Genomic DNA, 69785 nt, shown 5'->3' with positions numbered 1-69785 from the left:
CAAACCTCCTCCTGGCACATGCCGTGGCACTGGGGATCCCTCCGAGCAACCTCCTCCAGCGCCAGGGCAGATGGGTATGAACCACCTTTTCCTTCCTTTGCTGTGCAGCGTGGCTCTCGGCCCCAGAGCACAGCCTCTGTGGGGGAAAATGCTTTATTTATGGCTGGGAACTGCCCTTGAAACTCTTTTTTATCCTGACATGCAGCTCCTGAACAGGACCCCCCAGTGCAGGAACTCCAGTGAGGTGGCTGGGGAGGGTTTTTGCCTGAGCTGAAACTCTTTCTATCCCTTGCATGCCAGAGCTGTGCCGGGCATCCCTCCTTTCCGTGCATGCCAGAGCTGTGCTGGGCATCCTTCCTTTCCATGCACACCGGAGCTGTGCCGGGCATCCCTCCATCCGATGCGCAATGGTGACATGCCAGGCGTACCTTTCCATCTCCCCATGGGATCCTGAGCCGCAGCACCCAGCTTGGTGGGAGCCGCATCCTCCAAACCTGCCAGCACCCCACGCCATGATGCCGGCCGGCAGGTCGGGGCCGTTTTGGGGTCAGGAGCTGGGAATCGGCCAGGCTTTGGGGAGACGAAGGAGGCTGCGGTGGGAGCGAGGATCAAAGCCTCCTTCCCCTTCGCCCGGCGAGCACATGGGCTGGCTGAGCTTTTGTGTCGGGAACCGACTGCCAAATGGCGGGGCCGCGGGGGTCGGGGAGGCAGGGCGGCCGCGGAAGGTCCCCATATGCCGGGGAGCCGGGGGAGCCGGGGGAGCTGGGGGAGCCGGGGCTGCCCGAGCCCCTCCGGCCAGCTTGCGGGCCATGCTCGGCAGCTGCGGGCTGTAACTCCTTATCGCCGCTGTCAATAGGATTTGCTTTGTGTCGCTGGGAAGTCGATTAGTCCACCAGCATCCAGCCTTAACAGGGAAATAACTGGAAGTGTAATTAAATGTTTAGAAGAAATGAAACAACACAGAGGGATAAGCATCTGCAGCGGTAAAGCCCAGTGATTGCCTTGCCCCGGCATTTTATTAAATGCCGCTTGGTGCTCAGCCACATTTAGCTGCAGCAGCAACATGGGCTTGTCTGTCTGCGTGACTGTGGCCGGCACTGGGCCTCACTTTTGGGGCTGTTCCTCTGAGTTTTTTGCCATGTCCAGGGCTGGCAAGGCCCTATGGCACTGGCTGCAGGTGCAGGAAGGGGTCCTGCCCCTCAGGTGCTGCAGCCCTGGGAGAGAAACGTTGCTCTGAGGGTCTGGGTCCGCAACCCTGGTGCAGTTGGAGCTGTGTCTGTTAGCCCAAAAAAGAAGGACTTTTTTTTTTTTAAACAATAGTTTTGCATCTTTGTGTCAGCTGCAATGACGCTGATGTTTGCCACTAACACAAAGTTACAAAAGTGTTGCTATAAAACAGCACTAAATGCAAAAACTTATTTTTATCTCTATTTTGCGGAAGTTAGTTATCAGTCGAGGTTATCCCCTCCTCTTGTTTGAGGGCAAACAAATAAGCACACTTCAGGGAGCACCTTGTGCCTGACCACAGGTGTCTGCTTGTGGGGTGCTGGGAGACCCAGACCTGGGGTCCTGCAGCTTGGGCATCTCTGCCCGGCTGGAGACGAGGAGGAGGAGGAGGAGGAGGAGCAGAAGTGGCAGGGGGACAGGGGGTGCAGCAGAAGTGGGGAACATCACTGGGCAGAGGAGGACCCCTATCTCCCGTGAAGAGGGTGGAAGGGGCGAAGGGGCCGCAGGGGCACGCTGCAGGATCGGGGCCACCCAGTTTGGGGTTGGGAAACCCACAATGGTTGCCCAGATAATCAATATCCTCCTTCCTTCTAATGTACAGGAAATGTGGCTTTTTTTTTTTCTCTTTGTTTTGCTTTTTCTTTTAAAGGATGCATGCGTTGCATATCCATTTTAACCCAGCCTGCCCCAGGGGATTTATAGCCTCTATCCAGTTTTATTGTTGATACAGATCTTTATCTGCCCTGGGCTTATAACTGACATTTAAATTACACTGCAAACAATGAATCAATATTTATGGATTACTGGTCCAATACATTCGCCAAACGAGTTGTTATGGGATTCTGTCTCCCGGCAAACAGGACAATGAGGTCAAGGTCAAGGCTTTGTCTAATGAGAAATAGGCACAGACAGGAGCTGCCAGCCCAATATTGACTGCCTAATAGGAATGCATTTATGTTAGTCATTTAGCCGAACGTATTGAGCTCTTTGTTAATTTTCTCATTCTTGTCATTTTCCCGCTGATAATTGTTCATAATTTAAAGCCCCTAGCCCGGAGTGTTTCCCCTTGCCCGTAGCAACCTGGAGGCGCGGGGAGAAGGGCTGGATGCCAGCGTGGGAGCAACACCCGTGCACGCTCACGTGCATGCACGCTTGCACACTCACACGCACGTGCATGCTCCTCTCGCACACACCGAGTACAGGCTTGCGTTCCTCTCATTTTTTTCCAGCCCTGCTTTTCCGTGGGAGCGGGTAGGACCGACAGCTCCTGGGGGTGGTTATCAGCGTCAGCAGCTGTCGGGAAATTCAACCTGGACTCCAAGAAACCAGAGGAGCCGGGCTCATTCCTGCGCTGCTACAAACCCTTTCTGGGTTTCAGCCTCAGATGGGAGCTTGCATGCTTTTCCTCAGCTGAAATCAGGAGTCAAGCTGGCAAAAAAGAACACGGCTCTTTTTTTTTTTTTTGGCTTTTTTTCCCGGTTTTTTTTGGCCCTGTTCTTGTATAATTCTGGTGTATATTGTGCTTAGGTATCTGTCTTAAAGCAGCAATAGCACCGGGGCTGCTTGCTGGCTCTTTGCACTTCTGTGCCACTTAGGGTTTTATAAATACTGATTTATTATGCTTCATGTGGCCCTTGGAAAACAGGGGAAAACTGTGTTTTATTGATGAGAAGGCTAAAATTGGTTAAAATTCAGCTTCTGGTTCCCAAAAGCAGTGAGACGCTGCCAGCTGGGTGCAAAACCAAGGTCAGCCGCCTGCTTGATTTTCCCACGCAGCTTCTCCAGGCACGTGCACGAGTGGGTGAGTGTCCAAGGGCAGACGGCAGGAAAAAAACCAGCAGCTCTCGTGGCTGCAAACTGCCTCCACATGCCACCGTGCCTGTCCCTTGTCCCTCTCGACACCATGATGCTCATCCCTCCAGCCACCATGGTGCATGCAGCCAGGGCCATGGCTGCATCGGAGGGACGAAGCTGCTGCGGGACAGGAGCTCCCCGGGGAATTAAAGCATCACGGAGGCATTGGGCAGCGCTCACCCTCTCTTTTTACCCACCCCCACCCCAGTCAGCGCCAGCCCCCCCCCAAGGAGCTGCACCCCAAGTAGGAGGGGATGACCGGCGGGGCAAAAGGGAAAGGGGGGTTGGGGATTTTTTTTTGCATCGTTTCTTTTGGAAGCTGTGTTTATCCCCCTTGTTAAATGCCAGATGAAAAGTTTCAGGCCTAAATTAGTTTTGTCCTCTTCCCTTCGTTTATTTACATTATAATAATCCCACGCCTGCGAATTGTGTCAATTATTCTTTCCTCTGGGCGAGCCAAGAATTCTTTGTTCCTTGCTAGTTTACAAAAGTGAAATATAGGTGAGGTTTAGGACCTTTTAATCCTCCTATGTAATTACTGTTCCCTGCAGACACCGCAGCATTTTACAATCGCTGCGTGTAGCTGCTGGGCTCAGATTAGACACACAAAGTCCCTTCACTTCATCAAAGGTTTCCTTATCTGCCCAAGACAGCGAAACAACAAACGATCCACAAATCTCACCGGACCCGGTGTTTATTTGACCACCACCGAAATAAATAAATTTGCTGCAGCCAAACACGCCGGGGCCGGCGGTTTCCCTGAGAACGGGGGCTCGGCAGGCGCCTGGGTGGGAATTTTCAAGAGCGTGAAGGGCCAGGGACTACAGTGGGGCTTTTGAAGTGCTTTTTCCACATTTTATGAGCCCAAATGAGGATGAAACTAAAATGACACGAAGAAATAATCCCCCATTCAGCCCTGAAAGGATTATTCTAATTACTTTGATTATTAAAGATCAGACAGATTTTTTTTTTTTTCCCCAGCCTACGAGCAGAAGTAAACCAACCCCGAAATACAAATCCTCGCTGGGAATTGAGGAACGTCTTAAGTAAACAGCGGGAACAAACGGGCTGTGTGACGGATACCCAGGGTCCGGCAGCCGGGCCGGGGGGGCCCCCTTTGTGCCGGCCTCAATAGGGGCTAAACGCCCCCCGAGACCCCGCTCCGGCTCCCGAGCGAGGGGCCGCGTCTCGCCCCTTTCAGATGCAAATGCGAGTGGGTTTCGCCTTTATCTCGGCGGTAAGATGGTGGTGTCAAGCTGGGCCTGGATGAATAAAATGGAGAATTTATGCTTTATTGAGATCTGGGGTGGGTTTTTTTCCCCCAGAGCCTGGCTCCCGCCCGCTGCCTGTGCCGGGGAGGGGTGCGCAGATGGTCCCTCCCGACCCCCTATTTATCACCCCGCAAAGGCTCGCTGGGCGCGATTCGTTTAAGGAGCCTGTTTGTTTCTGCTGATGAGGACTGTTAATTTGCACAGCGGTCTCATTAGGCCTAACCCACCAATTAATTTCTTTTGTTCTCATTAAACGGCTGATTCCTAAACATTTCTGCAGCCACAATGGATGGCTCAAAGCTGCAGCCCCGGCATCCTCCCCGGCAGCCCCGGCATCCTCCCCGGCCACAGCGGGTACCGCTCGGTAGCACTAGCGCCACGGATGCACTTGATGCTCTGGGGCCCGATCCCAGCCTGCAAAGCCAGGCGTTAAATGCCTCCAGCCTGCCAGCGGCTGCGTCGCCGAGCTGGAAAATGAGCGTGCATGAGTCCTGGGGCACAGGGGATGCACTTGCCGAGCAGGCAAGCCAAAGTCCAGAGCTTTTCCCATCATTTCAACATGTCGAAAATGAGGCGCTTTGGATTTTTTTGCTCTGTGTTTCATTATGGTTTTGTCTGATTAGGGGTGTGTTCAGGCCAAGAGGAGCTTGTGGCTTGTGTTTTCCAGCTTGGCCACACAATTTGCAGCCACATTGAAGAGTCCTTGACTGTCTCTTAGCAATTTAATGCCAGAAAGTGTCAGCTTTTGTCTGGTAGTGATGCTAGGGCAAGTACTTAGCCTCGCTTGACATCCCTGAAGTTCAGGCTTGCTTTGGAGAATTAAATGCCCAAGGTGAGATTACAAAATGACTCATCCTTTACCAAAAAATTAAAAAAGAAAAATCCCCCACGGTCAAGATAACCTTTTTGCGATGGCCTTACACCAAAACCTGCTGCAATCAAAGCACTTTCCGGAGTGCTGGGCTCACTCGCTCGCTCTCAGAGTATTGCTGGGATTTGTTTTCCTCCGCCATGGCTGTGCATTCAGGCACAATCGCTCCTTTAAAACTGCTGCCGGGGGGGTGGGAGCGCAGGGGGGGCTGCGTGTCCCCTCCCAGCCACGGCTGCAGTGCAGTTGGTGCTGGAGCACATGGCACGGCACGGAGCTCAGCTGTGTGCCCACATAGATCCTTCCACTTCTTTCGCCCGGTAGCGGTGACTCTGCGCTTCCCTGCATCAATATTTCCTTTCCTCTGCTGTGCACACTTTGTTCTCTCCCAGCAGTTCGAAAGAGCTGCTGCAGGGAGATAAAATAAGAAAGGAGCAAACGCAACCCTTCTCTGTCAACTCCTGAGCCTGACACATCGCCCCTTGCCTCACCTTGGGCACAAACACTGATTTTGTCCATCAGTCTTGCAGTCACGTCTGCTTTTTGAGTTGACTTTTTGTTAGTTCCTCAGCAGTAGTGGACGAGCTTTTTTTTTTTTACCCGCCAGCAGCTCGGGTAAAATCAGGCTCAGTTGGGGTATCGCCCTTTGGAGACCTCCATGGTGGGGAAAACATGCTGCCAGGGCAGCACCGGTCCCTCTCAAAGCATCCTCGGCAGCTGGCCAGAAGCTGGGTATCCCTCATGCTAACCGGGCGCTGGGCAGCCCAGGGACGGTCCAGGGGACACTCTGCACCCTGGTGTAACATCTCCAGCCTGCCGTCATCTGGGGTGCAGCCAGTGTGTGTGTCTCCAGCCAGTGTGTGTGTCTCCATTTCTAGCTCTTCCCACAGCTGTTGGGGGGGCCCACGTGGGCTCCCGGGCTGAGCCGCTTCTCTGTCTGCTCCCAAAAGGCAGAGGAGCCAGAAGCCATCCCTGTTGCCTGCAAAACATCCAGCCTGCCTGTCTGGCCGGAGCGGTCACCAGCAGCAGCATCGGGGGAGAGCTGTGGGTGACTGCTGCACCCTGGGGACACCAACGCCATCGCTCAGCAGCCAGAGGAGCACCTTTGGCGCGCACTCCATCAGGTCAATGGAAACTGGCACGTATTTATATTTTTACAAACAAATTGGGGGGGGGGGCAGGCAAGTGGGGAAGGAACCTGTAGAAACAGAAGACGAGCAGAGTCCTGGTGATTCGGGTGCCGGTAGCGGGTGGGCTTGGTGTGAGCTGGACCGGCAGCCGGGACCTGCCGAGATGCCATGCTCTCTGGGTGCTGGGGTAGCCTCAAAAGGGACTGCCATCCAAACGTGTGCCCGGCCCAAACCAATTAACCTTTTTAATATAACCGTATACTCATGTGGCTACCCATTACAGTCAATTAAGAAGAGCTGTGGCTAGGTATAATTACTGCCAGGCCATAAAGCGAGCTGTGAGCAGGCGGTCTCCCCGGAAGGAGATGGGGGGGTCCCTGGCGGGGACACGGAGGGGCTTACAGCCCCAGCTTCCCACCGCGGAAGATTGCATGAGGGTTCAAAAGCAGTCGACACTGTCAAACAACAATTGCTTATTGTGTTTGCTGGGTTTGCCTGGATTTATGGTGTCATCGTGGCCCGATGGCATAAGCAAACAGCTGCTGGGGAGTGCAGCGGCCGCCCAGCAGCATAGGGAGAGGTTTGCAGCACCCTGGGAGGGAGCAGAAACCCTGTCCTTGTCCCGCCGGGGGCTGAGCTGGGGCCAGGGGACCCTGGCAGGGTGATGCCACCTCCACGCCGGGGACGATGGTCAGCACCCATCAGAGCGAAGTACCCACTGGGTCCTGTGCACATCCTCTCCTCCTGCTGTTATTGATGTCCATAAAACTCTGTTGTGGAAACAGCCTCTTCCCAAGCAGGTCCCCACGCTGCTGCCTGTGGGTTTTCTCTGGGCCGACGGCGGGCTGCAGTGCCTGTGCCCGGGATGACTTACACACATTCAGAGCAATTTCCATTTGTCTCTATTACCTGGAAGAAAGGCACAATGATCCTTGAAAAGGGCCCCTTGTTGGGCTGCACCACCGCTCCTTCCCGCATTTCCTGCACCTAATGAAGACAAATGAACATTATCTTAACCTGTTCCAACAATTCCCGGCTCCAGCCAGCACTGGGAGAACAGGCAGTAACCCTTTGTTTGCTGCACTGCCTGCACTGGTGCATCAGAAGCAAGCTGGATGTCCCTGCGAGGGTTCCCGGGGCAGTCCTGGCTCGCTGCTGTTTGTGCCATGAATGGGGCTTTGACTTATTGCTTATGAGCTGATTTCTCTTGTTCCCATTGCTGGCTTTGCTGTAAGGCCGGAGCTTCAGCTCAGTTTGAGTTCCTGCTGCAAGTGGTACTTTGCAGCATAGGAGAGCAATTTGGTCCTTGCCAGGAGGAGAGCAGTCAAAGACCACTCCACATAACATCAGGAGAGATGGGAAAGGTACTGAACCCAAACCCGTGAATTGTTTAAAACCAGTGGATTAAAGGAAAAATTAATACCAGCAGAGAGAAAGCTGAGAAGAAGACCTTTCGGAGCAGGACATCTTAACAACGTATTCCTGATCTACAGGAGGAGGATGCAGAAAGGGCAGAGGTGTTCAATAGCTGTTGGTCGGGTGGTTGGGAGGAAGCCAAGGGTTGGGATCGGTGGTTGGTGATGAAAGACTTCCCGGCCCCACAGTCACTCACACAAACGTTAAGCAGTTGCTAAACCTGGGCGTGTGGAAATCGGCAGGTCCGGTTCAGCTGCAGCCAAGGAGCTTTAAAAACGGTTGGCCAAGGGGAACGTTTGGGCCATTAATGTTGATTTTCAATAAGTCTTTGAAGACTGGGGTGGTTCCAGAGGGCTGGGAGAAAGCTAATGTTGTGCCGGTATTTTAAAAGGGCAAACAAGATGACCCAGGTAATTACAGGCCTGTCAGGCTGACATCGATCCTGGGAAAAAATAATGGAACAGCTGATACAGGACTCAATTAATAGAGAGTCAGAGGAGGACAGTGCAATTAATGCCAATCAGCATGGATTTATGGAAAACAGCCCTTGTCAAGCTCTTGTGATATCTCCTTGATGAGATTACAACTTTGGTGAATAATCATAAATGTCGAAGCGATGGGTTTCGTACTGTCCCCAAGCGCTCGTGTGCCGGGAACCCAAATAATGTGAAGGCACAGAGCCCACGGAGGGTGGCTGGGGGTCCCAGGGGTGCTGGCGCTGGAGACCGCTCGACGTGCCCACCAGTGACCTGGAGGAAGAACAGAGGCTGTTGCCTGGGGGGTTACACAGAGGATGAAGGGGTGGGGGCTTGCTGAGTGAGGCGCGAAGGCACCGTCTATATTTTAACCCAGCCAAAAGCAAAGCCCCTCACGTAGGAACGGGGACTGGCGGGTGGAGGAGGGACCAGTGTGGGTCAAACCACCCCAGAGGAGGTTGGACTGCTTCAAAAGCACATCTAGGGACATCTAAAACTTGTTGCCTGACCTAGGAGGAAATGTGGTGCTTTCAGGTTATTAAACCTTTAAAAGCTCAGCCAATTTTAAACTTAAAAAATTGAAAAAAACACCATTTGTAAATGCAAAGGCTAAATTCCATTTTGAAAATGTCAGAAATAAAACATTCTAACATCTTCAAAAGGAAAATCCCTGTTCAGGCTTTTATTTTCAGCCAAAAGCTCTCAGCAGGTTTTGTACCAAACCCCCGGGGTTGCTGATGGCCTTCCCACCCTGGACCCATGGATACGGCCAGGCTGCTCCTGGCACGCACGGTGCAGGCAGGGATCTTGGAAATGTGGATTTTGGGGGGGGACTTCGGGGCTGTGGACGGGCAGGGGCCACCTCGCGCCTGGCTCTGTGGCAGGAAGGGCAGAGCTGCTCTGCTGGCCCCCAGCACACATGTCCCTGCGTGTCCCTCCCCCCCCCCCCAAATCAGTCTGTTTGTGGGCGCATGGTGGCAGATGGACTCCTATACAACCATAGATACTCCTTCTCCTACTGACCAGCCTGATTAGCAATCGAGATGCTGCTGTGCCCAGCTCCCAACACCCATTTCTGGGGAACCTTTTATTTAAAGTATTAGGCAGGTTATAAAAATGTCACTGATGATTTGCTCGTGTTTTCTAAACTGTCGTTAAAAATTTATAGTCAGGACAAAATGCAAAAGGGGGAGGGAAACCCCCCCCGCATGTTTTAAGCTGAGCCTCTCCATAAATTAAAGAGATTTGCTTTTGAGGGTGGTCCGCAGAGCTGCATGCCAAAATTGTGTGCGTTCAAAGAGTGAGGATCATGAGGTTAAGTGTTAGGAAAGGGGAGGGGAAAAGCAACTTATTTAAGAAAGCGGTGCATAAAGCAGGCAGAGGTCCTTGCATCTGCCAGGGTGTCTGTGCAGTTTCTGGCCAAGGAGCTGCTCAGGGGGTGGGACGCTGGCTAATCCCCGCTGCCCTCCCATTAGCATGCAAAGCTGTGGTCTTGCTTTGAGGAATTTTTGAGCTGCTTTTGGGGATTACGGGGATGTCAGCCAGCATCGAGCTGCAGAGGGACACACGGCACAGACCTGAGGAGCAGCACCAAGGCCATTCCCACCCCATCCTCTGCACCGGGATGGGGTCTTGGGGACTCAGCAGGCAGCGCGGCGGGGGGGATGAAGCAAGACCTTTACAGAGAAAATGGTCCCTATTTCTGCTGCAGGAAGCAAGTCGGCTGTAAGGGAGTGTGCTTCCCATTTATAGATGGGGGTCAGACCGCTGCTCTCTCTCCAAGGACAGGCTTTCTTGGGTTTGCACAAGCTGGGCAGGCTCAGCTCTTGTGCAGCCTTGGAGCAGCCCTTGCAGAGAGCAGCAGGGGTGGTTTGATGGCTCAGGAGAGCTCCTGAGCTGGATATTAGCTGGGATGCTTGCTTTGCCGTTCAAATGGCTCCTCTTCCTTGGTAGGTATTTATCAGAACAGAGATAAATCTCATTAAAGCTGGGCAGGGGGTGTAAGCACTGTGTCTGAGTGCCGGCTGGTTTCAAAGGAGCATTGGTGCTTTCAGGAGGAGCAGTGACCTCCAGCACGGCCGAACCAAAGCTCGCCAGGAACCCCATGGCCAGCGGCCTGCCTGCCACGTTAGAGATGTCTCCTCTTTGTTCCTCCAATGTTACTAGGAAAAAATCTAAAAAGGAGCACAAAACCACCCAAGACCCCCAAGTTTGCCCTAAGGGAGAAGTGGGGCCTCACCCACTGGGCTGAGGTTATCCTGGGGGGCTGGCTGGGCTGGGTGGGAGCTCCCCGGCTGGGACAGCAGCATGGGGGAGCTTGCGAGGGAGCACACGGCAGGGACTGCCCCAGATGTTGCTTCCACAGCTGTTTTGAGCTCTTGGATACTGCGCAGAGCAAAGCAGCCGTGGGTGGGATTGGGTCAGCCCCAACGAGGGCTTTGATGCCTACGAACCCGCAGTGCTGCCTGGCCCCGCAGCAGCATGTCCCCCCCTCCCTGGGCAGGGTGCCCGCTGTGCGTGCAGAGCCCAGGGCAGCACTGCTGGCCCCCCCCAGCCTCCCCCCCCCCCCAGCCCTCCGTGGCATCCGTGGGACGGCCACCCGCCACGGCACGAGCCACCCTGGGAGCCGGAGCCTCTGGCCGTCCAGGCTGTGATGCTGCAGTTTGACCTTGCTGGCTCTGATCTTTATCTTTCTTTGAAACTCTGTGTTTTCAGAAACATACTGACTTTTACAATTTTGCCTCCTACAGAAGAGCAAGCTGAAGGCAGCCGGTTGCTTCGCTGTTTGTCCAGCAGTGATCAGAAGGGCACAACCAACGCCAGCGTGCAGTGCCATGCTGTACCGTGCAGTGCCGTGCCTGCTGGCCTTGCAAGGGCCAGGCAGGGGCTCCCAGACCTGCTCTCGGTGCGTCTGATGAAGCAACATCACGCTCACATGGTCCCCTCTCCTGCTGACCTTGTGAAGAAGATGGACTCATCCCTGCTTTGAAATTTTGCACTTTTGCATTTATTTCTAATATCCGAACTATCAGAGAAGTGTTATGTGTATGAATTTAGCAGCATCGGTGGAAGACTGCCCCAGCCCATCTCCTCCCCCTCCGCCGCACTTGGCAGGAGGGTGGAGGGCTTAAAGCTGTTATTTCACAAAAATGAGTGGTCAAGCACAGAAGAGAGACCCATTGCACATGCGGGACCAGCTACCCCGCGGGGAGGGCAGTGCCACTGGGAGCAGCTCTGGCCGGTCCCCCTGTGCCTGTGCCCAGCCCCCTCGGCTCCCCACGGTACCCGAGGCTGAGTGACCCTCCGCCAAGGGCGGCTGGGACAGCAAGGATGTGTCCCCACCACACTAGGATCAGAGTAACAAGCGTTCATAAATACCGCATCTCTCAGCACGTTGTGGGCTCGCTGGCTCCCCCAGATAGGCTGTACTGGGGGATAATATATTTATCTGCAAGTAAGGTATAAGGCCACAAGTCCAAAGCTACAAATCCTCACAAGTGAGTATTAATGGATTATGCCTCTGCAATCCATTGCATGTTCTAGTTATACAACAAAAATTGGGATAATAAAACAGCTCTTAGTGTCAAAATGTAATTAAACTGCTTCAGTACGCCTTGAGAACAGCACAGCTGCTTTGTGCCGCCATAAAGCACTTTAAAACTGCTGGGCCATTTGCTTGGGTGCCTAAATGAGAGCTCCTGGATTCAGCCGTGGCTCCTGCACCACGGCATCTGCAGGGAGGTGAACCTCTCCTCCAATAAATCAGCCCTGATGTGCCTGCACCTGTAAACGTGGGTCCCAACGTCCAGCTGATGGATGCACTCCCCCGCGACTGCTGCAGAGAGCAGGGGCTGAGCCCCACTGCCGTGTCCTGCCAGCAGCAAAGCTTTGGTCCCTGCCGTGGGGAAGGTGTTGTGTGTGCTGGAGGGGGATCCCCCACCACCCCAAAATGTGCCCGGGAGGGGCTGCTGATGTTTATCCCTCTGCTGCCAGTGCCGGTCAGAAGGTAAATGCCAAGTGAACAAGACCTGTCGATAGACTCTTGTTTAGTACTTCTGGGGGATAAATGAACCATTAATTAACCTCCCAGCAGAAGCTATCAAACCTGCATGCATGAAATACCAATTATCAGTCAGTCACAGCGTTTATTCTCATCAACCTCGTTAGTGTCCCAGGTGTGTCCAGGGCCCACGGTGCAGCTCCCAGGGGTAGCACGAGGTGCTGCCCATGCTGCCACACACCCCAGGGGTCCTGCCGTGTCCCCATCCCCGATCCCATCATGGTCACTCATGGGACCAGCCCTGCTAAGCAGTCCCGCCTTGGAAGGTTCCTGCTCTGCAGACGAGGGCGCTCACTCCAGCAAGTGTGGAGGTTGTGCTTGTCTCGCAGGGCAATGCCAGCTGTCGCACGCGATGCATGGTTCTGCCCAGAGGGGGCTGCAGGCAAAGGGGTAGGGCGCATCCAGCTCCCAAAAATCCCACTGGTTCCCTGGAGACCTCTCCCTGGCAGGCGCACGCTGACCTTGTGGGTCCCCAAGGCTGCCCCACACCAGCCACTGATGCTGCAGGGTCCGGTCCCGCTGCCAAACCTGTTCTGGGGGTCTGTATTTGTTTTAAATCTCAAACTGTAACACACGACCTCCCTCCCCAGTGCCCAAGGCACCGTGTGCGGGATGCCCTGGCTGAGCCACCTGGTGCTCCTGCATCCTGCTGAAACTGGGGCATCCCTGCCCCACTGCCTGGGAAAAAAGGGCTTTTCTTCATGGCACGGCCCATCCAGGGTTCAGGAATGTCGGGATAATTATACCGGGCTGGGGGGGCACCTTCCTCAGACAGCCCTGGGGGGGCAGCCGCATCCCAGGGGCCGCAGAGGAGCGTGTATGTGTGTGCACACACGCACGTGCACCCATGCACGCAGTTGCCTTTATCATCTCACCCATCTTCTCCCCAGGGGTGCTGGGGGTTTTGACTTTTATGTGTAACAATAAAAACTTTCATTGTAGCAAAACATTGGCTGGTCAAAATTAGACTAGTTAATTCCAGAGAATTGTTTCATCTCAGCTCAACAGTAATAATGAATCTTTTTTACAAGATGAATTGGTGAACAGCCAACTTCCTCCAGGGCAATTCCTATGTAGTGTTGATCCCGCTGGAATTTACCTTGGAAAAAAAAAAAAAAAAGAAAAGAAAAAAGAAAAGGTTTAAAACTATCAAATGCTACTATTCATAACAACATGTTATTTAGCTCAGTCATTTACTGACAGTGTACAGATGGAGCCAAGTCTTTTACAAAAAATGCTCACACAACACTTTTCTCCTAAGCCAGCCACAGCCTAAAAGAAATATTAGGTGCACACAAGCACGTTATTATCCTCGCAGAAGCCAAGAAGCACGATGGGTGCTTGCAGAATGCAGAGCTGCCTTTAAAAATTAATATGATCTTGGCCTCTACCTCAGAAATAAAAAAGGGTTCGTTCCCACTCGAACGCTGTGTTTTCAGTGGGCTCAATGCTCCCATGTCTCCCTGCGGAGCCGTGCCCCTTGGTCACGGCTTGAGATCCCCAGATTTGCAGGATTGGTCCCTGGGGGCACAGGGCTGAGCTCATCCAAGTGGCCAAGCACTTGGAAGGTATTTATCAGAAAAGAGATAAATCTCATTAAAGAGGGGGGTCGGTGGTGCAGCAGTGCTTTAATGAGATTTTTGGGACTTTTCATGCTTTAATAAGACTTTTCATGCATTTTAGGGCCAGGAGAGCATGCAGCGGCCACCTCACTCAAGGTGTTTGCAGCAGAGGTGGTGGCACGTCACCTGGCACCGTGTCTCCTTTCGTTTCCCCCTGGGTTGCTTTGCAGGGGACAGGCACGGTACATGCAGGCACTTGCAGCAAACAGCCGTGACTGAGGCTGGCAGCTCGCCTCTGCCGGCCCTGCGCCATGCTGCTGACAGGTCGGCAGGTCCAGGGGTGGTTTGGGGAGGCTGCAGATGGGGCGGCTGGGCGATCAGAAGCACAGAGCTTCCACTTGGGAGCTGGCACCAGCGCCTCGCCGGCACCCACGCACCCTCAGCAGGGCCAGGAGAGAGCATCGCATCTCGCCCCAGCCTGCTGTCTGCATCCCACCCACGGGAAACACTGGCTGGGAAAGGCCAGAGTGCCCCACGTGAATAATATCCCTTTCCTAGAGCAGCAGAGACCCTCGAAGCTATGGTGAGTCTCCAGGCTGAAGCTGGCCCTTCAGGTGCTGCGTAAGCAGCAGCATGGAGGAGTCCGGCTAGTTGCAGCAGGGTTTAGCTGTATCAGGGGCTTTGCAAGCATCCCAGGTCAGTGTTGAGATGTCACCATCAGAACACGGGCTGGGTTTGGGCTGTCCCCAGGCTGGGGCCCTGACGCTTTCTCGTGCCGCTGTCCCCCAGCCCCGCAGCCACCGTGCCAGGAGCAGCCTCTCCCCCGGCAGCAAAGGCGAGGGCGGCTGCGAGCACCGTGCACGGGCCAAACGGTGGGCATGGGCATGGGCAGAGCAGGGCCAGGCGCCTTTCCCAGGGCTCCAGGTGCCCGTGTCACCTGCAGAAGGGACAGGCTGGCAGCCACAAGCCGCCTGGTGCAGCGAGCGGCGGCTGGCAGGGGCGAGCCCCCTCTGGGAGAGGCTCTCGGCAATCCCTCGTGCTGTGGGCGGTGTGTGTCAACCAGTGCTAATGATTTTTTCAGCAGCCAAAAGCTCTGCAGGGTTTTTTTTTTGCTGTTGTGGTGTTTTGTTTTTTTGTGTTGGGTTTGTTTTTTTTTTTAAGAGGGATTAAGCCAAATTAGTTTTTATCTGTTTCTGCAGTTTTCCGCTGGGATTCAGTGAAGCACCAATGCCTGAGAACAGAAAAACGATAAACATCTAAACGCAGACACTCTGAGTACTGTTTTATCTCTGCCATTTGAAGTGATGACACCCTTCAACCAGATAAACAAAGCAACGAGGAGGGGCATGTTGTTAGATGGAGTGTGTAACGAACAGAATACTCCCTGCCACATTACAGACAATGGTAATGCACAATCATTCATTATAACTCAATTACAGTAATTAAAACTGGTGGGATGCAGAGGCAGAACAGACGAAGGGAGTAGTGCCAACAGAATTTACACTCCGTGTCATCAGCTAGCGATAACAACAGCTGATGGTGTCCCAGAGCCTCCTCCTGCCATCTGTTCGGAGAGCCGGCGACGAGGGATGGCATTAGGTGCTGCAGCAACCGAGCGGGTGGTGGATGGAAAGGGGGTAGCAAAGGGCTCTCGGCCCTCCCCGGCACGACACCCGGCCCAGTGGGTGCCATGGGTGCCGTGCTGCAGGGAGGTGCTGCCCCATGCACCCTGAAGGGTGAGCCACCCCTCTGAACTGCACGCAGAGCCTGGGAAAACAAAGGGGGAAGGGTCACCCCGTTATCCCAGCTCCCTGCAGTGCAAATGGCACGGCCGCCTGCCTGGGAAGCCCAGCCTGCAGCAGTCTGCTTCACTCCTGGGGTGGGCATGGCATGGCACAGCATGGAACGGCACGGCTCTGCTATGACTGTCGTTTAGGGATGAGACACAGAGCATGGGAAAAGCTGCTTGGCCAGATCGGCTCCTCGGGGCAGGCATTCCCGGGGGGTCACCATCCCAATTCTCTGCCTGCTTGGGGCAGGGGACATTCGTGCACCCCACTGACTGCGCAGGAGCCCCAAGGCGGCTCTGCCAAAGCCCTCGGTGCAGGGGGCGAGTCGGGGCAACCGGCACGGCGGCAGCCAGAGCAGCCACCCTGCACCTTGATCAGTTCAGTTAGTTATTTCACGGCAAGCTCACCACCTCTGCCTCAGCGCCAGGACCTACGCACTGTAATTTGATAATTGTTGGTTACTCAAAGTGCAATTTGGACTGACTGCCGCCCCAGAGAGCTGGGCTGGGAAGGGGGAGTGGTGCCCAGCCCAGGCGGCTGCTGGAGCGGTGACCTGCGTGCCAAACCACCCACCCTCGCGGTGCAACCTTCGCCCTCACCTGCAAGGGCTCCGGGAATGGCACCACTGCTGAAAACCAGCCAGGAGCAACGTCAGGGTGCACCCAAAAGGATAAGGGCTATAGGGTACGCCCAAAAGGGTAACAGCTCAGTTTTGATGCCCAGCAGCTACCAGGATCAAACATCTCGCACGCTTCCATGGGAGCCCTTCCTTGCAGGAGTGCGATGCTCATGGAAGGAAATCACTAATGAAAAGTGGGTAATACAAGCCAAAAGGCACTATTTGCTGGGTGTGCTGAGCCATGGCCCACCAGCCGCATGGCGCAGCCTCGGGATGGGCAAGCACCGTTGCGGGTGAATCCTGGTGCCCCCCTGCAACACCCACACCATTTGCCAGCTGAAGCGTGAGGTCTCTGCCTTCACGCCCTGCTGTGTCACAGCAGCATTGGCCAAGGCTGAACTAAAAGCATGTTAAAAAAAAAGCCTTTATGAATATATAATAAAAAAAAATTAGCGTATGGGGCTTGGAATACTTTAATTATAAAGTCCGGGCATTCGGCGCCTGGCTGATAGCATAAATGGGAATCAGAGAGACTGTGCACGGCTCTAACACCTCCTCCATCAGCACTTTCGGAAAGGTTGTAGTCAAACCAAATTAATTGCAAAGGGCAACAGTTTGCTGGGAACTGTTGAAAGCAGAAGCCACAGCGGATCAGGTGCCCAAAGGGGCAGCGCTGGGGGCTGCTGGGGGGGATGCCAAGCCCCGCCGAACCCTTCCGCTCCCCTGCACTGGGCTCTCCAAAATCTTACAACAAAGGATTTCTTGCAATTTTTATCTTTTAATGGTCCCCCGTGTAAGCCCCTCATTCCATCCAGCTTAAAATCAGATTTAAATGCACTCATAACCATTTACCGCTGTACATTATCGGGAAACCAAGCAGTTAGAGTGCTGCTCCTGCTTTTTATTTCTCCCTCGCAGCAGGCTCTGTCATGTTCAATACATCACAGGGAAGCCCCCGTAGGACGGTACATATGTCCTCGTTCAACGAAAGTGCTTTGTCTCTGTCAGGGGCGCTCGGGCTGAGAGCGCAGGAATGCAGGTGCTCACGTCCCGTGGTTTTGGAGCCACCCGACCCCATCCCTGAGCCATGGTGAGCATTCCGCCTGCAGGCACGGGCACCCCAAGGGCTGGCACCCCGCTTCGGCATCCCCCCGGGGTGCAGGGTCCCCTGCTCCCAGCCCTTTCTCTGCATCCCTAAGTCCTCCCTGCAGGCTTGCAGCAGTAAAACAAAGCAGCTGGGTGATGCCTTCAGAAAGAAAAAAGAACCAATAGGGTCCCAGGTGCCGGTGGGCTCGCTTGCCCCGAGGGTGATGGGGGGACATCCAAGGAGGAAGGAGCACGTCCCTGGGTAGCACATCCTGGGCAGGAGGGCACGGCCAGCCCCCCAGAACCAGGGGAACGGGGAGAAGCCGAGGGCTGGGGGCTGCAGTCGGCTGCTCCCATCAGTCCTGCGCTTGGTTCTTCCTCCAGCTGACCTCCGCCGTCATTCCTGCGGGTGAAGGGGTCCCTGGGTGAGGGGCGTCCTGTGCCCTCTGGCCCCGCCGCACAGGAACAACGGGCCCTCTCTTGCTTTGCTTGCTTTTATTAACAACTCAGTGCAGGTTTTCAGAGATCAAATGGTTTATAGACACTTTGCTTTCATTTGAGCTTCATTACATTTGCTTTTTATTCTTTTTTTTTTCTTTTTTTTCTCCCTTTTTTACAAAAACCAGTTGTAGTTATTAACAGCTGTACATATTCTGCTACATACTTTGGTGTAAAGTTGAGGAGTCTGACTCAGTAACCCTCCGCCAGCTCCGGTACATGCAGTTCCTCTATTTTTATTTTTTTATTTTTTTGGAGGAAAATGAAGCACCAACTTGCAAACCAGTGACCACGTGGGACACGATCTGGGGGTGACGTTACTGCTGGAGGAGTTTGCCATGGGGACAGTTCAAAGCCCCCCAGCCCTTTCCAAGGCACCCCCCCCATCAACGCAAAGAGGGGGGATGCTCCAAGGGCCCAGGTCTGGGGCGCAGGGGGACAGGCAGAACTGCCCCTGTGCAGATCCGTGCCAGCCCCAGGGACGAGCCCCAAAACACACACAGGGCATCGCTGAACGCCCCAGCAGGCGCCAGCGTGGGTCTGTTGGCACCAGGGGCATTTTCAGAGTCATTTTTCTGAGCCAAACCGCCCTCAGAACCACTCTCCCTAAATGCAGTTTTAAAGAGCTTGCTTTTTCCTTTGCTGGATAATTAGTGCACAAGATCGATCCCATCTCCTCCCTGGCCAAGGCAGCAAGCAGTGAGCACTAACGAGCCGCACAGAACAGACACCATTTGCCTGGGACATCCCCCTTAATTTTTCTTTTGAATAGAAAAGGGCAAAAATCTCAAAAACCTCTTATTTCGATGGGGAAAAAAAAAAAAATCATTTCCCATGAGATCTCCTTCCAACCCCAACTTGTCTCTCCCCGCTCCAGAGCAGCTGCTCAGAGGGATGTGATGCCAACCACGCGTCCCAGAACAGCCGGGGTACCGACCACCTCTGCTTCATCCTCCTCTCCCCCATCTGTAAACCAGGCAGTTCTCACCTGAACCCTAAGCATTATTATTTTTGACCAGATTAAAATCAAAAATTAAAAAATAATCCATAAAAATGTAGTATAAAAGTTCTCTTCCATATGCTACAATACAGGGTGAGCGCTTCTGCTACACAAATACTTTTATTTCCCATTATTTTTTTTTTTTCTTTTTTTTTTTCTTTTTTTCCCCTTTAGTACAAAATGCTGAAACGCAGGCCTGTGCGGGGAGGGGGTTTGCTTCATCGGAACCTATATACCAGAAGACACAAGACCATATATAGCCCACAGGACCCTACCACAGCCAGCCCCTTCCCCCCACCACACACAAACCCTACTTGTTAGTAAACTTTGCTTTTAAAAAAACTGTATTTTAAAGGTTATCAATTCTAATTCTTTACTTTCATTTGAATACAAAACACATAAGTTGCTATTATCTTTCATGGCTCCCTGAGCTGAATTTACTATGCTTTCTTTGAAATCACTCCTCATTGCTTCTGTCCGAAGACCAAGAAGGGCTTGCGCAGACGATCCCGCAGCGTGGGCTTCCCCTTTTCTTCAAACATACGAGCACAAAAAAATCCATATATAAAAAAAGGTGATTGTGTTGCTGATGTCCCGTCAGTAGCTGAGGATCTGACCGAGTCCCCTGCGGTCCCAGCAGCGTCCCACCATCACTAACACACCGAACAACGCACGGGTACGACAGTAGGAACAACTTTTCACCAGTGGACATCTTTGCTCAGCCTGGTTACGCGCTGCACGGCAAAGTCACGTCCCAACGGACGCTTTGGGGGAGGGTAAGGAAAAAAAAAAAAAAAAAATTGCCACCACCAAAACCATCAGTGGAATACAATTACAGCAGACGAAAAATACACAACTAGTGTACCGGGAGGGGTCCCCCACCCTTCCAATGCTATTTACTAGTCCATTATTTACATTTTTCACAAGTCTTATGCAGGATGCACAAAAAAAAAGTCACAATAAAAAATAAGTCCTTTATAGTGCCACCAAAGCGCAGACGGAAAGAACCAGAAAACCAAAAAAAAAAAAAAAAAAAAAAATCAAAATAAAACCCAAAACCCTAAAACCAAACAAAAATTTGTTTAGGGCTTCAATGTGTGCCATATTTGCAGACCTCCAAATAAATCCGTGTGTATTGTACGCTGGGGCCCTCGAGGCAGAGCCCTGCCGGAGCGTGCCGGTCCGTAGCCAAGCCCCGGGGGCTGCCCTGCAGCAGCCCCCCCGAGCCCCCGGCCACTCCCCGCCGGCCACCCGAGTCCTGCCACCACCGGTGCTGGGAGTTGCCAGCCCTGCTATAAAATCCACGGTTAGTAGATGACCTCGTAGACTGTGGCCTTCTTGTCACCAGAGCCCGTGACGATGTACTTGTCATCCGCTGAAATGTCACAACTTAAGACGGACGAGGATTCCTTGGACTGGAAAGTGGGGGGGGGGGGGCAGAGAGAGAAAAATTAAAACCATCAGTTTGGTTTCCCCAATGAGGCTACCACAGCCACGTTTCACCGAGCAGCATCCATGTTGGTGGCATCACCACATCCCACACGCTGGGTACCGAATCCGGCCACCCCAAAAGGATATCCCCCTCCCCAGGGCTGGCAGCCCCCCAGGCTGATGCCAAGAGGGGGGTCCAGGTGCTGCCCACCGCCATGCCCTGCCCGAGAAGCAGCCTCCTACCTGGAAGATGCTCGCTCCGTAGGGCGTCCTCCAGGCATTGAGCAGGTTGTCTTTTCCAGTACTCACAAACCATTTACCTGCACCCGGGAAACACGGCGTCAGTAGTCGAAAGCTGCCACTGCCGACTCCCTGCCCCGTGGCCGGCAGCACCGAAGCCACCGGCCGGACCCTGCAACCGGCCTCTCCCTGGCCCTGGAGGCTTCTGGCTGTTTACCCTCAGAAATTGGAGATTTTGGAGAAATTGGAAAATCTGGAGATTTCCCAGAGATGGCTATCCCAGCCTCTCTCCTGGTGGGACAAGTCCCACCACTGCCCCGCACTCGCACAGGGCCAGGCATCGGGTCACCTCCTGCGACGCGGCAATTTACAACCACAACTAGGATTGTTTTACAGGGATAAACCCCAACGGCACCATCGTGGGACGGATCCTGCCAGAAGCCTCCCTGCTCAGCCCCCCACCACCGCGCCATGCATCGTCCCTTCCTGCCGCTGTCCTCGTGTGCATCCCCAGCTGTCACCGAAGGAGCCGAGTTTAGGGCCGGAGCCGCTTACCGCAGTAGGCAAACTTGAGGGAGAGGACGCAGCTCTCGTGGAGGTGCAGCTGGTACTTGTCGGGTTTCGTGTGGTGCAGCACTTCCACATTGCTGCTCTCCATTCCCACCGCGAGCCACTCGCCCGTCGGGCAGTATCCCAGCGAGAAGATCTGTGGAGGGGGACGGAGGGGTGCTCAGGGAGGGGGATTTGCACCCACCAGCTCTGCCTGCAGCCCCCTGCCCTAGCAGGCACCAGCCACCTCGGTGTCCCCAGCAATTCCTCATCGCAGAGAGCCGCCGATCGCCTGGGCACGAGCTGAGCTGGGGGTGATCCCCTCGGTGATTTTAGTAACATGATGGCTTTGCCCACAGCACTGGCAGCGAGGCCAGCAATTCAGAAGAGATACAGCCCGACAGGCAGGGAAGGACGTAGCCTGGTCCTCTTAAATCACCGAGTGTCCCCAGCCACTGGAACGTGGGCACATCAAAGCTGGGAGCCAGCGGACGTGTCTGCCCCTGCAGCACAGCCCTGGCTCTTGCTGGATGAGACACAGACTCTTCCAGGGCCAGCACTTCTGTCTTTGGACAGAAAGTACCTTCCTGGCATCCTCCAGAAGTGGAAAACTCAGCGTGGAAGGCAGCGAGACTAAATAAGCTTTAAGCCACAGCTATTCATGGGCTGCTAACCGTGGTGGCATGGCTTCTGGATGCCCAGGTCCGTGACAGCGAGTGTTAATGCAGTGGGATGTCCTGTCTGCCAGTGCCGTGGGGTCAGCAGCTGGGATGCCCTCTTGGCATCAGCCTGGGGGGCTGCCTTTCTGGACCCTGATCACACAAGTCTAGTTTCACCGGCCGTACGACATTGGTGGAGGTTGCTGGCCAGCCCTGAGGAGGTGCAGCAGGGTCTGGAGAGGCACATCCATGTACTTGGAGCAGCTGCACGAGACCTAAAAATGCCAGGATGGCTCCAGCCCCATGGAGACTGCTGCACTTGCCGAGAGGACACAAGGTCCCAACTTTGCCCCTCTGGACAAGGGCTCTGGGAGGGTCTGCAGGAGGAGGCAGGTGCCTGAGCCCTGCAGCCATCCCACCTGTGGGGCACCCAGAGCCAGCCTGTAACACCCGTGGGCATCCCTAGGCGAGCACCGCTTTCTTAATGGCAGCCTAGTCTTGCAGCGGATGAAAAAGCGATGAAAGAGGAGCTGAAAGAAGAGCCAGGGAGCCCCACAGCTCCTACTGTCTTGAACACTCTTGGCTTACGCCTAAAGCAGTGGGTACAGCCACACACAGATCTAACAGGGGCCTGTGCAGGCTATTTTCCCAGCAGGAAAAGCCCCCTCCAACACCCACACAGGAGCCAGTGCTGAGCAGGCTGCCCCAGTTTCTGTGCAGGGATAAACCCCCGCGTGGGGTCTCCACGAGGAGCTGCACGAGGCCAAGACGTTCCCTGCTCCCGGGGCTGAGGGCACCCCGTTCTTACCTGGGAGGTAAAGTCGTGCTGCTGGAGCTGCCTCCCTTCCCGCAGGTCCCAGGAGCGCACTGTGTTGTCCAGACCCCCTGTCCACAACTTTGTACCGTCATGCGAGATATCTATGCAGCTGGCACCATCTGTGTGGCCTTGGAATTGCCTTCAAACAACAAAAAATAATGCAAATCTTTAAGGGGAACACTGGCAAAAAGCACGTAGGTTGCTTCAAGGGAGCTGGTGCTCAGGCTACATTTACGAGGCTCCCCTGCACCAAGCACACCTGGAAATCCATCCAGGAGCATCCTTTGCCAAGGCACACCAGCCTGGCCGAACCCGCTGGGCTCACTTAGAGCCAAAGCATCACCAGATAGTGCTCGTCACCATCCCCAAGGTCCTCACGCCAAGACATGGCCAGAAAGACCCCGATTACGGAGAAGAGCAACCCTCGGTGCTCCCAGCCCTCCTGCCGTGGTCGAGGGTGCCGAAGCTGGCTCACCTGACAAGTGTCTGGTTGTGCAGGTCCCAGACGGCGATGTTGCCGTCGCTGCAGCAGGAGAAGCAGACTTTGGCGTCGGGGCTGATGGCCAGGGCGTAGCAGGCGGGGGCGGAGGAGGTCAGCTCGGCCTTGATGCGGGGCGTGGGGGAAGCCAGGTCCCAGATGGTGAGCGTGCTCGCCTCCCCTCCCACGATCAGCGTGCGGCCGTCGGGGAGGAGTTTGCAGGAGCGGATGTAGTTATCTCTGTTCTGGAGGGGAAAGAGACATTAGCAGGAGGACGGAGAATGATTCACCGCATTAGAAGTGGGGGAAAGCAGGGGGGACATGCACTTGGGGACCAGCGGCGATCCACTGTGGCCTGCTGGCTTGCGCACGCATCACAGATGCTCCAGCTCCCGCGCAAGGCAGCGGCACTGCCCCAAGTCCCCTTACCAGGCAGTCCAGCTGGGAGATGGGGCTCTTGCTGCCCGGCTGGCTGATATCCCAGATCTTCACGCACCCCTTGCCCCCAGTGTAGACGTGCCTGGTGGGGTTGCTGATGGTGACGGCACACACCACCTCCCCGTGGCTCAGCGTGTTGATCTGCCGGGCGTGCCGTGGGATGCCGGGACCCGCCAGCGCATCGTGGGGAAAGGGGACCGGCTGCATCTGCCCATCGGCGCTCACGTGGAAGGAGTAGGCTCTGCCGGGGAAGGGCGAACAGGAGGGGGTCAGCCCCAGAGACAGAGGTTTGCTGCAAACCCAGCGTAAGGCGGGGGGCGGGTGGCATTGCAACCCGGCTGCCAGGTCGTGCCTTGCTGGGGACCAGAGACCACAGCTGCTCTCCAGAGGCTTGGCTGGACCCAGCCCCAGGTGAAGCCCCATGCTCATCTCCCTCCCGGGCACACTCATCCTTACCCAGTGCACAAAAAAAACCAAGAGGGACTTACGGCTTCCCTCCAGGGATGGACGCCAGGCTCGAGGGCAGGCCGGGGGCTCTCATGGGCGGGTGCGGGTCGAAACCAACCTGCCAAGAGACACGCAGACACAGGTGAGGTCGGACACGAGCAGGGCACGTGAGCAAACAGCTTCCCGTCCGCGAGCCTGGACGGGCATGGGGACACTCGGTGGCTCCTTTTCCCTTGCTGCTCAACAGCTAATTGTTATCTTTTCCCCGGCAGAAAGGGCTGGGGAATTAGCCAAAGGTTTTGGGTCTGCAAGGACCAGCGTGGGACAGGCTCACCCTCCCCGTGCTGTTCCCAAGCCCCCAGGGACAGGAGCAGCCAAGCCATGCCCAGCACCCCAGCTGCAGAAACCCCCATCTCTGCATTAACAGCAGCATTTTACTTCTTGTTTTGACTGTGTTTTGCCTTACAGCATGCAATTGAATGTTTAGCAAGAGTAGTGGGGAGGGGGCTGTACAGTGGGTACTTTCCATGCACGGGGGGAAGGATAAGCCCCAATGTAGTAGCACATGCACTTTACCCCACGGGGAGGCATCTCCACGCCCAGCACCCCTTGATGGTGGCTGATTCAAAACGCAGCTGGTGAGGAGCCCCACTTTCACAGCTGACACAGGGACACCCCCCCGCCCTCCCTCCCCGCACCCACCACCCCACCGGGAGCGAGAAAAGGAGCTAAAAGTGCTACGTACAGCTCCAAAGCTCACCATTGGCGACCGGCCATAGGCAGCGGCGGCGGCGGCAGCGGCACTCATCTGCGGGGGGATGTTGTGGAGCCCCGCGTAGGCGCCGGGGCTGGTGAGCGAGCCGTTCATCTCGTGGTGCCCCATCATGGCAAAGGGAGCCGCATAGGAGCCCGCAATGGAGATGGGCGTCCGCAGGGCCGAGGCTGCGGGAGGGTTGGGGACACGGTCAGGGGACAGAGCCCACCAGCATCCAGCCCCACTCACCCCAGAGGAGAAGATGCAATGGCTGGACCTCCCTCCTCACCCCACCTCTGACACAGGGACCACCTGAGCTGCTGGCACCCCTGTCCTGACCTGGATTAGGTCTCCAATAAACCCGACACCCCCCCCACAAAGCTGCTGTGCCCCCAGTGGAGGGCACGGACTGAAGCTGTGCTGGGGACAGCAGCAGAGAGGTGGCACCGGGGACCAGTACCCACCCAGGGGGTCCATGCCGGTTGGCTTGCCAGGCATCGGCCGCAGCCCCGGGGTGCTGCTTGTCCCTGGGGTCGGAGCATCATTCCTCGGCGTCGGAGTGTTCGACTTGAGCCCGGGCGTCGATGATTTGTCATTCTGGATGGAGAAGGGATGAAAAACAGAAAGGATGAGGTTCAACCGCTGGCACCTGCAGCCCCTGCTCAGCAAGCCCCTAGACCCAGCGAGTACCCGCGGCCAGCGGGGCCTGACCCCCCCGGCAGAGCAAAGGACATACGTGGCCCAGGTCTTTAGTCTTGGAGGAGGGAGTGCTGCTGGAGGAGGCGACCGAGGCCGGGCTGTTTGGTGCGTCCCCCTTCTTCAGCCCACGGGCTTTGTCTATGCCGTTCTCCGGGGGGGAGTGGGCTGGGCTGACCCGAGGGGTGGCGGGGTCCTGTGAGACAGGAGAAAGCATTGGCACCCCCAGCAGCGGGGAGGGCTCCCTCCGGCTCCTCTTTCAGGCAGGAATTGGGCCGGTGCCGGGGGGCCCCTGAGGCATCACCCCCCACCCCTCAAATCCCCACCGTGCCGCGGGGAGAAGAGCAAACCCGCCAAAACAGCCCCATGGCTCACCTCGTTGGAGACGTCGACCACCAGGTCATCGCTCTTGTCACCATCGCTGTCCTGAAACACAAAGCGAGTTAAACCGTGGAGAGGTGCCAAACCCTGGGGTGGGGGGCAGCCCTGCAGGGAGCCAGCCCCCCACCCCCACCCCGCAGCAGGACACATCACCCACACCACGTTTGGGAAAATATTACCCAAATCCCGCTTTCTCCCACCCAAAGTCCCACCTGAACGCGTGCCGCACGCCCTGTGCCTCATGCTGCTGCGTCCCCTGGCAGCTCTCAGCCCCCCCCGGCAGCCACCGGACCCAGCTGCAGACCGTCCCTGCCACTTACATATCGGCTCATGCTGTCCTTCTCCTCTGCTTTCCGCTTCTTGGAGTCAATGCTGTAGTCTGTGGAGCTCCGGTGCTTCTCGCTGGCTCTCAGGCTCTCCGAGGGTGAAACGGAGTTATTCTGCAATAACAGAAGACACTTTTTAAGTTGGAAACAGAAGGAAACAGGACTTCACAAGCAGCAGCTTAGAAGGTGCCGCAAACAGCCCTCCAGCCAGCACCGAGCCTGAAATCCAGCCCTGTCCCAGACCGCAAAGCCCCAGCGGTGGGGTGAGACCCCACAGCCCACCATGCTAGGGAGCAGGGGACAGGGTCCAGCCTGGTCTGGAGGATGGCCACCACCAAACTGGGCATCGCTTTGAGCCCCGGGGATGCTGTCGGGGCAGCCCCGCACAGCTGCTCCATTCCAGCAAGGCTGCTCCTGGACACCTGAGCCCATTTACTGCAAAAGCAGAGCAGAAAAAAGGGAGGAGCTGGTGGTTGTTTAAAAAGGCAAACCCTGGGAAGAAGCTGCGTGCAATTACAGCAGCCCCCAGCAGCTGCTGGGATCCACCAGCGGGTACCGGTGAATGCAGAGAGGGGAAAAGCTGTGCTCCCCTAAACCAGCCCCATCTCCACCTTCCTCTGCCCCCCACGGGGAGCACCGCAGCTTCACCCTGGCCCTGGGCAGCGGAAGGGCTTTGCACAAGGGCTAGCACCCATGAGAGCCCACGGGTGCTTCCTCCAGCATCGGCAGAGCTGGGGGGCTTCATTCCCAGCATTTGTTAGGGGAGCAAAGGAATCGCTTCATCCCAGGCCCGGCCAAGCCGCACCAGCAGCTGAGCTCTGCTAAGCCAAAGGGCATCCAAAAAACATTTGTCCAAAAAACGTTTGGAAAAATCCACATCACCAGGAGGGGCAGAGCCCAGCGCCCTGTGGTGCAGCTCCGCTCGGAGGGGGGGGCTTTCTGTGCTCGCTTCAAGCGGCAAAGCCCAGGAGACACTGGCATTCCCCAGAAAACCCCTCGCGCACTGGGACTGCGCTGGGAGCAAAAATGGCAGCGCAAAACCACCTCGAGAGCAGCGGAGAAAGCCCGGCACCGCATCGCCCTGTGGCACAGCCCTGGCCCTGCGCAGATGCCCTTCAATTAGTTTCTCGGAGCAGCAGGAGAAATTACCATCATTTCATGTCTTGTAGAAGAGCCTGCCACCCCTGCTAAGCAGAAATGTTCCTAAGCTCCTCTGCCTGCCTTTCTTTCCCAGCTGAAAGGGAGAACTAAAGCAGTTCATGTTTCTCCTCGGTACCCAATAAGCAGCTTTGGATAACACCGGGGTCTTTCTTCTCAGGCAGTCATGCTGAAAAACCTCGCAGCTACCAGAGAATCATGTCAAGCATTTAGAGGCATCGATCCATTCAGCCCGCCGCTGGCCCGCCGCCAAGAAACTAAATATTTTTTATTGCGCAGGCAAGGCTAGGAAAATATGAATGACTAACTCTGATTATCGTGCGCATTAAACCTCCACGGGGAATACCCCGTATTTTATTTTATAGATTGGGAACCTTCCCATCTCTGACGGCCCCCTCCCTGCTGAAGGGGGAGGTTAATGATGCCCAATTCCCCTCTCCCCCCTTAAATGGCACTTTTCTTCCCATCCGCCCCCGGCTCTCAAAAGGCCCATTTGTGGGCTCGGGGATGGCAGGAAATTGCTGCAAAGCCACAGCTCAGCCGGGCTTTGTCCTGCCAGCTTTTCCCCGAGACAGCAGCATTGTGTACTCCAGGGGTGGGGGGTGCAGGCTGAGCTCCCCCCCCCTCCATGGGGAGAGCAGCACCCCACCAGGCTCCTACCAGCCTCTGCCCACCAAAAAAATATATTCACCACCCTCTCCATCCATGCTTAGGCACTGCACCCAGCCAAAACAAGAACCAAACCACTGCTATTAACACTGAGGTGTCAGGGACACAAATAAAAAGCAGCCGTGCTGGAGGTGACGTTTGCCCTCCACCACGGTTATTTAGCTGGTTAGTTAACTGCTTGACCTTCCAAGTCCTACTTAACACAGCGTAATAGCCAAACCCATCCCAACAGATTAGATGACCCAAGATAATAGACGAGTGATCAGGAATAAAATAGCTTTCCTAATCGTCAAAGGATTTTTAGCTGCGCAGACTTGACTGCGCTCATTCACAGGGCTTAGTCAATTGAAACTGAATCTCGAAGCTCTGCGGCAATCAAAAAGATTTAAACCAAATCTCATAACCGGCCCGGAGGAGGCAGCTCCACTCGCTCCGGCACAGCCGAGAGCCCAGCAGCTCTTCCAGCCAGGGAGGGGGTTTCTTGCCCTTTTTTTTTTTTTTTTTTTTAAATTAAATAGGACCTGTGCAAAAGGCATCCCTGGAGCTCACACCCAGAAGTCTGTTTTTTAAGACAATCGATAAAACAAAAACATGCAGCCACCAGAAATTGAGAAAAAAAAAAGGAGGTAACGGGACTTACTGCACTTGAGTCTCGCTCTTTTAGAAGAAGCCGGTGTCAGAGGTGAGGTCACAGCCAAAGTAAAGAGAAGACAGAAAAACAAAGCAAGTTAGGCTAAGTCTTAAAACAGAAAAATAACTCTAGAAGGTCCTCATTGTATGGTCTCCTGCCTTAACTCAAAACCTATCTGGTCTGTCTTTGGCTTGCTTTAAAATTCCTGTCCCTTGTCCATCCGGCTCCTGCTGCCTCCTGCCCCTTTCTTTTTGTTGATGTGATTTATTTGGCAAAACACACAGAGGAAAGGGGAAATGCCCTGAAATGCAAAAGCAATAGCACCAGCCTAAGGCTTTTGTGACCAAAGTCACAAACCCAGGAGAAGGTCCCGACTGCCCGTCTCCACAGCCACGCAGGCAGGATGTGGTTTAGCCATTAATTTGTACACAAACAGCCCCGTTTTCCCTGGGATCTCCTGGCAATTTGAATCCATGCAGAAAAATTAATGTAATTGGAAAATTGCTACCAATAGTTTTTTCTCACTGGCTTTCACATGGAGGAAAAACACCCCAAATCCACCAGCAGCAGAGCCCAACAACTTTGTGAGGCTGTCGGATAACTGCCCTGCAAACCGGTGTATTAAGGGGAAAGATCTCAGATCTTCATGTGTTAACGGGCAGGGGGGGTTGTGAGGAAAATCTTCAACACTGTTGGTTTGCAACCAAACTCATGCATCGTTTTATCTTTTAAAACATTGTCTTATCACTAACAATAAGAAAAACCAGCAAGTTTGCTAGTGAATATTGCTGGTTTCCAGACCATCAAAAGTCTCTGACAGCGATGGAAAGGAAAAGGAGGAGGAGGAAGGCTGCTTTGCCTTTAAGGCACGGCTGAATGGGGACGCAGGATTTGCAGCAAGACTCCATCAAAGCCTGCTAGGACTAAAACCTGCATGCGAACTCAGGGGGCAAGTGAGCAACTCAACCCAACAGAGGTCAATCTGCCGGTGTCATTTCTTGGGGTGATTTGCACTCCCTACCCTAAATGAGCAAAGAAAGGAGCCGTCTGGAGGCAGGTCCCCACCTCCCCTGCCACCTGAAAACCCGCACCATCCCTGAGCTGCTCCCAAAGAGCATCTTGACCCCAGCAAACAAGAAAAGGGAAAGCTTTGGGATCACCTGGAAGCTGCCACTGGGAACATCCCGCAACAGCGGCAGCATCTCCCTCAGCGACCGAGGCTTATTTAAGGAGCTTGAGCATCATTTAGGGAAAGCCGCATCCCTAAAGGCACAAGCCCACCCCCTGAAGTCCACTACCCTGAGGGACGGGGCGGTGGGAGCAGAGCCATGCCTGGACCAGGGCATTTCTAGCACCAAGGGATGCAGCGACGGGCAGCCCCCGAGGACTGCATCGACCCGGCCCCTCGCTCTCACCCTCACCTCTGTGGTCCAGGTCGTGATGGTTTTTCTCATCCTTGACGGCGAGGTGTGCCTGGCTCCCCAGGGCACCGAGAGCCAGCAGCCCTGAGCTGCTGCCGGTGACCGGCGGGATGCCCGGCGGCTGGAGGCCCGAGGGGTGTGGCGGCAGCTGGACCGGGGGTCCATGGGCGGCGTGGGAGAGGTGCTGAGCCTGGAGCTGCTGCTGCTGCAATAAAACCACCAGTGAGCCGGGGAGGGGGCAGCAGGACCAGGGGGGCATTTCGAGGCATCGAGCGGTGGGAGCAGTGCCAGGAAGGGGCATGCCCCGCTTCACGCCGGGAAGGCGGCGAGATGATGCCCTGGGGAGCTGCCCCGCTCGGCTGCCTGGAAGGAGAAGCCCCGTTAGCAGGAGAGACGGAGGGTGTCCTGTGCATGGCCCTGGGGGTGATCCCCGCCGCAGCCGTCTACGACGCGGCTGGGTGGCACGAGTGCACACATGGCATACACACCCTGGGCCAGACTGTGAGCGTCATCCATAATTCCAGGTAATTCACATCATCGCTGCAGGCTTAGCAAGTTTTGCTTTTCAGCAGATATAAGAAAAAAAGAAAAAAAAAAAAAAATACCAGGACACAGAAAACGGCTCTGGCTAGAGCGCCAGCTGCTAAACCAGATCAGAGAGAGAAAATTCAAGCGTCCAGGATCCTCCCAGGACACCTCAGAAAAAAAGAAGTTTTGCTTATTTGCTCAGGACCAGCTTTAAGGTGCTTGAATGTGAGAAGAAAACTGCCCACAGAGCACTTTGGCCCCATCCTGCCACCCCACTGCTCCCAGCCCCCTCCGACATCAGCTGGACGTCCCCGGCACTGGGGATGGGGCTGGCTGAACCGCGGGTGCACCCTCTCCCCCAGCCGTGGGGCCGGGCATCACCACCCACACCCCCAGCAGGCAAGGCAGGCAGCTCCAGCCCAGCTGGAGGGGTGCACAGCCCCCCGGCTGCTCCCCACCTCCCCAGGGCTTCGGGGAGCCATGAGCCCTGGCCATCCCAGCACACACGCATCCAGCCGTGGGAATTGCCCACTTGTCTTTAGCTGGAAAAAAAACTGAACTACAGCTTTGGGGAGAGGAAGGGAAAACCAAACACATCCCCTGCATTTCTATTTCAAGTACAAACTTGAAGAAAACAAGCTGAGATCCGAGTTGCTATCAGTCAACAGTCTGTCCTCGGTGGTGTCACTTCCAAGAGCCTCAGGCCACCACTCCTGCGGCTCCTCCGCCCCAAGGACAGCAGCGGTCCAGCCAGGAGGGTCTCGGAGCTGGCACTCACGTTTCCAACCCTCCTGCCTGCACCCATGGCCACCTCCAACAACACCCTATTAGCTGCCAGTGAAAGCTGCATTTGGGCAACTGCCCTCCAGTAGGAATCATGGGCTGGGGTGGGGGGACACCTGAGCTGCAGCAGAGCCCCCCACACCTCCTCCAGGTGCCCGCAACCAGCTCAGATCAGATTTTCTCCCTCCCCGGTGCCGCCAAGCACGGCAGAAGCTGTCACCAGAGCGGGCAGCTTTCTAGCAAGCCGGGCTGCGCGTGGAGGAGGATCCCACGGCACAGTGAGCGGATATACCACCGACCCACACCCCATCCGAGGGGCACAGATGGAAAGCAGGCGAGGGCCCTTCCTGCAAGGTTCAGAGGGGCTCAGTCCCAGCCCTGCATGGTGACAGCCAGGGAGCCGGGGGCTACATCGCAGCACAGCTCAGCTCAATTCCCAGCAGCAGGAACACACCAAAAATACCTCCCAGGTATGGGGGACCCTACCTTTCCAACACTTCCATCAAGGAAATTTCCAGCACATCTCCCCCAGCACAGCCCAAAGCGGGCTGGGGGGGGGGTGTGACACCCTGGGACAGCCTGACAGGCAGCACCGGTCACTGTGATACAGCCCACAGCTCACAAAACACACTGGGAAAGCAGAATTGGGTTTAACCTAAGGAGTCCTGCACTCAGCTTCACAGAGGGCACAGTTTGACCCTGTTGCGCATGGGAGGTGCACTTGAAAAGTTTTCCTCCTGCCCTCAAGCAAGGCTGGTGCCCTCCAGCCCGCAGCCCCCCCCATGCTGGCAGCTCCCCCACGCGGCTCTGCTGCAAAGCCGTGCGTACAGACCCATAGCCCCAGCGAGGCCGAGGGCACCCTGCAAACGCCCCCCCCAGCCCCTGCAGCAGGAGCCAGGATGCAGCTTTCCGGAACACACCCCCCCGCCCCGCGCCGAGGCCATGTCTTCAGGGGAAACACAGGTTCCACCCACCTCCCGACTAAAGGACCTATTTTAGGGGGTAGCAGGAAGGGGTGACTTGCTGTCACATGCTGATGGGCACGGCAGGACGGAGCAGCCTCTCGCTGCCCGGGGCAGAGCTGGGTGCAGGGAAAGCGGGTGGGCGACCCACACCCGCCAGGCGCTGGTTTCTAAGCCTTGTGCGAGGGGAGAGGGAAATCCCCAACCCAGGATGCAAGCTGGGGTCAGATCTGAAAGGCAGTAGCTGCAGTTTCAGGCAGAGGAGATGCATTATCTTAAAACGCAGCTTCTTCCGGGCAGAGCAGAGGTCTCAGCTGTGGCAGAAGTCAAATCGAGAAGGCAATTAGGCCTCTGCAGTGCTGTTATAGGAAAAGCATAAATCATTGTGTCCTCAAAAGAAGGAGCTTTTGGCTTCTGCTGGGCTGCTCCATCCACAGGCTAGAGAGGGGGAAGCATCCTCAGGACCTCCATTTGAGGAGGCATCCTCAAACCCACGCGTGCAAAGCAGCAGTGCAAGGAGAGCTTGCTGGCAGGATGAGGGGAGCACCAGGGCTCGCAGCGGGGGGTCCCCAGCCCCAGGGGCTCTGCCGGATGGTGCCAGCACCGTGCTGGTGTGTCCCTCGACAGCATGGAGCACAGTCCCTGCCTCCTCGCCACACACACGTACAGAGATCAATTCCTCCGACACCAAAGCAAGAGGAACAGAGCCTCAGCTCTTGCTGAAATCAATGAGGCTCTTTACAGTCCCAGTCTCATGTGATTTCCACCCATTTAAGTGAGAGGCAGAGCTGGCCATTATATCAGAGCATCACCCTGGAGCACAGCCCCTGATGGTTTTCCAGCACAGTAGACTCCTCTCCTACAAGCTTTCCAGCAGGGCCCATGACCATGGGGCTGGGATGCACAAAGATCCGATGCTTTATCCTCAGCAATCTCTGACTTCCAGAAATATCTGCACTGCATAACGCTCCTCCCGGTAGCTTTCCACTCCGGGGTGACAATCCCCTGCAGCAGCACGAGCCCCAGAGAAGTGGGGGCACGGTCTCACGGGCAACCTGGGTCCATGCAGCAACACTCCAGCCCAGTGGCATCGATAGGGGTCACAGCCTTGGCACAGTCCCAGGAAAAAACATAGCTCTACCACGAGCAACTGTAGCAGCACCCAGTTGGGGCAGAGCAGGGAAGGCAGGAAGAATCACCACCCTGAGCCTCACCCTCCAGCGGAGCAGAAAACTGCTGGTTTCTTCCTTTTTTTTCCTTTTTTTTTAACACTGCCAGCAAATACATCCATCCAATGCCCCAGTGAGCTGCAGGGGACTGGCCCCACAGGGTCTGAGCCCCCCTGCAGCAGCCCTGCTCCAGCACAGGGCAGGTGGAAACAAACGTCAAGACAAAACATCCCGCTGTGGCCCAAGATAACATTTAAAGGTGGTTTTCTCCCCTTTGGCAGGCAGGAACTGGTGAGCAGAATCCATTTGGAAAGTCTCCTCGCCAGGCAGCTCTGGTTTGGAGCCTCATGCCTCTGTCCAACTGGGCTGCCCATAGCTCCACAGGGCAACGAAGATCACACCTCGGGGCTGCAGATCTCTATCCTGGCACCACTGGAAGGAGCCACGCCCCAGGCAGGTCACTCCTGTGGCAAGAAGACGACAAGCCAACAAGCCCAGCACCCGTCCCCGCTGCAGGTGAGGGCGCCCGCATGGGTGCTGGAGGATCCCCAGGCTCTGCTAGCAGCTCCCCACGGCCGTCTCTGCCGTCCTTCCTGGCCGTATCGCTCCACCGTGTTTGTGCGTGTCGGCCCAGGGAGTGGTTGATGCAGGTCCCTCCTGCACAGCGCTCGGGAATGACATCCTGCAGACTCCACGGAGAGGGATAAAACCCACCTGGGACTCCACAGCACAGAGGGATACAGCAGAGCTCAGCAATGCTGCTCACTTGGCATCTTCTCCGCTGAAAAGCCCACCTTCCCTCCCCTGCCCCTTATTCCCTTCCCTGAAAAAGGTTGTTTTTCAAAAATACATCACGTGGAGGCTTGCTGCAAATAACCTGGGGGAGGGCAAGCTGCAGGAGCTCTTTTGCCACCTTCGCCACCCAAAAAACACCCCTGCGCCTGCAGCCAGGTGCGCCACGCCTCAGCCAGCAGCAAGGATGAGACGGGGTGCTCGCCTCTGAGCAGGATCAGAGTCCTGCCCGACAAAGCCATGCACACAGTGCGGTATGTGCGAGGACTTGGGGCAGCCTTCCAGGGCCAGGGACTCTCCCGACCCCTCCCCAGCGTGCCCAAGCTAAAGGGCAAGCTCAGACCCGCTCAGGGTTCTGCACTGGGGCTTCTCATCTGCTGGCAGGACTCCAAACCGGACTGACTTCCCTGCAGAGCCCAGGACATCAGCCTGCAGCACGGGGCTGCGGACAAAGGCACTGCAAACCCAGCCCCGGGTGATGGCGGGGACATCAGCGTCGCCCAGCCCGCAGGTCTGAGCCAGGCAAGAGGAGCTGGTTGGAGATGTGCAGACACAGAGATGTTTTCCTTCTGGGGTCCCTCAGCATGTGCCAGACAAATATGGTTAAGATATGAAGGAGGTTACAATTTACGAGAAAGGCTGGCAAGGAATATCTCGTATGTAGAGTGTTTTTAATTGGATTATGTACATCATGCTTCATGCCTTTGTTAACCGATTTAATGGTTCACCACTTAAGTTCACCACTTGCGTTAAATTTAGTAAAGTAGTCTAATCATTTCCAGAGCTATAACCAAATCAAGGGCTCAATTTCACAGAAGCCTGAAGCAGAGGAACTGTGAGACAATGGCCTAGATGCATAAAATTAACAGTTCTTGACCTCAAAAGGGGCGAAAAAGAAGGTTTTAATGATTTGGTGCGGTTTTTTTGTGTGTGTTGATTTTGTTTGTGGCACCTGCACCAAGATGCTGGTGCAGTTTATAAATAGCATCTCCCTCTCTCACTGCAAGGCATCGCAGGGGACAGCAGAGCCACCCGGGCCCCCCGCCTCAGCAGCACATCCCCATGGGACACAGAGGGTGGGGGTCTGCGCACGCCCCAGTGTGCTGCCCTCTTCCACTCGAGAAGAGCAAACAAACACAAGCGATCTGCCCCACATGAGCAACCCTACAATAACAAACCGCTGCATGCAAAGGGGAGAAATCCTGTTTGCTGGAAAAAAAAAAAAAAAAACAAAACCAAAAAAAACCCCCAAACCAAAAAACAACAAAACCCTCTCAGTTTTGTGTCTCAGGGGGGCACCGGGGCAGGTGCAGCAGCCACCAAGCAGCACGGACCCGCGACCCAAAACAGCTCCACATCTGCCCAGAGCGTGCACAGCACATCTCAGAGACAAGCTCTACCCTCCTCTTCAGCTGTCAAAGCGCAGGGCATCGCTCCCCACACCCTCCCGCCGGCTGCCACCCCAGGTCCCTCCCTCAACAAGGCACACTGGGAGGAGACGGTCCCCACTGCCCGCCCAGAGGAGCCCCACACTCCCCCGGCTGCCCATAACTCCTGCCTCCTGAAAGTTCGTCAGGCAAAGCGATTAAATGCCTGGCTGCTTAATGACGGGATGACACTCGCTCTGATCCGAGGAAGCAATTACCTTGAAAATGGGGGTCATGGGCCCCGCTCATTTACCTTAATTGAATTCCAATATCTGCCTCTAGCTGCCTGGGCTCCTGGCTGTGACTTAAAGCAGCTCATCAAAGCCGAGCATCTCCCTCACTTTCTGTCTCTGCCACAGATCCACCAGCTCACCTCCCAGCCTGCTGGAAAGGTGCGAGGTGCAGGCAGCGGCAGGCAGGAGGCCAGGCAGCTGCGTGCCGCTGCTGCCTGCCACGCCGGCACGGACCCAACGAGACACAGTCCCGTGGCCAGACCCCTTCCCAAGTGCCACCGCCGCACCAGCCCCACCACGAGGGATCCTGCTGCAGCCGAGGCTTTCCTCAGTCCCAAGGGCTGCAGGAGCCTGGAGCACATTTCCACACTTAGTGCTACCCATAAAACCAGAAAAATGTATATAAAAGCAAGTTAAACACAGAGAATCACAAAGATCCTTGTAGCTTAAGAAAGAAGTGCAAATAGTTACTCAAAAAATAAAATAAATTAAAAATCAGTATTTTTTGGAAAACAAACACCAAAACCCAGAGGAGCTCTGGAGCCACCTCCCCAGGACACTGGTTGGGGATGCCGATGTTCCAGGGTTAAGGAAGCTCCAACAGAGAGCAGGTTTGCTGCAGGACTGAGACCGTTACATCAATTAAAGAGACAATAAAAAACTGTTAAGTCTTAAAAAACGCCCAAGATCTGAGAGAGAGAGCCTGGTAAGACGGGAGCGGGTAAGTCAATGCATGGAACAACAACTCCGTCAAGTTTACAGCACATTTCACATCAACAGCACACGCAGAGACATGCCTGGGCTCAGGGGGCTCCAAGAGGGCTGCCGGGCACCCAGCCCCGCTCCGCTCCCCAGTCTCATGGAAAACATCCAATTTGGCTGGCAGAGGCTCCTAGGGGTGCATTAGTGCCCAAGGAGGGGGACTGGGCTGCCCAAGCAGTGGCTGCCACCCCCCGTCTCGCTCAATGCCAGATTGGGGGAGTTTTGGTGGTTTGGGGGGGCCGCAGGACGGCCGGGGGGCTGCGAGTCACCCTTCTTTAACCCCACCTGAGCGCAGGATTGCCTCTGGTTATGGTAAATGATAGGAATAAAAGGGGTATACACACGGTGAGAGGCAGATTGGGAAGTCCACGTACCCCGATGATAGCATTCAACTCCGTCATTGTCACTTGCTTGGCACGCTCAACAGCCTGTGCGACTTGCTGTTGGTGCTGCAGGGACAGAGGTACATGGCCAGGTCAGAGCCGGGCACGGGGGCACCAAGCCAAGGTGTGACCCTCCACCCTGGAGCTGGTCACCCCTAGTTTTTTGTCTATATTTTGCTCATGGGAGCAGCAGCCCGGGCACACCTCCCTGCTCTACGGACCACAGCGTGCAGGGGGAGCTGGAGCAGTCCCTCACAGCCTTTTTTGCTTCGCAGGCTTGGCACAGACTCCTACAGCTGAGCAAAGCCCCTCATGGGGTCTGGCTCTCCCCCACCCCAAGGGTTTTGCAATGCGCACACAGGATCTGAGCCCCATTTCTCACGGGGCACCCCGGAGCAGCCCCACTCGCCCTAAATATGGGTTTGGTGGGACCAGGTCTGTGCCCCCCTCGTGGGACACCCCCCCCCCCCCCCACCAAGGGGCACAGCACTACCTTCCTGGGGAGACCCCCAGGAGAAGCAGCATCCCCCATCTGGGGCGTTAAAAAGTCCTTACCTCTTGTGACAGAAAAGGCATGATCTGGGCTAAAATCGTATTCAGTCTTTTAGCAATTTCTGTCTGAAAAAAAGGAAGAAGAAAAAAAAAACAGTCAGCACCAAGCAACCTCCTGTGGACTGCACGAGGCTTCCCAGCAGCAGTGCCATGCATCCCCCCCTCCCCGTCCCCTCCCATGCATCCCCTTCCCCACCTGGCCACGCAAGAGGAAGCGGCAACTCCCAAAAGAGGCAATGAAAGTGCCTTTGTGCACGGTCTGTGCTCACCAGCACTCTCAGGACACTTTGGTCCCCTTCCCATCATGGGACCGAGTGTCACGAGCCAGCCCCAGCAGCTTTGCACCAGCCTGGACTTCCCTGGCTTCAGGAAAACATAGCCAGGCACTAGCACAGCTCTCCATCCTTAGAACAGCCGTTCCTCTCCAAAGAGGCCAGATCATGTAAAATCAATTTTGCATGTCCAGCACGCAAGGGACAGCCCCTCGCCATCGCTTTCCACTCCCGGTGCTTATTTGCGGGCGTTGAGTTTCTTCAGAAGAAACCTCGGCAAACACACACCGCCCCGTGCAGCAAGTGTTTAGTCAATAGCAAGGGCTGGTGGGTGCTTGCTCTGATCTCAGCACCGTTCGGGTTCCTTCCGCCATCCTCGCATCGTGCTCAAGAAACTTAACCCGTAACCATTTATGCCCGTCAGTTCGACCACATTATTTAGGAGCTTAACAACAAACCTATGCTGTCAAACTGTGGTTTCTGCAACATCTCCATTAACTGGGAATAATGTTTTCCTTGAGTGATAATCCCAGCACATGTTTGGGGAGAGCCAGGAGGTGCCGTCCTGCCCCGCACCGCGCACCCCACAGATGCTCCCGCTCGGCACACGGAGCTGCCCGCATCGCCGCTGCCCGGCTCCCAAGAGTTAACGCCGGCTGCTCGGCTGGCCGAGGCAGCTGTTAAAACAGATTTTGGTCCAACTCAAACACGGCCCGAGCAGCCGCAAGGATTCAGCGCCACAACAATGGCCGGAGCCGAGCCCTGGCGCAGAATCAAACGCCCAGAAATTCCTTCCGACAGCCCTGAGCAGCTCGTTATCAATAACACAAGTGATTAACTGGGTCTCGCTCCAGCCTCCCCGTCGGCAAGGTGCCTCCTCCCCGAGATGGCCAGCAGCCACCCCCACCTCAGAGAGTCCCTGCATGCTCCCCAAATCACTGCCTCCATCCCGGGCACCCCGAGGCTTCGCCCTCCCCGATCCCCACTGCTCGGCCCCGAGGCGTCCCCAGGATGCACCCTACAGCAGCTCTGATTCTTAATCCCAGCCCCAGTGGGGTGCTGACCCAGAGAGGAGCTCTCAGCTCCACCTGCTCTCACATACTGCAAGAAAAAAAAAACTAAATGTCATAGTTCAGAGGAAGAAAACCAACAGACACTCAACCCTTGCTTTGAGGAGTTGGGCAGTGGCTGGGGCATGCTGGTGTTACTACAAGACTAACCTAACAAGCACAACCAACATGCCCCAAGATGACCATAAGCAAGGAGATGCCAGGAGAACCCCCATCTACCCCAGCCTCAACTCACTCCCACCGAGGGAACCACCTTGTAGAGACCACAGGGCTACTGGAGCTCAGGGACCTGCTGCAAGGGGTCCCTACAAACCACCCGCTCCTTGCTCCGGCAGCACCTTTGCGCCAGCATTGCCAGTTTCGGCTTCAAAGCGACGGGGATATTTCTGGCCATCGTCTTTTCCGAAAGCGCCCTGGTGATCGTGTTACACCTGATGCTTTTATTAGCCTTTCCAGAGGTCAGCGGAACATGCTGGCACGCCGTGTCAAGGCGGAGGCATCTGGAAGTGACTACGGTTTGGACTCAGGTACCTTGGCTGGTACAGCGATGCAAGTGCTGCAGCCGCCAGGATTATCATGGACCCGAAAGCAAGGATGTGGGGCTCATCAGGCGGCTGCCAAAGGCATGATACTCCCTGCCCAGAGGAAAGGGCTCTGGCCAGTGCAAGTTTTTAAACACCCAACATGCGTGCATCGCCCGCTGACCACTCTGCGCCCACAAAATTGGGCTGCAAGCTAAAACTGCAAAAATCAAGCCCAGCCACGGTGCCGTGTCCGAAGGAGCATGGTGCAGGAGCGCGGGCTGGCACCATGCGTGCCGCCAGCCGCCCCAGCAAAGCTGCCCTGGCAAAGCAGTGCCACTTCAAAGTGGCAGCAACGCCACCGATAACCACCCCAGTGCTCACATCAGGCATTGCTCAGCGATAGGTAAACCTCTTTAAAGGCCTTTTTGGCACTGACGCATCGATTAGATTATATATAAACTGCAGCTCCATTAAATATTTATTCCTTCAGATGAAACCTATTGGATTCTGGATGCAACAAGCACTCAGCACATTGTTCCTCCAGCACGGTTGCTTCTCCTGTAACCTCTTTCTTGCCAGCCCCCAAGAAATTCTAGAACAAATTCAATCCTTATTTGAGGTGAAAACAGCGGTGCCAGCACAAGCAGCCCCTCCGGCTGCGTGTCGCAAAGGTCGTTTAGGTGTAAAGGAAAAAATGCAGCATCCAAACAGGCCGCCTCCACGGAGGAGGGAGGGAAGGTGCTGGGTTTTCCCCAGGCATCATCGAGCACTAACACGGTCCAGAAAAACAAGACGCACGATGACCCATCGCCTCCACGTTTAAATCCAATTCTGCCCAAACTTCCAACAAAGATTTGAAGAAAAACTTCACGGCCTGCAAAGAGAGAGACTTCCCACGTGGGATTCAGCAAGCAAGAAGATATTAGATATCCAAAATATTATGTTTACAACCGTGAGGCTTCCTGTTAACATGAGATTCAATAATCTTTAAATATTTGCTCACTTTAACTTTTCCCATTGCCCAGCATATTAAACTCTAGTTGTCCCCATTAAATTTTAATCGGGAGCAAAAGGGGATCCTCCAGCGCGCCGGGAACAGGGGAGGGTTTCATGTCTTGACACCTTCCCCGTAACAGGGCTCATTCATCACCTTGCCCCAGAGCGGTGGAGCCCCCCGAGCCCCTCCGCCCCCCCCCCCAGCTGCTCCTGCCAAGAAAAACCTCCATTCCCCCGTCGCGGGTTGCCATGGCAATCCCAGCCTCTGCATCCCCTCCCAACGCCCTGCATCTTTGCCGGACCACGGTGTATGTACATCACCGAGATGGGGGCTGCAAATGAGCGGTGGATAAAAGACCAGGGGCTCCATAGGGCACCCGAGGAGAGGCACCCACCCGTGCAGCCCAGCATTGGCACCCATGGGATCACCTCCCGAGACACTCACCCCAAGCAGCAGGATGCTGACGGCGGCTCCATGCCACTCGTTAAAAAGAGCAAGGAGTCAGGAGAACCTGAAATCCCAACTAATCCCCCACCGCCCACCGCCCCTGCCAGGAATCTGACCTGCTGCTAGACAAGAAACACTTCTGGGGTGGTGTTTCGCAAGCGGGGAGCGGGGAAATCAGAGAAAACATTTGCACTGGTTATAAATCAAGAGACAGACCGCTTGGCCACAGGCTGTGAGTCCTGTCACTTGCTCTTAAAATGGCCAGAGCCGCTACCAGCACCCAAAGTACTTAAGGGCACCGAGGGCTGCTGCTGGAGCCGAGTCAAGAGCCGGGCAGGGGCTCCAGCTACTGCAGCGCGCAGCGGCATGGTGTTAAATAGCTGCGGGGCTGTCTCTCCCCAGCAGCCCTGTCCCCCCGTCCCCTCGTCTTTACACCTGGACATGGCAGAGGGAAGTTTAAAAATAATGCTGCCAGCCGTCAGTCGCGGGATACGGAGAGCGGAGTTGGAAGGAGCAACCTTAAAAATCACCCGAAGCACATGAATGCAAGCAGAGCCCCAGCCTTGAACTGGGGTAAGGGGGTGCAGGAGGGAGCCTGCACCCCAGTGCAACACCCTGCAGACATTGCTCTGGGCAACAGAGACGCTCGCTGTGCCAAAATATATTAGCCTTGTCCTTAGCCGACCAGGTGAACGGGAGCTGCAGGGCTGCCCTGGGCTGATCCCAGCACCCTCGGGCAGGACCCCGAAGCACAGGACCAGACCCAAACCCCTCCTGGGTTCCCAGCGCTCAGCAGTACTTTGGGGCCAGCACTCAGCCACGCTCTGGGGATGGAGGTGCTTGCAGAAACCCACCCTGCAGCCGCCGCTCTGCAGGGAGCACCCCCAGCCTTCCCAAACGCCCTGCACAAAGCATACGCGCCCCGACCCAGGGAGATCCTCCACGAACATACGTGATTTTGAAGTGAATCACACCAGTGCGCCAGACCAGGCCATCTCACGTGCAGTCTCAGAACAGACTGGGCCACACCAGACCAAACTCCAACCTGCCCTTGCTTATTGAACTAAACGGTGGGATGCAGGCTGGAGACAAGGGGCTGAACGCGCGGCATCGCTCAGCTGACCCTTCCTCCTCTTGAAAAACATAGCAAAACTTTATAAAGACTTTCCACCGCAAGCTTAAACCCTTGGAGCAATGAGGTTGGTAGGGCTGCCGAAGGCAACGGTCTACAGGATGCAGGAATGCGCCATCAGCATCATCCCATGGTTCACAAACAACTCCCAGGGATAAGCACCCACTCACAAGCCCCCAGCTTTCTCCTTGGCTCCAAAACCACAAGTCCCTCCACACACACACATTCCCAATGATGTTTCCCGAGATGGCTCCGGACCACCACAACCCTCCTTCAGCCACCCCAGGTCTCCCCCCACGCTGCGCACGCTCCCCCCCAAACCTCAGCCCTGGAAGAGGGTGGCAGAGGCGGTCAGAGAAAGGCAAGGAGTAAATCACACCACCGGTGAAGCACCAGAAGCATTTGTTGAAACCAGGATATTGTCTCTTTAAGCACATGAAAATAAGGCCCTTGAGCAGTGTGGTTCTCACTCCGGCACACAATTATGGGTACTTTCAGCTGTCTACCACTATTTCAAGTGCTCTCTCCAACCAGGCTGTCAATGGCATGTTGAAAGCTATTTGTGGCTGCTATCGTTATTAGCAAAGTGGAGAGCTTCACTGATGAGAATTAAATTCAGGGAGGGGGTGTGGAGGGGCGGGCCACAACCCCTCATTACAGAATTACCACCGGCACCAGGGCTTTGGGGGGGGGGGGGGGGGGGGGCAGAGCTCATTCTGGACCCCCAAAACCCACCCAGGGCTCCCACAAAGCCAAGGAGAGGAGGAAGAGGTTAAGCTGGCTGACAGCTATTCCCTTCTACCTTAGGAGACCTGACAGTATCACACTAACAAATTACTTGGCTTCTGAAGTATTTAGCAAATTATTACCTGGCACTCCTTGCTAACGAGCATGACAGAAAGTATATTGTGTTCTTGGAATATTCTAGAAAAAAAAAAAAAAAAGCATGCCTCTCTTCCCCTGAAGTGTCAGGAGGGTTTAGGTTTGTTCCAAGCATTAAGTGTTTAAGCACGAAAACAAGAAGTGCTTATGTGGAGAGTTCTCAGCCATAAAGAAAAAAAAAAAATCAGCACAAAGGTTCTCCCCTCCGAGGTGTCTCGTTTCCCCACGCAAAATTAGTTTTTCTTTTGGAATCGTGATTCCCTCCGACTGCACTCGGTGATTATCTACAGAGATCTGAACAAAAACAATGCAAAAACAACAGGGGAATGAAAGTTTCTTTTGTAAAAATCAATTAACCTGAAAGAAAGAGTTTTGCTCAGGTTTAAAAAGAAAACTCCTGACCGGCCTCAGGTTTAAGAAAGCTGAGCCCGGATAAGAGAGCGCTTCATTCAGCAGGAAGACTGATGTAAGGAGCAATTCACTGCGTTATATGCAACAAAGTGGGTAGTCACTTCCTAAATATTTCCTTGCATATGGAGTTGTTTATGAAACTACATTTTTTTCTTAACAAGAAACAAAACGAGAAGAAAGGAAAAAAAAAACCACACGCGGCCACATATGCACACACTTAATATTCAGCGTAGAAGAGATAATCTGTTATATAAGCCCACAGACAGACAATCCCCTTTTGCTTAAAGATGAAGTATCCATCAATGTTTGTCTCAAGCAGATGTAATCACAAGCAGTCAAGTCTGGAGGGCAGGACACTGCATGAATAATTCAAGCACTTCAGTCTACTTGATTGTGTGCAGATAAACACAAGTCAACCGCTAAACAGGTCAGCTGATAAACTTGTTTGTTCAGGACTAGCCACCCTCAACCAGATGCAGGCAGGACCACGCTGCAATTAGCGGCGGGATGCCTTTCGGGGGGATGCTGCAGCCCAGAAGAGGGGCAAACCCTCCCTGGGCACCCACTCGGGCCGAGCTCTCCCATCCCTCCGCTCCCTCTCACCCCATTTTCGCCTGGAAGCGCGCTCGGAGCAGCTCGGGCTGCTTTGTTTTCCTCCAGCACCATGCACATTGCTGTCAATTAAATAACAAGACAGCTTCACCTCCCCAAACTTCCCCCATCAGCCCAGCACTAGGCACGCAGCATATGTCACCAGGAACAACTAAAGCAGGCGGGGGATGCTCGGCGCAGGCTGGAATCATCCGGCAAAGATTTATCTGCTGAGTTGCAAGGCAGCGAAGCTCCCAGCCAGGCACACCGACCACGCAGGGCCTCCCCAGGCTGCAAACGCCGCAGCGTGGGAATTGCCACCCTGCAAAATCCGGGTCAGGGAGGGCAGCGGCAGCTCTGCCTGCACCAGCCCCACGGAAAACCGCCCCTGGGCATTTTGAGGCTCCTCAGTTACCCTCTGAAACCATCCCAGACACTTTGCCTCACCAAACACCACGGGGAAGACACGCTACGTGGTCACACCGCAAGACGGAGCGGATGGCGGAGCGCTCCATCCACACGCCGACGAAGGCAGAGCCCGTGAGGGGCTCTCACCCCCCAGCCCTGACGCTCATCCCACAGTGCAAAACCTCTCAGATCAATTTTTGGTTGCAACTGTGCACCGGTGGAAAACACACTGCACGTCTCGGGAAACAGCAACTGCTTCCAAAGCTTCGATCAAGAGAAAAAACTCATATCTTGCTGCATTATTTCAGCATCTCCCAGCGTCTGCACAGAGCGAAGCCGTTCAACACCGAGCAACCAGGTGGTAAGAGGCATCCCCCCTCCCGAAAGCAGCCTGCACTTGCGTTACTCCAGTCCTTTGAGTGCTTCTGAAGAGGCCACGGGGTCTGTGTCCCTCTGGACGCTTGCAAAACAGGCACGGGGTCCTCACAGGAGGCGACCACAGGCCTAAGCAAAAACTCTGCATTCAGGGGCATTTCTGACTGCACCAAGGCAAACGGTGCCCGAGGTTTCTCCAAGCCGTACACCAGCCCCACATGCTCCCGCTTACCCCGGGCATGGGGGACCCGGGGCTCCTGGGCAGCCCCCCCAGGGCTCCCTGCAAGCAGCGCTGCCTCACGAGGACGCTTTTGTCCAGGCAGAAGCAATGAAGAGAAAGAAGTTGGGATTATCTGTATGGAAGAAGATATTTTTAAAAAAGTGAAGACTAAGCAGTAATTATTTTCGTTACCCTGTGACTACGTACCAGAAAGCTACAGGGAAGTGTGTGCAAAGAAGAAGAGAGGCAGATTCACAGACACGCTGCTTTGAATTTCATCAGTCAGCTAACAACACTTTCTTACTTAGGAGGGTGACGCTGCTATTAAGCAAAACCACTCTGGAGCTGAATGGGGCTGATTTGCAAATGGCAAAGTTGATGTCAACTTATATCTGCCTTAAGTTCTTAATTAGAACTACTTCTAAAACCAGTAAGCAGCAGCAGCACAAATAATCAGGTCTAATCTCAATAATAACTTTATTCCTTTAAGTTTTACCATCATGTGCCCAGCCTTTAGGCTCTTTAACTATAATCTTATCAAGGTGGCACACCACATTCTGCTATGGCCTTCTATATTTTTCCTCCAGGCAAGTTACATATTAGAGGAGACTGGAGAAAAAAAAAAAAAAAAAAAAAAAAGGACCAAACATTGCTTCATTTTCCAGATGCAAAGACAAATCTGTGACATTGAGCAACACACCATAAGATATCGGTATCCCTGAAGATAATTCCCTTCTAAGTCTCACGCTACAGCACGGCGAGTATGACCTTAGAAACAGTTGTGTTGTACCAACAACAAAACCAGAGGAAAACACAGAAGATAACAGTATTTTCTGAGTGCCAGGAATGCGCTATTCCAGGTACCGACCTCCCAGCACAGAAGGCAAGGCTATTTTCACCTCTTCTCATAAACACTCTTTCCAAAGCCTGAGTTTCTCCTGAATATAGGCAAAAAACCCACCAGCCTGCCATCAACGTGCAGCTCCCGATATAACTGCCGGGCCACGAGATCTCACCTGGAGTCACATCCCTGACTTCAGCACTTATTCCCCATTTAGTGCAATCAGGGCCTATTTTATCTCAGGTTGAGAAAAGGGCAACAGGAGATCAATCAATCACAATTTCCCCCCTTTAAATTACTCACCTGTTTGTGCATTTCAATATTCAAACCATACGACATTTCATAGTACTGGGGAATAAAGAGAGCCAAGAAGAATTTGAATTAATTTAACATAAGATATTTGCATAAGGTCATTACCAGAAAGCATCCCGGTCAAAACTGCGCTTAAAGCACTCGTAGCCAAGGAAATTATACCTTATAATAAGCAGATGTTTATAGGGTTTAACTGGCATGCATTTAACAAGAGGACACTCCTTTTTACTCCTGTTTTCTCTTCCTAAGCTACTTAGAAAAACAAAGAGGCGCAGAGCTGTGTGACAGGCGTCTGCACAGCCCTGGCAGAACAGGTACAGCCCGTAGTCTGGCCAAAAACCGAGTTTCTCACCGGGGGGGTGGATTTATTCCCCCCCCAGGGTCCAGCACTGCTGCTGGGAGCCCAGGGAGCCCCCTGGCCCCTTCCTACCCCCCAGGAAGGGCCGGTGCTGGGTCCTGCCGAACCGATTACAAACACAACCGATCCCACCTCGGGGCCCTGCGGTGCAAATTTCGCAGAAAAAGAGGCAACAAAAGAGCCCGCTTTGCCCGGGAAGTAGGGGGGCGGGGGGGGGGTGCCCTGGGAAGGCACCGGGGTGGCCTCCCCCCTCCCCCCCGCGCTCCACCAAGGGCCCCGGGGCAACAAGGGGGGGCAGCCCCGACACGCCTCCCCCCCCCCCCCCCCCCCAGCTCGGGGCCGCTGCTCCTGCGCCCCCCCACCCGCCGCAACCCCCGGGGCCGCAGGCGCCGGCAGAAGAGGGTTAACAGGAAACTTGCTATTGCACTTCCAGCCGCCTCGGTCTCTGCTGCGCCCTGGCACCAGCCGAGTGCGGCGGGCGAGGGCAGGGCAGGCGGGCGGGCCCCCCCTCCCTGCCCAAAGCGGGGGCACCGCGGCGGGCTGGCAGGGTCCCTGGGCAGGCAGCTGCCTTTCTGGGGAGGTGGTCCCCGTCCCCCCCTTCCCCAACGCACGGCTGGGCTACCAGCTAATGACATTTACAGCCTGATCCGAAATCTGATTAAAGTCTCTTACCATAACGTAATGGCGCTGCATTTCTGTCTTCTCGTTTGCCAGCTTATCATACTCCACTTTCAGGCTGGGGGGGAGGGGGGGGGTGTAAGAGCAGAGGGGTGAGACCCCGCGGGCAGGGAGGGCAAGGTAAGGCAGGGGAGGGGAGCGGCGCTGCCCGCAGCCGCGCCCCGGCCCCCCCCCCGGGCTCACCTGTGGTACTGGGCTTGCAGGAACTGGAACTCGTCCTTGATCCGGTCGCAGGATTCGGCCACGGTGAATTTGAAGCCCGGCTGGCCCGGCTGGTGCGGAGCCTGCGGGGAGAGGAGCTCAGCGCCAGGAACCGGGAGGGGGGGCATGGTGGGGAGGGGAGGGGGGGGTGTCGGGGGGACCGGGACTCACCGGGTGCCGGCCCTGGGGGTACATGGCAGGGCTGGGGCGCGGTCACTGGAGCCAGCCGCGCCGTGCCTCGCTACGGCGATCGCGACGTGCGCTGCTGCCCGCCGGCCACGGAGCGCTCCCGGAGAGGCCGAGAACTGGAACAAAGAGACGAGAGGAAAGTCCGTGCGGGGGGCGGAGGAGGGAGGGCGGGGGGGGTGGATGGGGGGGGGGGAGAGCGGGCCCGGCCGGCCCGGCTCGTTGCGCGCCCCCCCCTCCCTCCCCCCCCACTCTCCCCCCCCCCCCCCGCGCAAAGCACCGCACCGCCGGGGAGGCGCTGCGCGCCCGCGGAGCCGAGCCCAGCCCGCAACCGCCGCTCCGCGCACTGCCGGGGCCAGGTGCCGAACACCCCCCCCGCCTCCCCGGGCCGCCTCGCTCCGCGGTCCTCCGCTTCCTCACCGCCTCCCCCCCGCCTTTCCGGCACTCGCTCTCGGAAAAAAGAAAAATCCCCCCCCCCCAAAAAATTAAAAAAGCAGCAACAACAACAAAACCCAACCAAAACAGCCCCGGAGGAAGGAGGATCCCGCGGTATTCCTGCTGCGAGAAGAAGGGGGAAGCAAAGCCAGGAACTAACGCCGGAGCACGACGGCCATGGAGGAGAGGAGGAGGGGGGAGAAGGCCGTACACATCCGACTTCCCGGGCGCCGCGGACATGCGAAGTGCGAGCGGTGCCTCCGCCGCGGCTCCCCCGCCCCGGCGGGCGGCCGTTCAGCTCCGTCCGGCCGGCATCGCCGTAACTCCACAAGCCATGCTGCTGCTGCTGCTGCCTGGGGGTGGCGGGGGGGGTCCCCGGTCGTGGGGCGGGGCGCCCTGCGGAGAGCGAAGCTGGTGCTGCCGAGCGGAGCCCCCCGCGATCGCAGCGGCGGAGTGAGGCAGAGCCGGAGCACGCGGTCCGCGCCGCCGCCGGAGCGCTCGGGCGAAGCGCGGCGGCGGGGAGGGGGAACAAAACCCGGGCGGCCTGCTCCGCCGCCGACCAATGGCGACGCGGCGAACCCACGTGGGGGAGAGGGGAAGGGGGCGGGGGGAGAGAGGGAGAGAGAGAGAGAGGCGAAAAGCGGACGCTGACTGGGCGGCGACGTCACAATGCCAGCTTGTGTCTGAAACGACGGAGCGAGAGGGGCGGCGGGGTTCCTCCCGCCCCCCCCGCTCCGCCCACTTCACTCCCAGGCTCCGCCCACTCCCGAAGCTCCGCCCACCTCACCGCCCCGCCCAACCGGCGGGGCCCCGCCGCGGCCGCTCGGTTCCCCCCTGGCCCCCCCGTCCGCCGCCGGCGGGAGCCCTCGGCCCCGCAGCCGGTGAAGGATAGCTCTGCCGGTAATCTCGTTAGATCGGCAAGGCAGCCCCAATTAGGTGCTATAAAACAAACAGAACCGCTTTGTCACTTTAATGTTTTCACTTCACCAGCCGCCATACCGATAAAACGGTCGGTAAAGAGGGGGGGGGTGGCGAGCCTCCCGCACCGAGCGGAGGATGGCTGCCCTTCCTCCGCCGTCCCTCCCCGCTCCCAGAGCCCCTTTGATGTGCCGGGCCCGGCGGAGGCCGCAGCCCTGCCCGGTGCTGGCGACAGGGGGGGCCCTTCTGCTCCCCCCCCAGCGCCTCCTTTCAAGTCTGAGCGGCTTTAATGAGGAACACGGGTAATGTCATTAACGTTACAGACTCCCGCCAAGCGGTTCGGCTCTGCACAGCCGGGGCGGGGGGGAGCGGGCGGACCGACACACCCGGGGAGCCTCCTGCTCACCCCGGCGGGCCCGGCATGGGGGGGTCACACCGTCGTGCCCGCCCCCGCCCCGCAGTTCTGAACCCCGGGAGGGGGAGGGGAGCCGAGACCCCACGGGTGGGCCCCACCGAACGCGGCTCCGCGGCACAAAATGGCTCCTCTCCCGTCACGTCACACGGAGCCTCCCCGCCCCACGTGGGAACCCTCCAGCAAACCCCACCCCTTGACCAATAAAAAAAAAGCCGAGCGGCCTTTTTCTCTAATACCATTGGTTGAGCCGCGCCGGGCTGCCGCTCTGGGAAGGGAGCTGTCAATCAAAACCACGCGGGGCCGTGAGCGCTGACAAATGCCGCTGCTGTTCAGCCCCCCGCTTGCAAATACCGCCCGGCATGGCGGCTTAATTAGCTCGGAATGGCTTTTCCTCCCAGCTCAAACAATCTGTCACTGCCGCGCGGCGGAGGCAGCCATGCATAAAAAAGTAAGCAGAGGCTAAATATCAATTTGATTTTGTGTATCAAAGGAATATTTTAGGTTTTCTCCCCAGTAATGAAACGTATCCATTTAAATAATAAAAGGGGGGGGGGAACACAAAACACAAACCCCAAACCCCAACATCTCCCCCCGAAGCCACCCCCTCTAGCACGCAGGGGCCAGGTAATGTGTGTGTCGTGCTTCCCCCCAACCCGCTCCTGGGGTGGGGGCCGGGGTCCCCCCCCGCGGGTGGGGGTTGGGGGCGAAGCGGAGCCTCCCCGCTGAACCCCCGGGGAGCGGGGTGCCGGGGGGGGGCGGGGTGGCCCAGCCCGGAGCCCCCCCCGCCCCCCTCCGAGGCCCCACCGCTAATTGGGTGCGTTCCGGCTGTTGACGTGAGAAGAAGTGTCAGGGCCGGGAGATGCCCATTGGTCGTCGCGGCCGGCCCCGCCCTGCCCCCACGTGGGGACCGGGCCGACGCGGCGGGAGCGACGCGAAACCCGGCGCGGCATTAAACACGCGGAGCCGGAGCCACCGCACTCCCCCCTCCCACCTCCTCGTCCTTTCGGCCTCCTATCATCATCTCCCCCCCTCTCCCGCTCATTTGTTTAATTTGCCTCCCTTTTGCTTTTCTTTGTTTTTCCTCCATGGAGACAGCAGCTCCCTGCCAAGCCCCCGCACTGCAAGGGGCCCACATTGGGGTGCGCATTGGGGTGCAGAACCCCCCTGGGACTGCAGCCCCAGGAGACCGGCTGCATGCGTCAGGCCAGCAGACACTGGGAGAGCACCGGTGCAAGTCAGTGTGGGAAAATGTGGGCCCACGGTGCTTCGAGCCACACGGGGAGGGGAGCTCCTGAGACCTCCTGTACCCGGAGAAACAGCAAAAATTAATGGCAACTAGTAACCCTGGAAATATTAGTGGTGAAATCTGGACTTATTTTTCCTGTAAAGTGCTCTCTCTGACAGTTCGTTCTGCCAAGTACATCCAAGGCGACATCCATTTAGTGGAGAAACGTGACCGGTGCTCCCAGCGTCACACGCTCACATCAGTCCCAGGAGGATCGCAAAGCAAAGGCAGCAGTACCTGAAAAATCCTGCCCTCCGCGAGGCCCTCGGGGACAGGACACGCGTTGCCCTTCCTCGCCATGCTGCCCCTCCTCGCCACCCAGCACGGCGGCAGGCTGCCGAAGCTGCCGAGGCTTCCTGCAGGCTCATGGAGGATGGAGTGATCTGTGATAATTCTCCAAATTGCTGCACTTTGGCCTCAGCGCTTGCTCTTGGGTTTGCAGATATTTGTTACTTTTTCATGGCTGGGGAAGGTTAATTGATCTTCCCCCCCGGCAGGTTCATGCTAACCCTGTAGCTGCAGCGGTGCGGGTCTGGGTTTGGTGCTGCTGGGTGCTGAGCCTCTGTAAGCCCGCGCCGGCTGCTGAGCACTCGCATTCCCTGTTGAGCCTCGCTCTGTGCCTAACTGAGCTGGAAAAGTGCAAAAAAAGGAGTGATTCCAGCAGTGGGGCTGAGCCAGACCCTCTGCCCGAGGGGCTTTCTGGGGCCTAATTCAGTGGACATGGGGACATGGGGAGAGGAAAGCAGTGGTTTTACAGTGAAAATTCATTTCATTGCTCAAAATAGAACACATTAGATGAGCTGCTTCCCTCCCCAAGTGGTACTTATGGACAAATTCTGATTTTTATTTAATGGTTTCCCCGAAAAGGTTGTAATTTTCTTCACAGTCCCATCTAGCTATAGCTCCAGCGCTGTTGTGGTGAACTCAAACGACCGAGAATGCCTCTCGTTAATTGATACTCCTCACGCTAGGACTGTACTGAAATAGCAGATGTTTTATTTTAGCTTATTAAAACTCACCTGGTTGAAAAAAAAAAAAAAGAACTATTAGGGGTGAAAGGAAACATTCTGCTTCATATTGATTTAAAATCTACTTAAATTGATATTTGCACATCCCAATTATAAACCGTGATCTTTTCCCATAAGTTATTTTTCTTTTTCTGAGTTTTTTTTCTTAACAATCTTAGAAAAAGCCTCAGTGGGAGAAGCCACCATCTCTTCTCCCAGCCAGCCCATGTTGCCACGAGATGCCTTTGTCACCGCAGGCCAGGGACGTTGCATCCCTCCTCGGTGGGCGATGCAGGGCAGGAGGTGGCCACCTTGTCTTCTCCCCAGTGTGTTGCTGCCTGAGCTGAGGCAGCCAACACCACCAAGTGAAGATGAAGATGAGGATGAGGGCTCTGGGGATGCTCAGCGAACGCCCGTGGCCCCATGGACCCCATTTGGGTGCCTTGCAAAGGGCAGCTCCCCACGGGGAAGCGTCAGTGGAGCACCCCGGGGTGAGCAGAGTGCTGGAGAGGTTGGGGTCCCTCGGGGCGATGCAGTGATCCCTGCCTTCAGAGGTCACTGGTCCCAAGAGCGGTTTTGGCCGAGATGTGCCTCACGCTGCGGTGCCGGGGTGCCTGGGCATGCTGCCCTGGCACCCTGCAAGGTCTCACGGCCAGGGAAAGGAAACAGGAGATGTCCTCATCCACCCTATCTGGGGAGAAACCTCGAGCTCAGCTTCTGGGCACAGGGTGTTGTGACACCGTCCCTTCCCCACCGCCATGCCACCTTTTGGGGAAACCAACCGTCTGAGCTGCCCTTCCTCTTCCCAAGCGGCCTCCACGGGGGAAGAGCTGCCGCACTCCATCCTCCCACCGTCGATGCTCCCACATCGGCCACCCCTGGCTGGCCCCAATGGCCCCAACGGCCTCAGCACTCCCGGGTCCCGGGTCCCGGGTCCCAGGTCCCAGTCCCTTGGCGGGTGTACACAGCCCCCCCCACAGCCCCGCTCCTGGGGGCCAGGCTGTCCCAGGAGTCATGGTACAGACAGCTGTAGGAAATAGGGGAGAAAGAAACCCACAGGATAAGGTTTGTTGCAGCTGGCCGGGTCTGAACGCCTGCACAGCCACAGTCACCCTGCTTCCCTCCCTGCAAAATGCCGGTGAGGAGAGGAAATGCATTTTTTTTCCCCATACTTTTTGTCTCCCCTTCATATGTTGTGTGTCCCGTGAATCCTGGAAGAGGCTGGCTACGGCTTTAGCACAGATTTGTCAGGCCATGTGGACTCACTGTTAGGGTACAGAGGAGGTGGCAGGGGAAAGAGGAGAAGCTTGCATGCACATGCGCACGTGCACGCACATGCACCCACTCGTGCACGCACACGGACACCCGCCGGTCCCCGAGTCGCCTCTGTCCCTGGCCGCCGTGACCAGCCGAACTCGCCCAACGTGCAAGCAGTGCTCCCTGTGCATGGCCGTGTGACGGCAGCCGCCCCGAGAGGTGGCTTTATCGTTGACAAGCCGGTCCCAGCCCCAGTCAATAGCATGTGTTTACATTTCAGGTGACACTATCTGCCCTCCACGCAGGGCAGGACCCTGCCTGCCAAATTTCCTTTAGCTTTCAAGTTTATCTAAACAAGGATTTCAGAGCTGGGAAGGCAGTGAAACGCATACTAATGACTGACCACGGAGAGCCAGGAGAGCTATCAGCAAGTTTATTTTGCTTTGTGGGGAAGCTCAGTTTTATCTGCTCTTGGCAGTAAGGTTTTACAGCCCCCCCGGCAAGAGAGGGTTCAATCCTGCAACTGCTTCTCCCACCAGCATCCCCCGCAGGGCTGGGGACACCAAAAGCCTCTTTTAGTTTTGGGTGTTCCCACTAGTGATGCTCCGAGCACCCGAAGCCAGCCCCAGCGAATACCTGCACAACAGACCATGCTCTGACTTCGAGCTTTTCCAGTTTCTCCTTTTTTCCTTTTCAGAGCAAATCTTGGGGCTCCAGGTGGAAAAATGCACCCGCACAAACCTGCAAAACGGCAGAGGACTGCGGGTCCCTCCTGCAGGAAGGGGCCTGAATTCCTGATACGGGTCAGACCCTTGACCCGAGCCTGCAAACGCAGCACTCCTCCTCAAACACCTCAGCAGAACTCTTGAGCTATGACTTTTCTCTCTGCTCCACAGCAATTAAAGAAAAATGAAAGCACCGTGCTGGGGTCCCTTTGGGCCAGTGGCAGGAGCAGGAAGCAGTGGGGATGGCTGTTGCCCTCCACGGACACAAGCATCTGTTCTGCACATCCGCAGCCAGCACCACCGAGAAGCCATTGGGAGGTTTCCGGCAGCCCGGCACGCAAGCGGACGGGGAAGAGCGTCGGTTGCTGGTGTTGCCACAACAGGCCCCGATTACCCCGTCCTTTCACAAGCAAAACTCCCATTGACCTCACCCTCATCCGCGGGATTTGCTTGAGCAATCCCTGCGTCCGCCCAGCCCAGCGCCTCCGGGCTGCAGCCGCCGAGCCGGGGGCTGCCCAGGCAGGGGGGCCCAGGAGGCAGCAAACCTGCTCGGGACCTGCCACAAAATCCTCCTGGCACCGAACAAGGGCCTGAGCCTCAAAAGCAAATATTTTCTCCCCTGTCCCCCTGTGGTCGGGATGGGAGGTGTGAGGAGGTGGGTAAGGGATACAGATGGGTGCAGATGGGGCCAGAGGGAGGGAGGGAGGGAAGGAGAGAGCCCCAGGACCCTCCCAGCAGCAGAGGCAGCTCAGAAGAGCCTGCCAGGAAAGCCTCAGCCCATCCGCTCCTTTGCAAAATTTTGGCCAAGAAGTTGGGACGAACAGGAGGAGCTGGTGGATGGATGGATTGGGCCCAGGACTCCCTAACAGGACTTGTCTGCAGCTCAGGTCCAAACCCAGCAGCTCAGGCACTGCCGGCTCCATCAAACAACGTGCCGGTGTCCAAACCCAGATGGGGAAAACAAGGCATCGGAGAGCTTTTGCAGGCAGGGAAGCGGTGTTCCCTGACCCCTGCCTGCCTCCCTGACCCCTGGCCGCACCCAGCCCCAGCACTGCCCCAGTTGCCCAGCACGCAGGGACCCCACGGGTGAAAGCAGCCAGGAGCTGGCGCTGTGCTTCGGCAGAGGATGGGTGCAGAGCCCCCGCACCGGAGCAGTGCTGGCCTCGCACACTCAACCAGCACCGGTTGCACTGGGGCTCTGACACTGCGGTGGCTCCTGGGATAGCAACACCGTGGGCTTATATATATTTAATGCCAGGCTGCACCCTGGATGGAGGAGGGAGAGGAGAGCCTGGCTGCTCTCGGCAGGGAGAGCAGGTTCGGCTGTGCCCGCAGAGCCTCCCCGGGCACGGGAGCCGGGGCCAGCCCCTCGCCAGCCTCCCCGGTCCCCGCAGCCAGAGCCAGGTCGCTCGTGGGTGCCGGCGGGTGCCGGCGGGTGCTTGCCGCCTCCGGAGCCTGGGCCGCGGGCACTCTGCTCCCCACGCTCACCTGCCCTCCCTTCCCGGGGCGAGCAGCTCAGCCCAAGCTTTTGCTGTATACTGTCTAATTATAGATATTATATTGCAAATGGCTTTTGGGCCTGCTAATGGTATTACTGGTGTTATTCTTCTACTTGTTAATTATAACCAATTTGTTTGGGATGCCTTCCCAGTTTTCGTCTGTAATTGCTCTCCCCATTCCCTGATGACTGTGACTCAGCAGAAACTCTGCAGTTTCGCTCAGGGATGATATTACTCTTTGTCTCTCCTGCCAAGCGTGGCTGCAGACGGCTGCCTGCGCAGCACGGCTACCGCTCCCACCCCGCCAGTGGCCACACTACAGCCCGGAACGAGCGGCTCGGGGACCGGGAGGGATGCGGGATGGTGGTGGTGCGGGGCTGGCATCCACGCCAGGTTGGAAGCAGGGCGATGGCAGCCTTGCTTCAAGGCTCTGTGGCCCCAGATGCGGATGCGGCATCGCCTGTGAGAGATGTTGGGCTCAGGCCTGGGGATGCTCATAAGCGACTTGCTGAATCAGGGCTGTGGCCCGTAAACCATTATAGGATTCTGCCTGTGAAAACCCAGCAAGGCTCGGTATGACTAAAGGCTTAGCCAAGGAAAGAGGAAAATATTAAACAGATTGTTTTCTTTTTATTATTGCTAAATTCTGAAGAAGTTTGCTCTTCTCCTCTCCCCAGCATTAACTGCAGATAAGTTATTTGGAAAGCGAGTATTTCACCAGAACAGCCATTCAAGTAGCCTAATACACACATTAGAGTCTATTTGCACTTAAAAGAAGTGGGAGGTATTAAATCAGCCTCTGGCCAGATAGTCATTGTATAAACAAGAGCTGTTAACTCCTACTTGATAGCAGTGATAGCAAGGGAAAGGAAAACAGCCCTGCAGTGTCATGACCAACCTGACACAACATGTTTTAGGTCTGGGGAAAAAAAAAACCCCAAACCAAAAAAAACCCCAAACCCCTGCGAGTTCATGACTGCCTGGGCTGCGGGAGAATGGCTGCCAGCATCAGGCCTGGCCGGGCTCTGCAGGCAGGGATGCTCCTCCTGCCCACCCAGCACGCCCGGAACCCTGTCCTGCTGCTCTGCCCGCACCTTCCCCGCATGCCCTGGGCCCTGGAGCAGCTCCCACACCCCGGGGCTCCAGCAACAGCATCGACAAGACAGGCAGCATGGCACCGTTGCCTGTTCGCGGACCTGCTCGGGCCACTGGCAGCCAGGGACAGGGGGGTTATTTGCAGCCAAAATGCTCGCCGATGGCGGATCTCCAATCTCCTGGGTCCTGCGCAGCCAGAGTCCCCCTCCAGCAGAGCATGGCTCTGCACGGGGCCCGGGAGACAGAGGTCTGCAGAGCTCCGCTCGCTCCCGAGCAACCCCGGGTATTAATGAAATTTATGAGTCAGAGCGAGCAAAAGAAACTGTTTTCAGCTGACTTCACTCACCACTTCCTCTCCTAGCGTTCGTCTCTCCCAGCAGCCCACTTATCTTCCCCCTGGAGCCGTGCCCACCCTCCCCTGCCCGATACGCCTCTATCGCTAACAGGCCGGAGCGTTCAGCACCAGGATTGCTTCTGAGTTTGCTCACTCACTCACTCAAGCACTCTCAAGTTGTTCTCTGTGGCTAATCAAATGTCAAAACAAGCTACCCCTGTGATTTTGAGAGCTTTTAAACAGGAAGACATTTACCACTGATACATGAGAGCCGCGCACATTTGTCTGGGGCTCAGCCTAGAATGGGTTTCAGCGATAGCTCAGGACTGGTTTCAGTTGCAGCAAGTATCTGCTGGGCAGGAGCTATTTTGTGGTCTCTCTTTGGAGGAATAATGACTGTACAAGCCCGTGGCAGCGGTCCCACCGCTTGCCCAAAGCCAGCACTGCTGTCTCCCACAGGGACGGGGCTCTTTCCCTCCCGCTGATGGGCAGGAGATGGCTGCCAGTGTGGGCGGGCAGCACCCCTCCGTCCCAGTGCACCCAGCTCCTTGGCTAATTAAACCATGGTTTATAGCCCGACTCTAAATCATGTGCTTCAGGACTAAAGCAGTGAGCTTTCAGCATTGAGAAGCGATAACTTCCAAGCCGTCCAGAAGCCCAGGAGTCCCCAGGAAAGGCACCGGGGACCTTTCGGTTCCTATGCAGCCTGCAGCGAGGTGCAGCATCCGCAGCGCCCTCCGACCCACCACAGGCCGGGCTGAGCCGACGACTGCAGAAGAGCAAGACCCAGTGTAAGGGACAATTTTGATTTCAAAGCCACTTGACCTGTCTCTGCGCAGCTCTGACATCAAAACTGTCCTTTACACAGGTACCCCGCTCTTCCGCAGCCAACACTAGCCGAGACCCGGCGTGTGACACTGCAAAGGGCCCCGCACAGCCTGGGTACCCTCCGCCTCCCTCCCTGGAGCATCCCCTGCCCAGGGGAAGGGGTCAAAGCCCCTGGCCCCAGGGTGGGGGCTGTCAGCAGGCCCCCCCCCATCCCTGGCACGCCCCTGCTCAGCAGGGGGATCTCGTCTCCCCATACCACCCACGTGGGATGAAAGGCGCAGCGTGGGGTTTGGGATGCCCCGACGCGCTGGCGGGGCTCCAGCATTGTGCAGCCGGGCTGCCTTGTGCTCTCCAGCCCCAGGAAGGAGCCGGCTGGGAGCCGGAGGTTTGACAAAGGGCTTGTTTTGCCCTGGCAAGGCACAGCGTTGGGCTTTCAGCAAAGGGGCCAGCAATTACGTGCTGCCCGCGAGGGCATGTGAGAAGTGCTATGGAAGCAAGAAGAAAATGGAAGAGGGGGAAGAAGAAGAGGCCCACCCATTGTCCCCAATAAAACACAACATTTGTCTGCAGAAGGTTTGTTCCAAAAGCTGCCCGGGCGCTGCAGGGCTGAGGGATGCTCCCTTCCCCGGGAGCCCATCGGCTCTGCTGCAGGCAGCCGGCAATTTCCCTCTTGCAGCATTAGCCCTTCCATAGAGGCTGCCTTAGGTGACAAGGCAGCAGCACCTACCCCAGGGCTGTGCCCAGCTCTGGCCGAGGGCACCCGGATCCAAGCAGCTCCAGGAACAGCAGCACTCGCACCCGGCCTTCAAAGCCATCACTTATCCCAGTTGAACGCTGAGCACAAGCTGCTCACGGGAGCTGCCAGGTTTGCACAACGCTCTCCCTGTGTTTTCCACTTTCCTCCCAGCACATCTCCAATGTCTTTAAAAAAAAAAATACCCACAGCTTCCTGAAGGCTCTACAACAGAGAGAGATGCTTCTGTTGCTCAAGCTGTTGCTGGTCTGGAAATGAAGCATCTCCCTCCTCAGAAGCATTTAATCAAACACGAAGAGTGCATGCACGCAAGTCAATCCGAGCGGTGAGCCCTGATGCTGCCGTCAGCCAGAAACAGAGCGGTCCACGCAGAGTCGGCCAAGCCGCTCACTGCCACGCACTGTGGCTGGGGAGAACGAAGCCTCCTGGGGTCTGTGGGGGCAGAGGGGAGTCCTGGGGATGGAGACATCGCACTGGGGCTGCAGTGCTGGAGGATGGAGGGGACCAAGCCTCGTGCCCGCAGCCGAGCCCAGCTAGAGCATCAGCCTCGCCACCTCCCACTTCAAATAACTCCCAAGCTTTAGGTTTCCTGCTTTGCTAGGGATCTTGCTTAAGCCTCCCCCACCAAGCACCAGCTGGGGGGGCCAGGGTTGCATCTGTGCCACCCCACAGAGCCCGTCCTCGCGCCGGCTGCGGGGTTAGGAGGGGGTGATGCCCACTGCCATCAGAGGAAGGGTGTTGGGAGCAGACAGGCACAGACTTTGTCCCAGCCCGAGACAAGGAGAATGCTGTGGGTTTGTTTTTAGACAAATGAATGGATTTTACTGTTTGACCAACACTCATGAGAATGCCAGTCAGTGCGAATTTGGCAGGAGGTCTGACACTTGTCAGCTTTGGTTTATAACAGGAGAAAAGCAGCCAGCTCTCCGGAGGAGAATGACGTGCGTGCGTTGCTGTGCGGGTTTGTTCTCGGAAGAATGTGTGGCAACAGAAGATCAAGCAAATACTTGGGACTGCTACATCACGGAGGACTTTGTCAGCTAGCCGGAAAGTTTTAGAAGGGCTTCACACTCTTTAGAGACAGCCAGGCCACTGCTTGGAGCCGGGGCGAAAATACAACAGCGTGGGGTTTGTGAATAACAGAAGCATTACTGTGGCATCCCTAACGAGCGCGGCCTCGCCAGCACGCCCTCGGAATGGCGCTTGGGGAGCTCTGTCAGTAAGCAGCCATGTTGGCCCCATGCAGGCAAGCTGCCCGTCCGTGGAGGAGAAGTGGGAGCTCGCAGCGTTTTCCTTGGGGGGCCTTTGCTACAGGCACCTGCCTGCCTGCCTGCTGCTGGACCCATGGGAGGGGGCAGGTGCAGGGCGCAGGCAGCTCACCCCACTGCGGAGGCAGCCTGCGGGGGTACTTTGATTCCTGAGGGAAAAGCCACGGGAATGACTGCAGCCCTGCACCAACACCAGCTTGCACCTGCACCCCAAAAGGACCTCGGCCTCGGTGCATGAGTCAGGGTGGGCAGGAGCCCATTTCCCCCTTCCCTCGCCAAAGCGGGGCGGCTCGGCCAAGACCTGGGGGGCGGTGGGGGGAAGCTGGTGTTCTCCCAGCCCGGCTCTGGGCTGAGGTCAGATGGGATTTCCAGCCTGGCTAGTGTCAGTGTGGTGTTTTGAGCCGGCAGGCCGGCCAGCAGCTGGGACAGAATGACCTCCCGCAGCCAGGAACAGCATCTCTTTTTATTTAAAGCCATCGTCTCGGCCACATTTCCCGTGCAAAAGCCAGAAGCTGGTGCAAGAGACACATGTGCAATTTACTTTGTATTGTTTTTTAAAGGCTCTCCAGCCTGCAAAAGGGAATGAGGGTTTCTCCGCCTCAAACAGCTCACCAGAACAGCTTATTCTGCAACATCTATTCCAGGCAGTCTCTCCATGTTGACAAAACCTTTGGACAGGGAAGGTCAAATGTCTGTTGGGATCATTGCCTCTTCCTTGTCTCTCTTGCTTGCCCAGGGATGCAGGGATGCTCAAGGGTCTCCGGCACGGGAGATGGGCAGTCCCTCCGGCACCCACCGCACACCTGTGTCGGAAACCTGGTGCTGCCGTGTCCAGTGATGCTGCACCAGGAACTGACACCCCAGCCTGTAAAACGGCCCTGACCAAACAGACCAGACCAACTCTGAATGAATCATTACAGGCAATGGAGTAAATCATCCGCGCCTCCAAAAGGGCAGCAGCTGCCTTTCCCTGGGTTGCTTTGGAACAGGTCTTTAGGAGACAGGACTTTCTAGTGAGCTTTATGGCTTGCCATGGTGGGAAGGGTGTGTTGCATGCATGGCTGCAGGGCAGGTGCTTGCTTTTCTCCCGGCAAGAGATTTTCTCCAAGGCATGGCAAAGCTCTGACTTTGACCTGTGGTAATGCAGCTCCTTCTGCTGCGTGCTGACAGCTCAGACTGATGCTGCAGCCCGGCTTTGCTGTGGTCTAGGTGGCCCTTGAGTATGGGTTTGGTAGGCTCCACCTAGCACCTAATGAGTGTTTGCCTGCTTCGCTGTGCAATTTGGCACGATGGGCAGCCTTTGCTCAGGAGCTGCCCCAGTCTGGGAGAGATAAGGGTGTTGCAGGCCAGCTCCGAGGCAGGATGACAGAGCTGTTTGCAGGCAGCTCCTCTGATCTGCCCAGCTCTGCTATTACTCCCCGAGCAACCATTAATAATCCGAGCCATTACGGGGTGCTTTTCCATTCAGAGACTTAACAGCTCTCTAAAGTCAAACGAGCAAGGCGGGAGGTTACGTGCTTCACCCCAGTTGTGCAACGAGTCCACAGCTGAGCCAGGAACCAAACCCACACCTAATCACCAGGCCACAGCTCGCCCGGTGCCTGTGCTCAGACCCTGGCCCAGGGCCCAGCTGGGACTCCTCTGTGAGACCACAGCAGTGTGGTGCTCGCAGGCTGGGGCACACTCATCTCTGAGCTGGTGGGGTGTTTCCCCGCACAGGGACTGCGTCCTCAGAGGTCTCGGTCCGCTTTGGACAGCTTTGATCTGCGCGTCGTGGTCTGCCTGGCTTCATGCAGTGGATGCATGGAGCGGGAGGAGGATCAAGCTCTGCCTGCCTGGTCCTGACCCGAACTACTGGCTCCAAAGACTTGTTTGACACTCAGTACTGCAGCATCCCCACACATCTGCTCAGGCTCCGCTAGGAAAGGAGGTCCCTGGTTCCTCATACATATCTCCCTGTCCCCTTCCCCATCACAATGTCGTTCACCTGCAGCCCCCATCATGTTGTCATGGACCCCCAGGACAAAGCCCATGAGCCGTTGCCCTCCTCTGTCCCACTCTCACCTGCACACCTCAGCCCTCCCTTGCCCAGGTAGCTGCAAGGCAGACGTGGTCCATGACGTTCCCATGATGTCTGCATTACAAATAAGCCTCTGAGGTGAAGGGATTGCTGTGATGAGCAACATCAGCCTGGCACCTACGAGCTGGTTCTTGAATAGGAGAGAAACGTGGTTCTCAGGTACTGAGCAACCTTCTCCTGGGTTTGCCTGCATGAGCCCACCGACCGCCTGGGAGGAAGGAGGAAGGGGGAACTCACAGGTTCTGGGGGGTTTCATGATTTCCCAAGCGCAGGGTGAGCCCCCTGTGCCATGCAAGGTTGCAGCCCCGTGTCCCAGCAGCCCTCGCTGGGGAAGGGGCAGCCCAGCAGCCCGGGGAGGCTGGTGGTGGCTTGTCAGGTAAGGGAGGCCTGATCATCCCCCTGCTCCTAACCAGTCAGAGGTGGCCACTCCAAGGGCTGTGTCGGTCGCGGCAACCTCCTGCTATAAGAGATCATCAGTCCTTAAAATAGCTCTATATCATTAGCTACATCTAATTGAAGGTGTTTTGAATGCAACCTCCACAACACACAAACCAAATGGGAAATGACATACCATCAAATTAATGCCCCCAAACCATGATAAATGACTGGTTAGATGATTAATGTTTCTATTTCTTGGTTTAAGAGAGAACAATGCTGCCTGGCCTAGCATTTATCTGCGTTGCCTGCAAAAGGTCACCAGGCATCCTCAAAATAAATAGGACTATTGCCCCGCTGTTATGCCTTCAGATGCACTGCGGCTCTCTTGTCTCTACACACGCTGCAGCCTGCATGCTCGGGGATGGAGCAGGGCGAGCTTCAACCATTGCCATGCTGAGCAAGCGAGGACAGGCGGCCGCCCCAGCTGGAGCCAGAGAGCAGCGATGATCCTTCTTGGGTCCCTTTCGGCTCCATCATTATGGACATCCCAGGCTGCCTCGGAAAATCATTCCCTGATGATGCATCTGAGGAAGCCGGTCGTCAGAGGAATGGTTTATTGCATTGGGGTTTTGACATCTGAGAGGACTCGTTGCTACGCTGGTTGTTTTATTAAATCATTAAAAGACACTTCTTTAATAGTTCCAGAAATATCAACTTTTCATGTGGCTGGGGCGGCTTGCTGCTCTGCACCTGGAAACGGCACAAATTCTCTTTCAGGTTCAAAGCAGTCTGGCTTCTGATACACCACGTGTAATTAGAGATAATTGAAGTGAGCACGTTCAAAGGAGCCCAAGGACCGGCGGGGCGCAGGAGCTGGCTGCGCTGTTGCGCAGCACTGTCTGCACCACGCGGTCCGAACCGCCACGCCGGGGCCGTGCCAAACCCCGTCGGCCCCTCGACACCGGCATTGGCTGAACCCAAGCGTGCGGGGCTGATGCTGCAGGTCTTGGAGATGCCGCTGTAATTTATGGCGAAACCCTGAAGAGGGACAGCAGGCTGGGGCGAGGACGGCTGCACCGCAGCCCGGAGATACCACAGCTTGTCCCGACAAGACGCTGTTTGTGTGCGGAGATTAAAGTCTCCTGTTCAGTAGCAGGAAAATGCAAATACTGTTTAAACAAGCTGTTAATTGTTAAACCACATTATTTAGGGGTAATAATCACTGGAACACTTTGTACTGCTAAAATGAGGCCAAGAGCTCTCTGGTCATGGGCTCCACAAGAGGAGGATGTGTCTTGTTTATGGGCTGTGCCTGATGAAAACGAGCAGGCAGAGAAGTGGGAATTGGGGGAAGAAAGGAAATTGGGAAAGGACACCGTGAAAGGAGAGGGTCCAGGGGAACAGCTCTGGTGGCCGTGGCTCGGGTCCCGCAGGGATCCCATGGAAAAGGAGACCCCCGGATGGAGAGGGAGATGGTGGGGATGGAGAGGGAGATCCCGCTGATGGAAAAGGCTGATCCTGCTGGCTCGGCCACATGCTGGGAGTTGCCCCAGCTGACGGCATCGAGGCTGTGGCAGGCGCCAGCACCTCTTTGTGAGGCCAGGGGTGTTCTCAGCTGGCTGCCACCGTGGGAGCAAGCGCCCTGCCCTTGCTCTGCACCAAGACCCCTCTGGTCCTGCTGCATTTTGCATTTGTTTGCCATGCACCCAGGCCTGGAGGCATTTGTTGGAAGGAGGGCTTGCTTGTGGGATGGGTGCTGTTGGGAGCCTGGGTGAACTGGTCTCCTTCAGAGCCCTGGTGATGGCATCAAGGCTGGCATGATCCTCGGCAGCTGGAAGCCCCAGGAAATCCCAGCGTGAAGGCTGAGGAGCAAAGCTGGCTCTCACCAGCGCAAGGATGGGAGATGTTCGGAGACTCCCGGCAGAGCGGCTTGCAACTCCTCCCAGTGGGTCCATGGGTTCAGCTGCAAGTGGAGGCTTCGGGCATCCCCATGCAGATGCTGCCGGTCCCACCTCACGCTGCCAGGACATCACTGAGGGGGGTCCGGCCGAGCACAGACCCCACCTGAGCTGGGAAATGGAGCAATGCTGCAGGGCACGGTCCCCAAGGACAAGCACCCACTGTCTTCGCTGCAGATGGGAGAGTGGGATGCATCCAGCCCTTTGGCTGTCGGTGCACTGGGACACGGGCACTGGGCTTCAAGATCCACCATGGCAGAGCCAAGCCGTGCCAGGCCCGTATCTCCCCATCTCCCTGCTGGGAGGAGGTTTTGGTAGGAGCTGCTCTCTCCTCATTCCACCCGGCTGGGGCCTGAGCTGCGGAAGATGTTTCCTACCTGGCTGCGGCAGGAGGGAAGGTGGGGGAGCGGTTGCCAGACCCAGCCAGAAAGAAACCCCCTGCTCCTTTGCACCAGGGCAGAAACAGTGCAAAACACCCCAAAGGGCAGCCGCGACCCTCGCACCCTGCAGCGTGGGGCAGCCCCGTGCCCCAGCACCGCAGCACCCATCGACACCCAGAGGTCCCTGCGTGGGGAACCCGTTCCAGCATGCCGTGATTTTTTTCCCCTGGGTTTGGGGAAGACAGAGAAACCCCCAGGCGGAAAGCGGCTTGCTTCAGAGCTGGGTTTCGACAACCAGGAACTCATGTATATTTTGGATTTTAATCCAATGCGGCTGGGGCCATGTGCAAGATGTAATTTAAGCTCCAACTCAGGGTCCAAATGTTCTCCAAGTGCGGAGGTTTTGGCACTGAGGTTTTGGTTTGGTCCCAGCTTTCATGGCAAATTGAATAATCGTATGAGGGAGAGGAAAGGAGAAAGAGCAAGAGAAAAAAAAAACAAAACTATCGACAGATCTTCCAAAAGTGGAAAGAACCAAAACACATTTTGGCTTCATCAGCTCTGAAACAGAGTTATTTCCCTCTAGATCTGGAACAGCCTTTCGAACAACGTTTTTCAATTTAGCTTTTTATTAAAATAAAGCCGTGCCCCGGCAAATCTGCGCAAAGCTGCCGCCTGTGACCGTCGAGGTTCCCCGCGTGCCGCCACGACCGTACCCGGCTTTATAGCTCCTTCTTGTGCTGCTGGCATCCAAACAAACATTTCCTTCACCGTTTCAGAGGCCTCTGGGAGTGGCTGGCTATGAAGTACGGAGAGAGATCCCTGTGCACATATTTAAATCACCTACTGTTGTGCTAACTTTCTGGCCTTGTATATCTTTTAATTATTCCCATGTTTATAGTTTTCTGCGGCTTAAAGGATTTTTTCCCCTTAAATGCATGTTTTCCTGACAATTAGCCCTGCTGGCTGTAAAAGTGCAGATGAAGAGCTGGAGACGGAGATGAGCCCAGCCCCGAAATCCAAACCTCCCTCCTTGCTGCAGTGCCGGCGGCCAGCCCCGGCTCAGCACCGTCCCGGCTCAGCCCCATCCTGGCTCGGCACCGGGACCAGCGCTGGCTCGGCATCAACCCCCCCGCCCAGTGCATGCCCTGGAGCGGGAGCCCTCCGCCAAGCGAGCCAGGATGTGGCCAGCCCAGCCGGTGGTGCAGCAGCATGGTGCAGCCAGAGGTTGGGAGATGCCAGGGTTTGCCGCAGAGCAAAGGATGGGCTGCTGGGCAGCCGTGGGGCATGGGTCCCATGGGCTCATGCAAGCCCACAGCCTCCCGTGCAAGCTCAGCTCCGACGCTTGCACGCAAGCGAGCAAATTAAAAACACGGCTGGGCGCGCTCCCCCCGCCGCCGGCTTTCCGTGCCGCCGGCCAAGGCTCACATGGACCTGCTCGGCGGTGGCTGGGTCCTCGCCCTCCCCGGGGGCCCAGCCTGTTCTCCCCGGCCGGTCCCAGGGCCCATACAGCAGCTGGGCGCTGCTCTCTGGGGGCACCCGGGGGGGCCGTGCGTGCTCGCCGTGCTCTCCCGCCGCAGCAGCCAGGCAGGGGGTCCACTTTGCTTGGCTGCATTGTTGCCTATAACAGAGAAGCAAACCGCAGCGCTACCACCGCCGCCCCTCGCCGAGCCTTTCCGGCATGCGATGGCTCGAGAAGGAGGGTGCCGGTGCCCGAGGGGACCCCTGAGCCCACCCTGGTTTTCCCTGGGCGCACAGGAGGGGTCTGGCGAGGTTCGTGCACAGAAGCAATGCTTAACATCCTCAGGTCCTGCTGCTCAGCCCCGGTTTGGAGCAGGATACGTCCCCAGTGCCCCTGTGACTGAGGCCTCAAAGCATCCCAAGCTTGGCTGGAAACCTTGGGGAGTTTGCCGAAGCACAGCTCAGCCAGGAGCACGCACCCCACGCACCAGCCAGCAGCAAGCCAGCCCCAGCACATCCCACGGCTCACCCGTGGGTTTTATTTTCCTTGGAGCCCCGCACAGCAGCAGCGGGAGGGGAACCCCAGGCCTCCCTCCCAGCCAACCCCACTGTTTCTCGCTCTGACTCATCCCGCATCCTGCACGGTGCCCGGCTGTGTGGCTGGAAACTCCCGTGGCACACGTGTGCGGGCACAGGGTGGAAAGGTCCTTCGCCGGAGGCAGAGGTGCGGGCAGACTGCCAGTCCCGGCCCCGCTGCACCCCTGGCCATGGGTCCCAGCCCCACTGAGCGGTTATCCTCTGCACTTTTGCACTTGAGGAAACCCCCAAAATAATCCCAAGCTCGGCTGAATCAGTGGGGTTTACACACGTGCAAACAACCCCGGACCTGGCTGCTGGCTGGGGCGAGGGCACACGGAAGGTGACCTGGAGGGTGACAGACATACACAGGGCACCGGGGAGCAGGAACACATGGCAGGTTGCAGACCCCGCAAGCATCCACCCCCTGCCCCGTGCCGTGGGACCCAGGCTGGGAGCATTGCCTGGGATGCTCGTCGCCTCCTCCGGTGCCCCGGGCTCCCGGGGAGCCTTTGGCTCTGCACCAGCCCCTGTGCACCGCAACCCCCATAACCACTGAAGGCAACAGGGAGGTGTAATCTCATGATTACCAGGATACAGAACATGCAACCACGCTCCAGTAACCCTGCCCGGTGCTCAGCCCATCGGCCCGCTCCGAGGCAGAGCCCATCTGCCTTCCTGCCGCAGCCAGGGGATTCCCAGGGGTTTGCAATAACCTCTCTGCCAAATTTCACCCCAGGCTAAAACACAGCAAGAACGACCTCTTGGGCGGCAGGGACATTATGAAACAGTCTCTGACCATCACCCGCCGGCCAGAGGTCCTCCTCTCTCTGGGAGAACCCGCATCCGAAGAGGGACCCCCCTGGAAAAGAGACGGGCTTGCCTGTCACCGCTGCTGCTCGTCCTCTGGCTTCAGGCTGGTCTCCTTCCCCAGCACGCCTGAAAACACTCGGGGCCAGAGACACCCCAGTTTTAAACACCCCACTTGTAAAGCTGCACCTGAGCCTCTGCACCCATGCAAAGAGCGGCTTCGGGGTGCAGTGGGGTGTCGGGGCCAGGTACCAGCTCCCGCAGAGCCCCCTTCATCCCTGCACCGCATCTGGCCCCTCATTAACCAGCACTTCCCTGAAATTAGATGGGAGGTTTCTGTTAATCAGCTACAAACTATTAAGTCATTGGCCAAACTACTCTCCTGCTACTTTTGCAAGGAATTAGGCCTCTATAAAATCAAACAGCATGAATCTTAAAGATTTACACAGTGCTTTTTTAACAGTTTTCAGTATATTTCAATAGTTAATAAAACTAAATGCTGCTTTGTGTAAAAGGTAATAGATTACAATCTAGTGTATTTTACTAGCACTCAGTGTGTTCATCTAACACCTAATACGTTAAAGTTGGAATCTATGAAAAGCACTTTGTGAAGATTAAAAGCAGATTTATCACAGATGTGCCTCAACATTATGCTTGGCTTGAACCATTAGACTCCTGGAGTTTAAAGGTTAGACTTTAATGACTTCAAGGAAGTCGGTTACTTTTTAAAGCTTTAAATAAGCAGCTAAGATACTAATGCCATTTACAAAACAGGGAAGACTGGTTAAGAGCTGTTCAGAGGATGCAGGAGTTACCACTTCAATGTCTGCTCTTTAAATCGCTTTGAAGCAGATACATCTCAGCACAGTAGTTTAACCCTCATGCAAATTAATAATATGTTATTTACTAGATGAAAGTGTTTCCTTGAAAACTTTGGTGGCAGAGCTTTGCTTCCACGTCTGCGCTCCCCAGCTCTCTGAAGGATGGGAGCGATTAGCTGCAAATTCCGCTGCCTGATTGCAGAGGGCAGGAGGAGGGAAGGGCAGCCCAGAGCCCAGCTGTGGTTCGTGGCCGGCCGGTGGCCACGTTATATATTCACGCAGAGAAAATGCTACGTACGGAGGAGTATCAGCTTTAGCCTCTGTGTGCTCCTGCGGTGTTCACATCCCGTTGCAGAGGAGATCCAAACCTCAGCCCTGATGCAGCAGTTGCCAGCGGAGGAATTTGCTGCCTCTCCAACTGCATATGAAGCTGCTGTGGCTGCTCGTTGAGGTTCTGCTGCCTGCTAATGGTGCAGGTCCCTGCAGGCAGTTCTCCTGCACGGCCGGCGGCTTTCCGTGCCCACATCCCTGCCCTTGCAGACGTGATGGCAGAGCTGAGAGCACGGCCATGGCATGGTGATAACCTCTGCGCCCAGGCCAGGTGGCACAAGCCCTAGGGACATTCTTCTGCTCCTGTCCCTAACCATTCCCCCAACAGGCACCATTTACAGCTCCTGGGGAGCTGGTGGGTCCTGGGAGGTTCCTCTTGGTGCATCCACGGGCTGATGACCTACAGATGCCCTGGATGTGTCTGCTCCTCCACTGGGGAATCAAATCAGGCTAAAATACATTTTGCAGAGCTGGGATGATTAACATCGGAGATGCTGTGGGTCCAGTCCCTGCGTGGGGTAACTCAGCCTGGATGCTACGAACGGAGGGATGGAGCAGCACCAGGCACATCGCTGATGGCCCAGGAAAGGTACCCTCACCACTACACTCATTTTTGGTACTTTCTATGGTCTGGCACGATTTTCTGCCCTAAGGACAGCTGCCACGGCAGCATTACAGTACTGGCAGAGCATCATCTGCACTGGGGACATATTTTCCAGCAGCAGATCAATGAACCCTTGTCCTTGCGCTCCACAAAATGACTCAACTTGTCCTTTGACTGGCTCAGACGATGCTGGTGAGCATTTCCCCCAGTTTTCATGTATTCCTGGTTTTGTGCCTAGTGCAGGCAATCAGGACGAAGCCCCAGCTCGCAGCCCCCCCCAACTCGCTGCCGTGGACAGGCTCGCTGCTTCTGCTTTTCCCCGGCCACCGCTCGCACGCATGGGCATCTCACTGAAATCCTTCACAAAGATTTTCCCAGCCAAATTGCTGGAATCATTAAGATGACTGCAGAAGATTATCCTGATAATGACTTAAAAACCAACTATTGATCTTAATAAATACTTTACATATATACAATATACATATATACAATAAATACTTTACAACAAGGTATGTATTGTAATTGCTTCTGTCCTGAGGGCAATGACTCTAATTAAACACTTACAGATACGATTAAAATTTAACCCCAGTGACACTAACTAAACATTAAAGGATGTACTTAACATATTTAGGAAAGTACCTATACGTATGGTGATTGGTGGATAAATGACATTATACATATGACTTAAAGCGCCCTCATTGCCCCCTCTGTGTTCAGACAAAGGGGGTGCGACTGGCTCGTTTCAAGGCTCGTGGCTGGGTACATTATACATGCAGGGCTTCAGCCCTTATTAGCACAAGTTTCTATCAATGTTTAAACAAGCAAATAATTATGCTGCCATTCAAATTTCCTTTTTTTTAATAAAAAACCCCTCAAAACCACACACTCTTCCTATGATTTAGTTTGGATTTCACTGTTTAGGATGCAACTCCTGATGGCAATAGTGTTTGATATCAAGCTGGGCAGAGGCTGAACACTCGGTGCCGATGCCCGCGTGCCGTGCCGTGCCGTGGCTGGGCAGGCAGCACTGTGGGCAGCCGTGCGAGCAGCAGTGGGAGGAAGCAGGTTTGGAGCAATAAGTTCCATATGCGGGGAAGAGGGGGAGCAGCTCAGTGGGCG

General features: G+C 56.0%; 1 protein-coding gene across 10 annotated transcripts; it reads right to left on the bottom strand.

The window, feature by feature from the left end:
* Positions 1-17839: 17839 nt before the first annotated feature.
* On the bottom strand, positions 17840-48408 carry TLE3 (TLE family member 3, transcriptional corepressor). Of its 10 annotated transcripts, none has more exons than XM_052807319.1 (21): positions 47966-48408; positions 47434-47567; positions 47245-47345; positions 47056-47119; positions 46017-46061; positions 37547-37609; positions 36953-37057; positions 29953-30157; positions 28541-28557; positions 26068-26187; positions 25742-25792; positions 25407-25562; positions 25135-25267; positions 24662-24858; positions 23958-24034; positions 23461-23710; positions 23029-23276; positions 22545-22692; positions 21084-21234; positions 20532-20608; positions 17840-20272 (listed from the first exon to the last, which is right to left on the bottom strand). In XM_052807319.1, exons 2-21 carry the CDS (start codon positions 47455-47457, stop codon positions 20165-20167), a joined length of 2340 nt encoding a protein of 779 aa, XP_052663279.1. In that variant the 5' UTR covers positions 47458-47567; positions 47966-48408; the 3' UTR covers positions 17840-20164. The 10 variants fall into 10 exon arrangements, with proteins under 10 accessions (XP_052663279.1, XP_052663278.1, XP_052663282.1 ...); XM_052807318.1 differs by having other exon boundaries at positions 48044-48408; XM_052807322.1 differs by having other exon boundaries at positions 24677-24858; positions 48044-48408.
* Between the last annotated feature and the right edge of the window lie 21377 nt (positions 48409-69785).

This window comes from Harpia harpyja, chromosome 14 (genome assembly GCF_026419915.1).
Source record: "Harpia harpyja isolate bHarHar1 chromosome 14, bHarHar1 primary haplotype, whole genome shotgun sequence".
NCBI lineage: Eukaryota > Metazoa > Chordata > Aves > Accipitriformes > Accipitridae > Harpia > Harpia harpyja.
This window is presented reverse-complemented; position numbering and strand designations above follow the sequence as displayed.

Excerpts from the sequence above, each read along its gene's own strand:
- TLE3 (XM_052807319.1), bottom strand. The coding sequence starts at position 47,457 with ATGTACCCCCAGGGCCGGCACCCG. Across the intron at positions 30,158-36,952 it reads TTCCCAATCTGCCTCTCACC|CAGCAGCAGCTCCAGGCTCA; the intron begins GTGTGTATACCC and ends GTTTTATTGCAG. Across the intron at positions 25,563-25,741 it reads TGGTCGACGTCTCCAACGAG|GACCCCGCCACCCCTCGGGT; the intron begins GTGAGCCATGGG and ends CCTGTCTCACAG.